Consider the following 62,555-nt stretch of genomic DNA (forward strand, 5'->3'; position numbering starts at 1 on the left):
GCCGATGATTAATAAATCAGTGGGCTTTAGTGGTGTCATTAAATAAACGAAACAAACTTTCCTGATAAGCAACAAGTAGTCATTTGTATAAAATTTCACCAGACAGGACAGCACTTATCACAACCCATCATTTTTCATTTCCATTTCAACTTATTTTCATTATTAAAATCCAATTAAGGTTCAAGCACGCTGTCCTAGGCACATCTGGGCTGTCTGCCCAGAACTGGGTTAGTTGTTAATTGTTAGTGATTAGTGAGAGAGAAGAGGATGTAGTGGCCTTACACCTACCCACTGAGTCATTAAAACCTCGCTCTGGGTGGGAGCCGGTACCGGGCTGCAAACCTTATACCTACCAGCCTTATGTCCGATGGATTAACCACAACACCACTGAGGCCATCATATACCAGTCATGGAGCACTGGTTGAGAAACCACACAAATATCTCTTAAAGGCATGATATCACAGTGGTGGAAGGAAGGGTGGCGACATTCACATGAAGTTTTTCCATGAGTGGCAAATATGGCACACTACCATGGCATTTCTATGTAGGGTGTGGGTTTTTAATGTTTTATCTGTAGAATTTATTTATTTATTTATTTCAACTTATTTTCATGCTTATATCCAATTAAGGTTCAAGCACACTGTCCTGGGCACACACCTCGGCTATCTGGGCTGTCTGTCCAGGACAGTGATTTAGTGGTTAGTGAGAGAGAAGAGGGTGTAGTGGTCTTACACTTACCTATTGTGTTGTTAAAACTCACTCTGGGTGGGAGCTGATACCGGACTGCGAACCCTCTACCTACCAGCCTTATGTCTGATGGCTTAACCACGACACCACCGAAGCCGGTGGTGATCTGTATAATAAATCACACCTAGCTGTTTAAGGGGAGCCAACTCTCTCACTCGCCTGAAAAAAAGTTTTAGCTCCCCTTAGCATGTGAATTTATATCAATATTGAAACATCTTAAATGTCTCCTATTATGTAAGATAGGGAAGCAATTAATCACTACCCTCAATTTTCTTCATGGCATTATTTGGTGTAAATAGAGTATGTTATTTTAGATATAATTTGATCGCAGTTTAATTCTTTCAATACGACAAACCTTTGTGCTGAAGTATTTTACAAATATTCATCCATCCATCTGTACGATAATTACAGCACCCTTTTAAATTATATGCACAATTTATACATTTACCTTTGGAGCCAAAAACTGATGTTTGGTTCTTTTGGTGGTTTTGTACTGGGATGTCATAAGAAGGAAGGTTTTATTTAACAACACACTCAACACATTTAGCGTTTAATATTTATCCCCAAAATGGCTTTAAAAACTGAATGGGGCAGGATTTAGCTCAGTTGGTCGAAGGAAGAAGAAGGAAATGTTTTATTTAACAACGCACTCAACACATTTTATTTATGGTTATATGGCCATGGACATGGTTATGGACCACACAGATATTGAGATATTGAGCCATTTCACGACTGACCGTCAGGTCAGGTCATAGGGTTTTACGTGCACATTCAGAGCAAGCTGTTGTAGCGCACGCCTGTTATGGGCACAAGAGCCAGCCTCGGCCGGCTCCTCCATCCATGACAGGAAAGGGGGGGAGGGGGGGAGAGGAGGGACCGCCTGCACTGGCAGGTGCAAGGGAGCACCAGCAGCCCGACCAAGGTCGGTAGCAGGCGGGGGAGGGTGGTGGTGGTGGTGCTATGACTGACCGTACATCAAGAGAGCGCTGTATCATTCAGCTACATCCTGCTCACGTGGTGTCATAAACACATGTTTATTCATTCATTCATTTGATCCAAAATCCCATAACTGGTACTTCAAAGGCCTTAATATGTTCTATTAAAAAGTGCATATAAAAGCTATCTTGCTGCTCTATAGATGGAGTAGACTGTGTGTAGGCAGCTTGTGTCCAAGAAGGTTTTGTTAGCACGAGCAGCTTAAGACCCAGTCTTACAATACTATTTGTTTATAGTAGGTATCTGCTAAAAGTCCACACAGGCTGAGTAAATAGCACAACTCGACAAGTTCTTTTGGACCAAATCAGTTCCTATTGTCGATAATGTTAATATTTTAAAATAAATGTGTCCAACCTAAGCAGCCACCAATACACCCAGGCAGAACACTGATATTTGATATACCTGCAAAACTATGGGAGGATCACACAGCATTTAATAGATTTAATTGGTGGGTTTTTATATTGGCAACCCACATTTTTGCTGAAAATTGCAGTTCCTGGGGGGTATCCTGGACTGGTTTTAACCTCTAGTATATACTGCATAATATATGTATACTAACTAAAAATGTATTGACAATAGACAATAGAATTTCCACAAATGATCAGTGTTACATATTACTACTGCTTTTACTCCATAAATATTTATCTTAAACTTAGATATGGAAGGGGCAGGACATAGACCATTGGTAAAGTGCTTGCCTGATGCAAGGTCAGTCTGGGATCAATCCTCTTCGATGGGCCCATTGGGCTATTTCTCGTTCCAGCCAGTGTACCACGACTGTTATATCAAAGGTCATGGTATGTGCTATCCTGTCTGTGGGATGGTGCATATAAAAGATCCATTGCTACTAATGAAAACATGGAGCGGGTTTCCTCTCTAAGACTATATGTCAAAATTACCAAATGTTTGACATCCAATAGCCGATGATTAATAAAAGCAATGTGCTCAAGTGGTGTCATTAAACAAAACTAACTTTAAGACGGAACTGATTTGGTACATTGGAACCAGCACAGGGCTTTAGATCTGATTAATTTGAGCACAGCAGACTTTTTGTCTGTTCTGAGCACACCAAGGTCTTTTTAGTGCAGTAATATTAATAACATTAGCTGGTAAAGAGTTGCATTTCAAGTTATTTTAATCTAATTACAGCTTACATGTAACATTCCATTGATTTTGAGGTGAAATGTTTTGAGGTTAGCATGAACTTAATGTGGGCTTACTCTTTACTGACTCTGTTTTGTTGAAATCTAAAGCCATGTCAGCCAGAAGATTGTGTCATGAGATTGGAGACTGTTGGTCGCTGTGAAGTGATCTCGTTCCAGCCAGGGAACCACAACTGGTATATCAAAGGCCATGGTATGTGCTGTCCTGTCTGTGGGACAGTGCATATAAAAGATCCCTTGCTACTAATGGAAATAATTTAGCAGGTTTTCTCTCTAAGACTATATGTTAAATTACCAAATGTTTGACATGCAATAGCCGATGATTAATAAGTCAACATGCTCTAGTGGTGTTGTTAAACAAAACAAACTTTAATTGTGAAGTGAAAACTAGTATTTCAGATACATGGTATTGGCCATTTTCTTGATAGGGGATAGGTCTTTCTTTTTTTTTTGGTCTTTTTTTTTTTTCTTTTTTGTTGTTGTTAATTTTCTTTTCTTTTTTTCTTTTTTCCTTTTAAGTATGATGGGTCAGGTTTTAGACATACCTCATAGCAAATTCTTAACCTCTTACCCAACAATATTGACCTTGTCATGGGTTAAAATTCTAGTTTGTTTTGTTTTATAATACCATTAGAACACATCCCTTTATTAATCATCAGCTGTTGGATGTCAAACATTGGATTAAGTATAACTAATAGTGTTCAGAGGAAGCCTGCTACATGTTTGAAATTAACTAATAGTGTTCAGAGGAAGCCTGCTACATGTTTGAAATTAACTAATAGTGTTCAGAGGAAGCCTGCTACATGTTTGAAATTAACTAATAGTGTTCAGAGGAAAGCTGCTACATGTTTGAAATTAACTAATAGTGTTCAGAGGAAGCCTGCTACATGTTTGAAATTAACTAATAGTGTTCAGAGGAAGCCTGCTACATGTTTGAAATTAACTAATAGTGTTCAGAGGAAAGCTGCTACATGTTTGAAATTAACTAATAGTGTTCAGAGGAAGCCTGCTACATGTTTGAAATTAACTAATAGTGTTCAGAGGAAAGCTGCTACATGTTTGAAATTAACTAATAGTGTTCAGAGGAAGCCTGCTACATGTTTGAAATTAACTAATAGTGTTCAGAGGAAGCCTGCTACATGTTTGAAATTAACTAATAGTGTTCAGAGGAAGCCTGCTACATGTTTGAAATTAACTAATAGTGTTCAGAGGAAGCCTGCTACATGTTTGAAATTAACTAATAGTGTTCAGAGGAAAGCTGCTACATGTTTGAAATTAACTAATAGTGTTCAGAGGAAGCCTGCTACATGTTTGAAATTAACTAATAGTGTTCAGAGGAAGCCTGCTACATGTTTGAAATTAACTAATAGTGTTCAGAGGAAGCCTGCTACATGTTTGAAATTAACTAATAGTGTTCAGAGGAAGCCTGCTACATGTTTGAAATTAACTAATAGTGTTCAGAGGAAAGCTGCTACATGTTTGAAATTAACTAATAGTGTTCAGAGGAAGCCTGCTACATGTTTGAAATTAACTAATAGTGTTCAGAGGAAGCCTGCTACATGTTTGAAATTAACTAATAGTGTTCAGAGGAAAGCTGCTACATGTTTGAAATTAACTAATAGTGTTCAGAGGAAGCCTGCTACATGTTTGAAATTAACTAATAGTGTTCAGAGGAAAGCTGCTACATGTTTGAAATTAACTAATAGTGTTCAGAGGAAGCCTGCTACATGTTTGAAATTAACTAATAGTGTTCAGAGGAAGCCTGCTACATGTTTGAAATTAACTAATAGTGTTCAGAGGAAGCCTGCTACATGTTTGAAATTAACTAATAGTGTTCAGAGGAAGCCTGCTACATGTTTGAAATTAACTAATAGTGTTCAGAGGAAGCCTGCTACATGTTTGAAATTCTATATAGCAGTAAGTGATCTTTTATTATGGGTTTTCCTCACAGACAGGATAGTACATACCATGGCTGGTGTAACTAGCACTGGCTGGAACGGCGAAAAATAGCCCAATGGGCCCATTAACGCAGATCAATTGTAGATTGTCTGCGCATCAGGCAAGCATTTTACAACTGGTCCTGGCCCAGCTCACTAATGTGTGTGTGAAAGAAAGAAAGAAATGTTTTATTTAACGATGCACTCAACACATTGTATTGATGGTTATATGCATCAGACATATGGTTAAGGACCACACAGATATTGAGAGAGTAAACCCGCTGTCGCTACTTCATGGGCTACACTTTTCGATTAGCAGCAAGGGATCTTTTATATGCACCATCCCACAGACAGGGTGGTACATACCACAGCCTTTGATATACCAGTCATGGTGCACTGGCTGGAACGAGAAATAGCCCAATGGGCCCACCGATGGGGATCGATCCCACACCGACCGCGCATCGAGCAAGCACTGTACCACTGGGCTACGTCTCGCCCCTGATAATGTGTGTGAGAGTGAATTGTAGATAAATGTAGTTTGTGGTTAGTAGGTTACAACCACCTCTCAACACACTTTCTCATTGTTATATAAGTTACAAAGAGCTACGAGTGGTTCATAACTTGTGTCATGTGTATGCTGGCTTCCTTTCATCTCTCCGTTTTATCAAACACAGGGCAAGTGGGAGATATACTGCCACAATCATGTGGTCTGGCTGTATCTTCACATAAACAGATTAATCCACCCCTCTCGCCCCGAGTCTGCCCCTTTAACACTTCTCCTTCCCCTTCAAACACCTGCTCACTCCGCAGACAGATTATACTATCCACTACACTCTATATAGACAGCTTCATTTCTGACCAGTCCTTGCAGCCGAAAGACATTTGCAGCTCTCTGATTGGCCAGAGGGGGATTTGTGTACAGTGCCTACCTGAGCACCACAATGGTGGGATGTACACAGTACCCATCGGGTGTTACGGGAGTCACTGCTTGTTGAGTATGGCCAGATACCGGGATGTCAGTGGTCAGTTTACGGACACTTTTACCACGGATTAATAAAGGCTGGCTAGATTCCTCAGCTGATTTGCATATATGTGTGTGTGTTTGTGATGTTTGGAGGAGTTGAACGATGGACACTGTCATATGCTGGCCGTATTAACTTTCTGGCCAGTACCTTCAAGGATGATTAGTAAAATAAACATCAAAAGTACTTAGGATTGCCTTTTAAAATTCATTTTTAAATAGCTTGTCAGAAATGTGAAAAGTTGTTACTTATGTTTCAATGGATTAACTTTTGCTTGAGCCTACTGAAAGTGGATTAAAGGATTAAATATACACACATATATATATATATATATATTTAAATGAAAGCAACCACATTAATTCATCTGGAAATACATTAATAATAATTTTTAAAAGTGCTGTCAGTTTTGAAATCTTCATACCATGCCACTTCAAAGATAAGTTGAATTTACTGTATATTTAATTAAAATAAATGTAAGAACATTTTGACAGTTTTGTGAAAGGTCTGCCTGCCCAGTTTGTTTGAAGACTTCTTTCATTATTCTGCTTCCTGGAAATTAAACCTTCACTTGGTCAAGACTTGGAAGAAAGAGTCTGAGTGATCAGATTAAAAAACAATAAAAGAAAGAAGAAGTGAAGAGGGTGGAAAAAGGAAGAGCGGAGGCTGTTTGTGTATCCAACTTGCTGGACTAAGTATCTGTGATGGAGATGACTGTTTACTATGGCTGGGACATGCTACTGCTGCTCATGGTAATTACCTTATTTTTTTATGTTATTATTATCTTTTTAAATAATGGAGTAGAATGTAGCTCGGTGGTTAAAAGCCCCTTAACAGTGATGTGATGGGTTTCAGGGTTAATCCCCCCCCCCCCCCCACTTGGATCTGTGTCATATCAGTTTTATGGTATGTGCTGTCCTGTGTATAAAAACATTTGCTGATACAGGATAGTTGTATACCAGTAAAAATAAAATTCATTCCTTAGGTCATGCTCGTTCCAGCCAGTGCTCCACAACTGGTGTAACAAAGGCTGTGGTATGTACTATCCTGTCTATGGGATACTGCATATAAAAGATCCTTTGCTGCTAATCGATATCTGTGTGGTCCTTAACCATATGTCTCACGTCATATAACTAAATAAAATGTGTTGAGTGTCGTTAAATAAAACGTTTCCTTCCTTCTTTCCGTAGGTCATGTATCGCATTGATCATGTACATCTATAAGCTGCAGATTAAGCAGTGTGCTGGGATGTCATTATTTTTACTTACATTTTCATAATTTTCCTAAACCTTTTCTTTTCTCCTTTTGTGGGTTTTTTTTTAGGGTGGGTGGGATGAAAAGTAGAAATTGTGTCATTGTGGCCTAACTTACATTAGATATATGTGGATGGCAGTCTTTCCTTGGTAGAAGCATCCCTAATATAAAAAGAAACAACTGCATCATACATAATTCATACAACAAACACTGGCTTTTGGGTACACTTTTGCAGTTCTGGATGATAAAACATTTATCGCCTTCATCAAATAAAATAATTTGACATTTTTTTCTAGTAGAGCATTTGATTTCTATAAAACCGCCATTAATAAATTAATGCTCTAGGCACCTTCTACCATTTTTTTTTGTAATGGCCCTCAACTAATTCTGGCAATGCTGATAGATTTCATTTTAGCTGTCTGTCGGTTTCTGTTTATGTAACTGACATATGAACCATCATTAAGAAGCTGTAAATTAACAAGAAAAAAAGAGAAATATTTTTGCATTGAATATATTGTACATATACTGTACACCTAAAGAAATAAAAAGCTGTGTTGCAGGTGCTATATTGTTTTCCTTTTGTCAAAGACATATTTATAATAACAGGTATTGTAGGTTTCTGCCCAATACTGTTTTATAATCATAATAAGGTTAATATTTTGCCTGTATCCAACTAAGATCCAAATACGCTGCACTACGGTTGGTATATCAAATGCCATGGTATGTGCGGTCCTGTCTGTGGGAAAGTGCATATAAAAGATCCTTTGTCGCATTAGGATAAAGGTAGTGGGTTTCCTCTGATGACTACATGTCATAATTATCAAATGTTTGACACCCAACAGTCGATGTGCACCAGTGGTGTTGTCACTACATAGGTTACGCCTTCTGAATAGCAGCAGTGGATCTTTTATATTCACTTTCTCACATACAGGACAGCACATACCACAGCCTTTAATATACCAGTCACAGGGTATGGCTTGGAACTGGAACAAACCCTAATGGGCCTCTTGAAAGTGGTACAACCACTGGATGTAGGGTTAGCTCAGTGATTAGGAAAAAAAAAAAAAGTTTGTTGATACCACTAGAGCACATTAATTTATTAATCGTCAGTTGTTGGAAAGAAAGAAAGAAATGTTTTATTTAACGATGCACTCAACACATTTTATTTACGGTTATATGGCGTCAGACATATGGTTAAGGACCACACAGATTTTGAGAGGAAACCTGCTGTCGCCACTACATGGGCTACTCTTCCGATTAGCAGCAAGGGATCTTTTATATGCGCTTCCCACAGGCAGGATAGCACAAACCATGGCCTTTGTTGAACCAGTTATGGATCACTGGTCGGTGCAAGTGTTTTACACCTACCTATTGAGCCTTGCGGAGCACTCACTCAGGGTTTGGAGTCGGTATCTGGATTAAAAATCCCATGCCTCGACTGGGATCCGAACCCAGTACCTACCAGCCTGTAGACCGATGGCCTGCCACAACGCCGGTCATCAGTTGTTGGATGATCATATAGTCATAGAGGAAAGCTGCTACATTTTACATTACCGGTAAGGGATCTTGCCACAGACAGGACCTCACATACTACAGCCTTTGATATACCAGTTGCACAGCACTGATTGAGATTGGGGGAAAAAAACAATTGTTGACTGCATCCACAGAGGGGGTTCGAACCTGTGACCGGAGCACCTCAGATGAACATTCTACCAATTGAAGAACATAAACCTGTAAATCCCACCCTATCAGTGATTAGATTGCTTACCAAGGTATGATAAATCATGGGGTCGAGTTCATTTAGGGGACTCATAAAGTCATTTCCCATTCTGACTGATATTATATAGCTGGTATATCACAGGTTGTTGTGAGGTATGTGCTGATATAAAAGATATCTTGCTGTTTGTCAGAATAACTTATATGATGACAGAAGATTTCTTTGTGGACCATCTTGACCAAGTATCGGAATTGGGGGTATGCCATAGCCCAGTGGTAAAGCGCTTTCCTGGTGTGTGGTCAGTCTAGGATTGATCCCCATCAGTGCAGCCATCCAGCCAGTGCTCCACAACTTGTATACAAAGGTCATGGTATGTACTATCCAGTCTGTGAGATGATGCATATAAAGGATCCCTTGCTGCTAAATGAGTACCAGGAGAAGCAGGTTTCTTCTCTAATTATCTGTGTTGTCCTTAACCATATATCTGACTCCATATAACGGTAACCATAATTATTTAAAATGTGTTGAGTGTGTCATTAAATAAAACATTTCTTTCTTTCCATTTACAATACTAGTATGTTTAAACACCTAACAGCCACAGATTAAACGATGTATCGGTACATACTGATGTGGAGATGTGAAATATTATTTTCTTCTCTTTCAGTGGCGATTTTCTTTTGTCTCTCAGTATACTAGGAGTTTCTTTCTAGTTGACTGAATGAATGCAGTAGTCGTAGTGAGTGCTGAGCGGTAATGATTAAAACAGCTTTCATTTCTTATGGCAACAGCTTTAATGTACACACAAAGAAAAAAATATATTAAGGGAGAAATTTAATCATATTCAGTTTCTGAGTATTTGGAAAGGCTTTTAACAATTTGCAGTCTTCACAGCATACAGCGGGTTTTTCCCTGATTGTATTTTTAGTTTGTGGGGGGGGGGAAGGTCAGTGAGTAAAAGCTTTAGAGTAAAATGTGTTTTAATACAATAGGAGACGAGTTTTCTTTGTACGCGGTTATGGCCAAGTCACATTTTAGTAGCTATTTTAAAGTTAGTCATAGCTATGGGGTGGGGATATTTTCAACTTAGGTGCTTCAGTGTTGTTGAGAGGGGGGTTTGGGGGAGGGCGTAAATAAAGGAAAGGAATATTTGTTCAATGACACCCCAGCATATTGTTTTATTCAAGTTTTTTTAGGTGTGTGTGTGTGTGTGTGTGTGTGTGTGTGTGTGTGTGTTTGTGTGTGTGTGTGTGTTTCTGTTATACATATATATCATAGTTTAATAGTCACTTAATAGGTAAGTTTATTTCTTAAACATTTTTAGTTTTGGCCTATATTTTTTTTTTAAAGGTATATTGGTCTAAATTGTTTTGAACATTTGGGTTGGGTTTTTTGACATAGGAAAAGAATACTTGTTACATAATATCCTATCACAGTGTTTAATAAGTAGCTATTGGAAACAGTAATTTTATAGGTGTTTGGTTTTTGTGTGGGTTTTTTGGTGGTCGGTTGGATGGTTAGAGGAAGCTTTTATTTTTGTTTTGGTGTCTTTTTGAGGTAGCCCAGTGGTAAAGCGTTCGCTTGATGCACGGTCGGTCTGGGATCAATCCTCGTCGGTGGACCCATTGGGCTATTTCTCGTTCCAGCCAGTGCTCCACAACTGGTGTAACAAAGGCCCTGGTATGTACTATCCTGTCTGTGGGATGGTGCATATAAAAGATCCCTTGCTGCTAATCGAAATGAGTAGCCCATGCAGTGGGGACAGCAGGTTTCCTATCTCAATGTCTGTGTGGTCCTTAACCATATGTCTGACACCATATAACCGTAAATAAAATGTGTTGAGTACGTCATTAAATAAAACATTTCCCTCCTTCCTTCCTTTTGTCGAAAATATTTTGTAAAATTTTATTTTCAAAGAAAGTAATGTGAACCCACACTCACCCCAGCACAATATTTATCCAATGGGTGTTAGGTGATGATTACGAGACTTGGTTTATGGAACACTATTTTAAAAATCTACTGCACCATCTTTGTCACAACACAACCTTAAATAACTCAACCTTATTTTTCAGTTTCATTTCAACTTATTTTCATGTTTATATCCAATTAAGGTTCAAGCATGCTGTCCTGGGCAGCTCTCTGGGCTATCTGTCCAGAACAGTGAGTAGGTTAGTTGTTAGTTGTTAGTGAGAGAGAAGAGAGTGCTGAGGTCTTACACCTACTGAAATGTGCTCTGGGTGGGAGCCAGTACCTACCAGCCTTATGTCCGATGGTTTAACCACGACGCCACCAAGGCTAGTGACTCAAACTTAACTTCCAGCTTTGGAAGTCATTTTGGAGATAAATACTAAACACTATAAGCCTTTTTACTTAAAGAATTGGTTTATTTCAAGTTTTTAGAGTAATTTCAAATTATGATTTAAGATATTGGTTTTAGTAGAACAAGCAGAAGTTTGTTTTGTTTAATGACACAACTAGAGCACATCGATTAATTAATCATCAGCTATTGGATGTCAAACATTTGATAATTCTGACTCGTAGTCATCAGAAAAAACCTGCTACATTTTTCCTAATGAAGCAAGGAATCTTTTATATGCACTTTCCCACAGACAAGAAAACACATACCACAGCCTTTTGACCCAATTGACGTGCATTGGTTGGAATGAAAAAAAATCAGTTGAACGGATCCACCGAAGTGGTTTGGTCCTGTGACACAATCACCTCAAGCGAGGTGTAGCCCAGTGGTACAGTGCTTGCTTCATGTGTGGTTGGTTTGGGATCAATCCCCGTCAGTGGGCCGTGGTATGTGCTATCCTGTCTATGGGATGGTGCATATAAAAGATCCCTTGCTACTAATCGAAAAGAGTAGTCCATGAAGTGGCGACAGCGGGTTTCCTCCCTCAATATCTGTGTGGTCCTTAACCATATGTCTGATGCCATATAACCGTAAATAAAATGTGTTGAGTGCATCATTAAATAAAACATTTCCTTCTTCATCCTTCGACCAACTGAGCTAAATCCTGCCCCATTCAGTTTTTAAAGCCATTTTGGGGATAAATATTAAATGCTAAATCTTTTCACTCAAAGTGCTTGAACCTTAATTGGATATAGGCACGTTAATATGTTATCCAATTCACTTAAAACGTTGGTTTATTTTAAGTTTTTAAAGTAATTTGTTATGTACATCAGTATTAAAATGCTCAAAATTTGATTTAAGATGTTGGTTTTTAGCTTAAAATAGAACAAAAAGAGAATCACCAGCCGGTGTAAATTCTCAATGGTGGTCATGTGAATAATAAATAGTAGGTTGTGACCGTGACAAGTGAATGATATCGCCTCCAGTGCTCTTACTCTTGCTGCTAGTTGCATGTTAGTTAACTTGTGGTCATACGTCTTTCTGAAAGGGGAGACTGGGGAACTGATGATTCATCACTTTAATAGAACGGCTTCCATCCATCTGTCTGCATCTGGCCCATTTATCCCTAAAACCGTTAATAAATCTGTCCTTCCATCTCCTTTAATTTATACTTTCATCTGTAAAAAAAAATTCTGCATCCTTCAATCTGTTCATCACATACATCCATCTTTCTGTCCTTCCATCCATCCAATCAGACTTTTGTCCCATCCATTCATCCATCTGTCCATCCATTCATCTATTTCTCACATCCATCTATTCATACACCCATGCATCCAATCATCCATCCAATTCATGCATGCAGGCATCCATCCATCCATCCATCCATCCATCCATCCATCCATCCATCCATCCTTCCATCCATTCATCCATCCATTCATCCATCCATCCCTCCATCCATCCATCCACCCATCCATAAATCCATACATTCATCCATCCATCCATCCATCCATCCATCCATCCATCCATCCATCCATTTATCTGTTGCTTTATTCTTTTTTCCATCCATTGTCCATTTATTCTTCTTTTTGTTTATTTGATCAGAAGCTATAGGTGATATGAAAAGTTAAAAACAATCATTTAGTGACACCACTAGAGCTCGTTGATTTATTAATCATTGGCTATTGTATGTCAAACATTTGGTACTTTTACCTTTACCCCACCTCCCCCCCCCCCACCCACCTCCCACTGCAGTGGCTCCTAAATTTGGCCCTACATTTCTTCCTTCTTTTACACACCCACCTCCCCACGAGAAACAAGTTGATATAGAAACCACTTAGCTAAATTAATCCACACACACACACACACACACACACCAACCTCTGGCTCATCACCCAGTGTTCTATGTCACATGTGGATCATTTTTCTCTCTGATCTTCATGGCTCCTATATTCAGCCCTACATTTCTTCCTTCTTTTACATCCCACCGTACACAAGAAACTACTGAGCTACATTCACACACCCACCCCCTCCCCCACACAACCTCAGTGGCTCATTATCCAGTGTTCTATGTCACACGTGGATCATTCTTCTCCCTTATCTTCATGGCTGTCTTATCCCGTCTGCTTTTACCAGAGTTTTAATCTGGCTGCACCTACACATACAGTTTATTCCAGCGTCTAGAGCACTCATCCCCATCACACATCACACATAAATGGCTTTATAATTTCTCTTAGTGTTCACCTGATAGCACCCTTCAAGGGTTGGGGTTTTTTGGGTTTTTTTTACTTTCTTTTTTTTATCCTGTTGCCATGAAGGAAAAAAAGGAAGAAAAATAAACTTGTAAACTCCAGCTTGGTGTGCCTACTTGTTAAGAGCTGCTTCAGCAGTGATCATATGGGGGAAGTGGGAGGGGGAGGGTGGTAATGTTTTTTTGTACCCACCACCCACAAAATAAAATTTTGTTTAAACCTAGTATGCATAGAGAATAAGTTGCAGTAAACCCACTAGATATAAAATAATAAATTAATAAATTATTAATAAATTTTTAATAAATTATTAATAAATTATAAATAAATTATGGCACCTTCAATCTCGCCACCCCCTCCCCTCAATGTATTCAGTTGTGGGACAGCCCCAAGATAGGATGGATAGGATTATCACTTAATTAGTCAAGTTCTTATCTCTCCCGTGGTGCAGTGCTTGTTATTCGGCAATATCGGGTCCAAATATACTCCATATCTCACGTCAGTGATTCCAGGCTTTCAGTCCTGCGGAGACAAGTTTATGTTTTAATAATGTTGAAGTTGTTTTGTTTTGAGGGAGTTGTTTAACCCATGGCATGTAGTACATAACAAGTTGAAAAGGGTAAATCTTGTGATGCTTGCAGAGCTTGTGCACTGATTTTATTAAGTGAAAAATGTTGGGGGGAGTTTTCCTTGTAATATACTGACATCCAAAAGAAATTATATAAGGCTTGAAATTGTTTTATAGAAAACCAACAAACAGTATGGTGGGATATGAAAGTATCAAGAAGTTCAACATCTAAATGTCACAATGCATTTCGTGATACAAAATACATGCAAAGTGTTTTTAAAGTGGTTTCTGAATTGGTTCTTTTCGATTAGCAACAATATTTATCAAATTTTATGCATGTATGGTTTCTTTTTGACATCAGTATGTATATCACTTATATTACAAGGAAAACTCCCTCCCCCCCCCCAAACATTTTTCACTTAATAAAATCCTGGGTTCAAGCCAGCAGTAGTAATTTTGGGAGGGGTCTAATTCACAAAGCTTTCTTAAGCTCTTTTAAAAAGCATCACATCAGTCTTGCATATCTTTTTACATTGCTCCACGAAATCGCAAAGTAGCGAAAGTTTAGTGAATTAAGTTCGTGACATCTACTAGCATTTAATCTTATGCTTATATATATATGCTCTTGATGTACAAGCATTGTATTATAGGCAGACATCTCCACTGTCCTGGACAGGGGGTAAATGGTTAGTGGTAAATGAGAGAAAAGGAACGAATGAAATGTTTTATTTAACGACGCACTCAACACATTTTATGTACGGTTATATGGTGTCAGACAGATATTGAGGGAGGAAACCCGCTGTTGCCACTTCATGGGCTACTCTTTTCAATTAGCAGCAAGGGATCTTTTATATGCACCATCCCATAGGATAGTACATACCACAGCAAATGAGAGAGAAATGATGTGATACCCTTATACTTCTCCAATGTTAAACTGACACTGACAGACCCTAGGTTTTAAACACTGTGGCACATTGTTCACTGTTAGAGACGTTTTAAACACTATGGCACATCGTTCACCCTTAGAGCCGTTTTAAACACTATGGCACATCGTTCACCGTTAGAGCCGTTTTAAACACTATGGCACATCGTTCACTATTAGAGCCGTTTTAAACACTATGGCACATCGTTCACCGTTAGAGCCGTTTTAAACACTATGGCACATCGTTCACCGTTAGAGCCGTTTTAAACACTATGGCACATCGTTCACCGTTAGAGCCGTTTTAAACACTATGGCACATCGTTCACCGTTAGAGCCGTTTTAAACACTATGGCACATCGTTCACCGTTAGAGCCGTTTTAAACACTATGGCACATCGTTCACCGTTAGAGCCGTTTTAAACACTGTGGCACATCGTTCACCGTTAGAGCCGTTTTAAACACTATGGCACATCGTTCACCGTTAGAGCCGTTTTAAACACTATGGCACATCGTTCACCGTTAGAGCCGTTTTAAACACTATGGCACATCGTTCACTATTAGAGCCGTTTTTATTACCATAATTGAAATCAGACATTACATAGATCTTATTGTTTAGATTATCCATTTCTGTACATGTGAAATGTTTCTGGTCATCTTGGTGTTTTCATTACCATGAAATGCAGTTTTTTTAGGGGGGTTTTAAATACACTTACCTCTGAGAAGTAGCAGTTATGGAGACAAGCTTTGGTCTACTTTTTAAGAATATTTCTCCATTTCAACATCATAGACTCTATTGTAACTTTATCCAAATGTGTTAGAGGTTTGCAGATTAACCTATATTTTTTCTCATTCCAACCATGGCATCACAACTAAACAAAGGCCGTGGTATGTGTTTTCCTGTCTGTGGGAAAGTCCATATAAAAGATCCCTTACTGCATCAGAAAAAATGTAGCAGGTTTCCTCTGATGACTACGTGTCAGAATTACCAAATGTTTGACATTCAATAGCCGATAATTAATTAATGTTCTCCAGTGATATCGTTAAACAAAACAAAACTTCTTCTATTAACCCATGTTAGTGTTCATTTTCACGGGTTCAAACTAGGGTCTGAGACTTTAAAGTTCAAGTTTGTTAATTTAATACCACTAGAGCACATTAATTTATTACTGATCAGCTATTGGATGTCAATCATTTGGTCATTCTGTCACATAATTTTCAGAAGAAACCATCTCTATTTTTCCAGCGCTTGCCTGATGTGCGATCAGTCTAGGATCGATTCCCGTCAGTGGGCCCATTGGGCTATTTCTCGTTCCATACAGTGCGCCACAACTGGTGTAACTAAGGCTGTGGTATGTACTATCCTGTCTGTGGGATAGTGCATATAAAAGATCCCTTGCTGCTAATCGAAAAGAGTAGCCCATGAAGTGGTGACAGCAGGTTTCCTCTCTCAATAGCTGTGTGGTCCTTAACCAGATGTTTGACACCATATACCCGTAAATAAAATGTGTTGAGTGCATCATTAAATAAAACATTTCCTTTCTTTTCCTTTCTATCTAGGCATCTTTTATATGTACTTTTCCACAGACAGGATAGTACATACTGCAGTTGTGGGGAATTGGTTGAGACCTAGTTAGAGGATGGATCCACCGAGGGGGCTGTTTCGGGGTGTGAGCCAATACTGGGATGTGAACAAGCAAAGGGATGTGAAGCCAATACATACAAGCCTTAAGTCTTATACTGTTGTAGTTTAACCACTATGCTACCACAGTCAGTTGTGGTATTACAAGTAAAGGATCTTTTATAGGTATTTTCCTACAAACAGGACAGTACATACCACAACATTTGAGGTACTAGTCATGGGGCACTGTGTGGGATCAGAAAATGAATCAAAGTCCACTGAGGGTGAATGATTCTATGCTCTGCATGGGGCAGGACATAGCCCAGTGGTAAAGCACTCGCCAGATGCGCAATCAGTCTAGGATTGATTCCTGTCAGTGGGCACATTGGGCTATTTCTCATTCCAGCCAGTGTACCACAACTGGTATATCAAAGGTCATGGTATGTGCTCTCCTGTCTGTGGGATGGTGAATATAAAAGGTCGCTTGCTACTAAAATATAAGTCACAATTACCAAATGTTTGACATCAATAGCCGGTGATTAATAAATCAATGTGTTGTTGTTAAACAAAACAAAATTACATTCTGCTTCCACGTTCAATGTGTTCAACCTGCTTGGTCCAGAAGTTCCATTACTGAACACATTCAAATATTTTAATTACATTCTGCTTCCACATTCAATGTGTTCAACCTGCTTGGTCCAGAAGTTCCATTACTGAACACATTCAAATATTTTAATTACATTCTGCTTCCACGTTCAATGTGTTTAACCGGCTTGGTCCAGAAGTTCCATTACTGAACACATTCAAATACTTTAATTTTTTTAACTCGTTCAAATATTATCTTGAAAATCATTTATTTACATTGGTGTTTGCGAGTAGTTATAGTTATTATAGATATGGACATCATTTGACCTGTAAGAACATTTATCATTCCATCAAAGCTATTGACTTGAAGACAGATTCCTGTTTGATAAAGTTCTTTATTGAAAAACCACTCAGGTACTCCAGTAGAAGCTAGCACACAAGGATCAAACAGAATGAGTGTTATAATGGTATAAGTTTAACAAATGTTATGGCTTGTCTGATTCAGTCCGTTTTCAGAGTGTTATGATTTTCCCAATTCCCCACTGACATAATAAGAGCATGGTATGTGCTATCCTGTCTTGGAAAAGTGCAAATAAAAAAATATTTACAAATTTGACGACACAATAAATACTTGATGTAAACTGTTACAACTGCTACCATAAAATGTTGTGAAACACTAATTCTGCTTCTTTTTGAGAATAATTAGTTACATGTAGTGAATATCATTTTTGCAATGGATTTATTTTTTACAATTTTGTTGCTCTGATTTTTATCGATTATTCATATATTATTCTCCATATCAAATAGCACAAAACAAAAACAAAAACAACTCACATTAGTTTAAAGACATCTGATTGGCTCCTCCAAATAAAAGAAAAAGAAAGAAAGGAAATGGTATATTTAACAACGCACTCAACACATTTTATTTACGGTTATATGGCGTCGGACATATGGTTAAGGACCACACATATATGGAAGGAGGAAACCCGCTGTCACCACTTCATAGGCTACTCTTTTCAATTAGCAGCAAAGGATCTTTTATATGCAGCATCCCATAGACAGGATAGCACATACCATGGCCTCTGATATATCAGTCGTGGTGCACTGGCTGGAGTGATAAATAGCCCAATGGGCCCACCGACGGGTATCAGTCCCAAACTGACCGCGCATCAAGCGAGCACTTTACCACTGGGCTACCATCCAAGTAATGACTTGGATAATGAGGCCATACCATCCAATGAAATAAGCACAACTGAAATTGATTGCTCTGTGACATATATTTTAACATGAAAAATAATTGCTTTGTGATTACCTAAGTTAACTACAAGGCCAAGTGCCGTAAATAAGTTTTAGTTGGAAAACACATTTAAATTTCTTTTCAAGCTTTTTGAGGATATTTAAGAAATAAAATACAATATTTGTGTCTCTTAGATATCATTGAACTAAACAACCAAGTTGTTTAAACTCATTACATATATGTTTCAGTGGAAACAACTTGAACGATAAATGCTACCTAACGGCCACTCATGATAATATCTTTATATATTAAAGTGGCTAAACGGTGCTTAACTGGGTGATACAGTTTGAAGCTTCTACTCAAACGGTTACTAGTAGCTCGTAGGAAAACTGTGAAAACACTTGAATCCTATGACGTCTCACACTTTCAACAGGTGCTCTACCACGAAGCTGAAATCCTTATCCTTATTTCACAGATTCATGCATTCATTAAACGGTCTGTTTGATCGTTTGTTTACAGACGTCTCATGAATCTTTTCACAGACAGGTCACCTCGATTGGAACAAATGTATCGTTGGTGTGGACATGATGACCACAGGTCACAGAGGTCAGAGAACAGTGGTCATTGTCTCCACACTGAATGGACATGACAAGGAGTGGACCGGTCAGTTGACAGCCTACATGGTCTACACAGTGCGATGGTCTGGGTATGATGTAACTCCGGCAAAGTGGTCTCACTGCTGGTCTGCACAGTGCAATGGCCTGGGTATGATGTAACTCCAGCAAAGTGGTCTCACTGCCGGTCTACACAGTGCAATGGCCTGGGTATGATGTAACTCCGGCAAAGTGGTCTCACTGCTGGTCTACACAGTGCAATGGCCTGGGTATGATGTAACTCCGGCAAAGTGGTCTCACTGCTGGTCTACACAGTGCAATGGCCTGGGTATGATGTAACTTCGGCAAAGTGGTCTCACTGCTGGTCTACACAGTGCAATGGCCTGGGTATGATGTAACTCTGGCTAAGTGGTCTCACTCTCAGTCTACACAGTGCAGTATAACTCCGGCAAAGTGGTCTCACTGCCAGTGTACACAGTGCGATGGTCTGGGTATGATGTAACACATGCAAAGCGGTCTCACTGCCAATGTACACAGTGCAATTGCCTGGGTATGATGTAACACATGCAAAGCGGTCTCACTGCCAGTGTACACAGTGCGATGGCCTGGGTATGATGTAACACATGCAAAGCGGTCTCACTGCCAGTGTACACAGTGCGATGGCCTGGGTATGATGTAACACATGCAAAGCGGTCTCACTGCCAGTGTACACAGTGCGATGGCCTGGGTATGATGTAACACATGCAAAGTGGTCTCACTGCCGGTCTACACAGTGCGATGGTCTGGGTATGATGTAACACATGCAAAGTGGTCTCACTGCCAGTGTACACAGTGCGATGGTCTGGGTATGATGTAACACATGCAAAGTGGTCTCACTGCCGGTCTACACAGTACGATGGTCTGGGTATGATGTAATACATGTAAAGTGGTCTCACTGTCAGCCGGCCGGTGCTTGTTTGGTGCTTCTTTGGCTTGTTTTGATAGCCAACACTGAGCTTATAATTACTGTGTGGCCCACACACACACACACAGAGAGAGAGAGAGAGAGAGAGAGAGAGAGAGAGAGAGAGAGAGAGAGAGAGAGAGAGAGAGAGAGAGAGAGAGAGAGAGAGAGAGAGAGAGAGAGAGTAAAGTAGCAAAGGCTCTTTTAAATGCACTTTTGCATTTACAAGACGGTACATACCATTACCTTTGATATATCAGTCATGGGGTTATGGTTGGGATGGAAAAACTAGAGTCTACCGATAGCACTTCATTCTACAAGTAAGTGATTTTAAACTGGCTGTTTGGTATCTAATAGATGGTAATTTCAACACTTGGTTTAAAACAGGGAGAGGGAGGGAGAGAGACAGAGAGAGACAGACAGATAGAGACGGAGAGAGACAGACATACAAACAGAGATCAATGTTGCCGCATAAGCTATTTCTATATGGTGTCAAAATTACCAAATGTTTGACATCCAATAGCCAATGATTAATAAAATCAATGTGCTTTAAACAAAACAAACTTTTAACTATTTCTATAAGGTGTCTAACATATAATAAGGTGAAACCCACTATTGCCTCATAGGCTATTCTTATGAATTAAAAGAAATATGTTTCACCTATCTTGGAGACAACATAATATAGATGTTACTTTTTCAATGATGGTCGAGCTCTCGCCTGAGGTGGTTGCGCCACAAGATCGAACCACCTCGGTGGACCATTCATCTGATTGTTTTTTTTTCTTGTTCCAACCAGTACACCACAACTGGTCAAAAGCCTGTCTGTGGGAAAGTGCATATAAAAGATCGCTTGCTGCTAATGGAAAAATATAGCAAGTTTCCTCTGATGACTACAAGTCTGAATTACCAAATGTTTGAAATCGAATAGCCGATGATTAATTAATGAATGTTCTCTAGTGATGTCTTTAAACAAAACAAACTTGTTTTTTCAATAATGGTGACACTGCATCTACTCCAATAAAGATCACATGGTATCTTGGATATTAAGCCTAAGATTAAACCTATACTTCACTGGACGTTTATAGTCCGTCCCACAGGGAACGCCTTTTTTCCATACTATGGAATTCACTACAAGTTATTTATTTCTGAGCTGATTGATTTGTAAATTGTGCACAATTAATTTTTATTTATTATTTTTTATTTCTAAAACACTTTTACTTTTTTTCTTACATCAAACCAAACTGAAATTATTTACAAAAAAAAACATTTTTATAGAATGATGGGACGGACTATAGGTTATCAAGTTGTTAACTCAGGGGACCAGTGGTGGTCTTGCAGTCTCTTGAGGCCAAAATCAGGGGATCAGTTATTTGTATCAGCCCAAACTGCCTCATTTCACAGCCTCTAAAACAATTGGAAATCATTAGAGCCATCCTGTCAGAGGGATTGATCCTTTAACCACCCACACCCCAGGTCAGCACTCTAACAATGAGCTGTCTATATCTCCCATTTCATATCAAGTTTGTTTTGTTTAAGGACACCACTAGAGCGCATTGATTAATCAATCATCGTCTATTGGATGTTAAACATGTGGTGATTGTGACTTGTAGTCATCAGAGGAAACCCAGTACATCTTTTCTAATGCAGCAAGGGATCTTTTATATGCACTTTCCCACTGACAGGATAGCATTTACCACGGCCTTTGATATAGCAGTCGTGGTGCACTGGCTGGAATGAGAAATAGCCCAATGGGCCCACCGATGGGGATCAATCCCACACAGACCGCTCATCAAGCGAGTGCTTTACCATTGGGCTACGTTCCGTCCACCCACCCATCCACCCATTCACCCCCCATTCACCCCCTCCATTCCATATAATAACATGTGAACAGCTCTGGGACTTTAAGCTGGAGGTGTCGAAAGGTCAGAATATTTCAGGATGTTGGACCAGAGACCATAAAGAGCCCAGCTGCTAGGCTGAGTGCTGGCTACATAAGTTAGCTGTTTTGCACCAGTCGCTACATGCCACGCATTTCAGCACTGTCCATCGGAGAATCAAGATTTTCTTGTCAGGTGTCGGAAATATCCTCAATACTAAACTGATATCAGTAGGGTGCTTAGTTAACAGTTTGTGCATTGGTAAAATACTTGTATCTTATTTCACAGGGTGTGGGATGTATCCCAGTGGTAAAGTGCTCACTTGATGTGCAGTTGGGTCTGGGATTGATCCCCGTCGTTGGGCCCATTGGGCTATTTCTTGCTCCAGCCAGTGCACCATTACTGGTATATTAAAGGCTGTGGTATGTGCTATCCTGGCTATGTAATTGTGTATGTAAAAGATCCCATATGTGAAATTACCAAATGTTTGACTGATTGATTAATAAATCAATGTGCTCTAGTGGTTTTCGTTGAACAAAACAAACTTTAACTTTTAAGAAAGTTTTTTTTTTATGTTGGTTAAGATTAACAAGTATATGTCATGATGTAGTGTTTATATAACTTATTGTAATAATTTTTTTTTTAAACTTGCAATTATGGGTTAAAATATGTGCATTTAAAAAATCTCCTGCTTTTTCAACACACACCTCCTGCTTTTTCAACACACACCTCCTGCTTTTTCAACACACATCTCCTGCTTTTTCAACACACACCTCCTGCTTTTTCAACACACATCTCCTGCTTTTTCGACACAAATCTCCTGCTTTTTCTTGACTAAAGGTTGACAGGTCTGGTACAAGTTCTCATGTAGCACATTTAGTCATTTTCTACTTTTTATATTTTATTACCAAAATTTGTAGGTTTTACATGTGATAGATATTTCAAATGTTGTATTTAAAAAATAGATAGGTAGGCCTCCCATATAGATATGTTGCTGGTCATTACTGGGGAGTTTATTATAGAGCATGACCATGGAAATCAAGGTAGTCACTTAGTCTCTGTGCGCGGAGGTCAACACCAGATGTCCAAAGTGAGACGAATGTCTGAGTGACCAGACTGAATCATAATTACTGAATCAAGATGGACATATCATATGTTAATATAAGACTCCATCATATGTCTGGGATCGATCCCCGTCAGTGGGCCTATTGGGCTATTTCTTGTTCTAGCTAGTGCACCACTAACTGGTATATCAAAGGTCGTGGTATGTACTACCCTCTCTGTGGGATGGTGCATATAAAAGATATCTTGCTGCTAATCGAAAAGAATAGCTCATGAAGTGGCAACTGCGGGTTTCCTCTCTCAATATCTGTGTGGTCCTTAACCATATGTCTGATGTCATATAACTATAAATAACAAATGTGTTGAGTGCGTCATTAAATAAAACATTTCCTTCCTTCCATCATATGTGGTCATGTGGGATAGAAAAAGTACACCCGAAGTGATGGAAATTTTGTCCACCGAGGAGTGTACATTTTCTGTCCCACATGACTTCATATGATGGAACCGGCCTCGGTGGCGTCGTGGCAGGCCATCGGTCTACAGGCTGGTAGGTACTGGGTTCGGATCCCAGTCGAGGCATGGGATTTTTAATCCAGATACCGACTCCAAACCCTGAGTGAGTGCTCCGCAAGGCTCAATGGGTAGGTGTAAACCACTTGCACCGACCAGTGATCCATAACTGGTTCAACAAAGGCCATGGTTTGTGCTATCCTGCCTGTGGGAAGCGCAAATAAAAGATCCCTTGCTGCCTGTCGTAAAAAGAGTAGCCTATGTGGCGACAGCGGGTTTCCTCTAAAAACAGTGTCAGAATGACCATATGTTTGACGTCCAATAGCCGATGATAAGATAAAAAATCAATGTGCTCTAGCGGCGTCGTTAAATAAAACAAACTTTACTTTACTTTCATATGATGGAGTCTGTTTCTCTCATCCATTCAGTAAATAATCTATTACATGTATTTTAAATACTTGAATAGACAAAGATGGCTAAAAAAGGTAACTGCTTTATATGACCATTTTATCGTGCACTATTGTATTTGCCATGTTTGTTTCATGTGTTAAATAAAATTTAACATTACATATTAGCAAGATAGCTTTTATAATGAAGGTTTCAATAACACAATATTGATCTAAAACTGTTGTCATATCACCATCTCATATTAATATTATGTCATATATTAGCAACGATGTCATGTTAAGCAAAAGCACATGATATTCCATGAAACATAAACATCTCATATTAATATTATGTCATGTATTAGCAACGATGTCATGTTAAGCAAAAGCACATGATATCCCATGAAACATACACATCTCATATTAATATTATGTCATGTATTATCAACTATGTCATGTTAAGCAAAAGCACATGATATCCCATGAAACATAAACATTTCATATTAATATTATGTCATGTATTAGCAACGATGTCATGTTAAGCAAAAGCACATGATATCCCATGAAACATAAACATTTCATATTAATATTATGTCATGTATTAGCAACGATGTCATGTTAAGCAAAAGCACATGATATTCCATGAAACATAAACATTTCATATTAATATTATGTCATGTATTAGCAACGATGTCTGACCTACATATACCTAAGGATCACGAGGAAGGATAAGAAGGAAGGAAATGTTTTATTTAACTGACCTACACCTAAGGATCAAGGAAGGAAAGAAGGAAGGAAATGTTTTATTTAACGACGCACCGCACTCAACACATTTTATTTACGGTTATATGGCATCAGACATATGGTTAAGGACCACACAGATATTGAGAGTAAACCCACTTTCGTCACTTCATGGGCTACTCTTTTCGATTAGCAGCATGGGATCTTTTATATCCACCATCCCATAGACAGGATAGCACATACCACACCCTTTGATGTACCAGTCGTGGTGCACTGGCTGGAGCGAGAAATAGTGCAATGGGCCCACTAATGGGGATCGATCCCAAACTGACTGCACATCAAGCAAGCGCTTTACCACTGGGCTGCGCCTCACCCCTTAAGATCAAAGAAAGTCATCAACATATGGAGGAATATTATTAGCAGAAAGATTGATCATTTTATTCCTGGTTAAACATGTTAAAAAGTTTTATCAGACACTTGGGTACAGTGTGTGATAAAAACAAACTGTTTTTATGGATTTATGGATCTTTTTTCACACATGTGTTGTAGAATGTGATAGAAGAGACTAACTTCTGTTACATGGGTTACTAGCTCAGTGATAAAGCACTCTCCTGATGCCCGGTCGGTTTAGGATCAATTCCTGTTGATGGGCCCATTGGGCTATTACTTGTGTACCAAAACTGCTATATCAAAGGCCATGGTATGTGCTATCATGTCTATGGAAAAGTATATATATAAAAGATCCCATGATGCTACTATAGAAAAATGTAACAGGTTTCCTTTCTAAGACTATACGTCAAAATTTATGATAAATAAATCAATGTGCTCTAGTGTTGTCATTAAACAAAGAAACACATACAATGAAACCTCTCAAAACCGGACCCTCTGTAAACTGGAATTCCCTCAAAACCGGACGTTTTTTATGGTCCCTTTTTAAATATCTGTACAGAAGAACCTCTCTAAACCAGACACCTCTTATAATCTGATATTTTACTTGGTCCCTAGGGTGTCTGATTTAGAGGAGTTTCACTGTATATGTGTTAATAGTATGTGTTATCAAAAACAACAAATGATGTTCTCACCAATGTGTGTGTCAGAAATTCTATAACCCACAGCACCTGAGAACTGCATCCCACCCCTGTATCGACCGAGGGAAATCCCTTACAACTTGTTTTACACTTCAGGTCAATGCATCCACTGAGCTAAGGTCTGTTCCCCACAAGGTATAGATCTCAAGCGCAGATAGCACAGAAGTTATCTGCTTTTTTATTATTTAATGTCTGCATAAAAACATTAAAACATGACAGCATGCTTGGATACCTGACTGTTAGACTGAATACAGCCATAAAATTGTGAAAACAGATACGAGGGTAAATAAGAACTGTCGGCCAGTCTAAACGTACCAGTATTATACTGCTGCTTAATGTTTCATGAGATACTTTTCTGCTATACTAGTACCGTGGTGGTTTTAAATACAAACTGTGTCGACCAGTCTAATCGTACCAGTATTATACTGCTGTTTTATGTTTCATAAAATACTTTTCTGCTGTACTAGTACTGTGGTGGTTTTAAATACAAACTGTGTCGACCAGTCTAATCGTACCAGTATTATACTGCTGTTTTATGTTTCATAAAATACTTTTCTGCTGTACTAGTACCGTGGTGGTTTTAAATACAAACTGTGTCGACCAGTCTAATCGTACCAGTATTATACTGCTGTTTTATGTTTCATAAAATACTTTTCTGCTGTACTGGTACCGTGGTGGTTTTAAATACAAACTGTGTCGACCAGTCTAATCGTACCAGTATTATAATGCTGTTTTATGTTTCATAAAATACTTTTCTGCTGTACTAGTACCGTGGTGGTTTTAAATACAAACTGTGTCGACCAGTCTAATCGTACCAGTATTATACTGCTGTTTTATGTTTCATAAAATACTTTTCTGCTGTACTAGTACCGTGGTGGTTTTAAATACAAACTGTGTCGACCAGTCTAATCGTACCAGTATTATACTGCTGTTTTATGTTTCATAAAATACTTTTCTGCTGTACTAGTACCGTGGTGGTTTTAAATACAAACTGTGTCGACCAGTCTAATCGTACCAGTATTATACTGCTGTTTTATGTTTCATAAAATACTTTTCTGCTGTACTAGTACCGTGGTGGTTTTAAATACAAACTGTGTCGACCAGTCTAATCGTACCAGTATTATACTGCTGTTTTATGTTTCATAAAATACTTTTCTGCTGTACTAGTACCGTGGTGGTTTTAAATACAAACTGTGTCGACCAGTCTAATCGTACCAGTATTATACTGCTGTTTTATGTTTCATAAAATACTTTTCTGCTGTACTAGTACCGTGGTGGTTTTAAATACAAACTGTGTCGACCAGTCTAATCGTACCAGTATTATACTGCTGTTTTATGTTTCATAAAATACTTTTCTGCTGTTTTTGTTTAAATAAAAAGCTGTACTAGTACCGTGGTGGTTTTAAATACAAACTGTGTCAACCAGTCTAATCGTACCAGTATTATACTGCTGTTTTATGTTTTATAAAGTACTTTTCTCCTGTACTAGTACTGTTTTTGTTTAAATAAAAAGTGTCGACCAGTCTAATCGTACCAGTATTATACTGCTGTTTTATGTTTTATAAAATACTTTTCTGCTGTACTAGTACTGTTTTTGTTTAAATAAAAAGTGTCGACCAGTTTAATTGTACCAGTATTATACTGCTGCGTAGTATTTCATGGGAGACTTTTCTGCTATACTAGTACTGTAGTTTTTTAAAAAGGAGGAGAATTTTTTTTTTTTTTGGTGGGTAAGACATTGGATATAGGTCAATGGTAGCATGCTCATCTTTGTATAATCCATTGTCATTTTGTTCCCATTCCAACTAGTGCCCACTTGTGTATTAAACACTATGGCATGTGCTGTCTTGTCTGTGAGAATGTGCCTTTGTAACACTGCAGTGCCAGAGATGTCCATGAGATATTTCCTTGTATATTAAACACCATGGTATGTGCTGTCTTGTCTTTGAGAAGGTGCCTTTATAACACTGCAGTGCCAGAGATGCCCATGAGATATTTCCTTGTATATTAAACACCATAGTATGTGCTGTCTTGTCTTTGAGAAGGTGCCTTTATAACACTGCAGTGCCGGAGATGTCCATGAGATATTTCCTTGTATATTAAACACCATGGTATGTGCTGTCTTGTCTTTGAGAAGGTGCCTTTATAACACTGCAGTGCCGGAGATGTCCATGAGATATTTCCTTGTATATTAAACACCATGGTATGTGCTGCCTTGTCTACGAGAATGTGCCTTTATAACACTGCAGTGCCAGAGATGCCCATGAGATATTTTCTATTTTTCACATTGTGGCATACTGAGCTAAATTTAAAAGAAAGAAAAAAATCCTGTGCTGCTAATGGAGAAATATAGTGAGTTTCCTCTACTAGCCACATCCACTAGCCCTACTTTACTTTAAAGTAAATACAATTTTACTAATAGTAATAATCAGATATGTCACCCAAAGAGGGAGATAGAGTTTAAAAACATTAAGATCTGGGAGTTAGGAGTGGGGCCAGAATATTCATATTTACCAAATAGACTTAAATGCAGCATTTGACAATTTTTTTAACTAGCCATCAGGCATGGTAATAGTAGTTATTTACTAGCCCAACACTGAATATCACTAGCCACAGGAGTGGGGCTATCATAATCTAGAAGCCCTGAATATGTCAGAAATTCCAAATGTTTGACATCCAGTAGATAATGATTAATTGATTAATGTGTTCTAATGGTGTTGTTAAACAAAGCACATTGATTTATTAATCATTGCTATTGAATGTCAAATACATGTATTTAGTAAATTTTTATATTATTATAGTCTTAGTGAGGAAACCTGCTATATTTTCCCATTAGTAGAAAGGGATGTTTTATATCCACCATCTCGTAAACAGGTTTGCACATACCGTGGCCTTTGATATACCAGTCATGGTACAATTGCTGGAACGAGAAATAGCCCAGTGGGCCCACCGACAGGGATTGATCCCAGACTATCAGTATATCAGGTGAGAGCTTTACCACTGGGCTGCGTCCCACCCACATTATTAAACAAAACAAACTTTCATTTCCAATGTTGGTAAAAGTTTGTTTTATTTAACGACACACCACTAGAGTACATTGATTTATTAATCAACGGCTATTGGATGTCAAACATTTGGTAATTTTGACATATAGTCATAGAGAGGAAACCCGCTACATTTTTCCATTAGTAGAAGGGGATCTATTATATTCACCATCCCACATACAAAATAGCACATAACATGGCCTTTGATATACCACTCGTGGTGCACTGGCTGGAATGAGAAATAGCCCAGTGGGCCCACCAATGTGGATCAATTCTAGACTGACCACACATCAAACGAGAGCTTTACTACTGGACTACGTCCCACCCTCCAGGCACGGTGGAAGCAAGCAGACATTGAGGAGCTGACTGAGGGCCAAAGCACAAGTTTTTAGAGAGGTTTGAAAACTATATGTTCTGAAATGGAATGAAATTTCCTGCATTCTACAAGTAAAATTCATCTCTGCCTTAAGATTTACTACCAATAATATTTTTTATTCAGAATTTTTGGGGGCCCGTGCCTGCCCTCTGTTATTAAACAAAACTAACTTTCGTTTCCAATGTTGGTAAATGAGAGGACACGGTCCCTTTAAGACTGCAGTAGATACGGCAGATACAAGCGACAAGCCGGTATTCCAGCTATACGGAGCCGGTATTCCAGCTATACGGAGCCGGTATTCCAGCTATACGGAGCCGGTATTCCAGCTATACGGAGCCGGTATTCCAGCTATACGGAGCCGGTATTCCAGCTATACGGAGCCGGTATTCCAGATATACGGAGCCGGTATTCCAGCTATACGGAGCCGGTATTCCAGCTATACGGAGCCGGTATGAGAGGACACGGTCCAGCTAGATACGGCAGAGCCGGTATTCCAGCTATACGGAGCCGGTATTCCAGCTATACGGAGCCGGTATTCCAGCTATACGGAGCCGGTATTCCAGCTATACGGAGCCGGTAAATGAGAGGACACGGTCCCTTTAAGACTGCAGTAGATACGGCAGATACAAGCGACAAGCCGGTATTCCAGCTATACGGAGCCGGTATTCCAGCTATACGGAGCCGGTATTCCAGCTATACGGAGCCGGTATTCCAGCTATACGGAGCCGGTATTCCAGCTATACGGAGCCGGTATTCCAGATATACGGAGCCGGTATTCCAGCTATACGGAGCCGGTATTCCAGCTATAAGCCGGTATTCCAGCTATACGGAGCCGGTATTCCAGCTATACGGAGCCGGTATTCCAGCTATACGGAGCCGGTATTCCAGCTATACGGAGCCGGTATTCCAGCTATACGGAGCCGGTATTCCAGCTATACGGAGCCGGTAAATGAGAGGACACGGTCCCTTTAAGACTGCAGTAGATACGGCAGATACAAGCGACAAGCCGGTATTCCAGATATACGGAGCCGGTATTCCAGCTATACGGAGCCGGTATTCCAGATATACGGAGCCGGTATTCCACTATACGGAGCCGGTATTCCAGCTATACGGAGCCGGTATTCCAGCTATACGGAGCCGGTATTCCAGCTATACGGAGCCGGTATTCCAGCTATACGGAGCCGGTAAATGAGAGGACACGGTCCCTTTAAGACTGCAGTAGATACGGCAGATACAAGCGACAAGCCAGTATTCCAGCTATACGGAGCCGGTATTCCAGCTATACGGAGCCGGTATTCCAGCTATACGGAGCCGGTATTCCAGCTATACGGAGCCGGTATTCCAGATATACGGAGCCGGTATTCCAGCTATACGGAGCCGGTATTCCAGCTATACGGAGCCGGTATTCCAGCTATACGGAGCCGGTAAATGAGAGGACACGGTCCCTTTAAGACTGCAGTAGATACGGCAGATACAAGCGACAAGCCGGTATTCCAGCTATACGGAGCCGGTATTCCAGCTATACGGAGCCGGTATTCCAGCTATACGGAGCCGGTATTCCAGCTATACGGAGCCGGTATTCCAGATATACGGAGCCGGTATTCCAGCTATACGGAACCGGTATTCCAGCTATACGGAGCCGGTATTCCAGCTATACGGAGCCGGTATTCCAGATATACGGAGCCGGTATTCCAGCTATACGGAGCCGGTATTCCAGCTATACGGAGCCGGTATTCCAGCTATACGGAGCCGGTAAATGAGAGGATACGGTCCCTTTAAGACTGCAGTAGATACGGCAGATACAAGCGACAAGCCGGTATTCCAGCTATACGGAGCCGGTATTCCAGCTATACGGAGCCGGTATTCCAGCTATACGGAGCCGGTATTCCAGATATACGGAGCCGGTATTCCAGCTATACGGAGCCGGTATTCCAGCTATACGGAGCCGGTATTCCAGATATACGGAGCCGGTATTCCAGCTATACGGAGCCGGTATTCCAGCTATACGGAGCCGGTAAATGAGAGGACACGGTCCCTTTAAGACTGCAGTAGATACGGCAGATACAAGCGACAAGCCGGTATTCCAGCTATACGGAGCCGGTATTCCAGAGCTATACGGAGCCGGTATTCCAGCTATACGGAGCCGGTAAATGAGAGGACACGGTCCCTTTAAGACTGCAGTAGATACGGCAGATACAAGCGACAAGCCGGTATTCCAGATATACGGAGCCGGTATTCCAGCTATACGGAGCCGGTATTCCAGCTATACGGAGCCGGTATTCCAGCTATACGGAGCCGGTATTCCAGCTATACGGAGCCGGTATTCCAGCTATACGGAGCCGGTATTCCAGCTATACGGAGCCGGTAAATGAGAGGACACGGTCCCTTTAAGACTGCAGTAGATACGGCAGATACAAGCGACAAGCCGGTATTCCAGCTATACGGAGCCGGTATTCCAGCTATACGGAGCCGGTATTCCAGCTATACGGAGCCGGTATTCCAGCTATACGGAGCCGGTATTCCAGCTATACGGAGCCGGTAAATGAGAGGACACGGTCCCTTTAAGACTGCAGTAGATACGGCAGATACAAGCGACAAGCCGGTATTCCAGATATACGGAGCCGGTATTCCAGCTATACGGAGCCGGTATTCCAGCTATACGGAGCCGGTATTCCAGCTATACGGAGCCGGTATTCCAGCTATACGGAGCCGGTATTCCAGCTATACGGAGCCGGTAAATGAGAGGACACGGTCCCTTTAAGACTGCAGTAGATACGGCAGATACAAGCGACAAGCCGGTATTCCAGCTATACGGAGCCGGTATTCCAGCTATACGGAGCCGGTATTCCAGCTATACGGAGCCGGTATTCCAGATATACGGAGCCGGTATTCCAGCTATACGGAGCCGGTATTCCAGCTATACGGAGCCGGTATTCCAGATATACGGAGCCGGTATTCCAGCTATACGGAGCCGGTATTCCAGCTATACGGAGCCGGTAAATGAGAGGACACGGTCCCTTTAAGACTGCAGTAGATACGGCAGATACAAGCGACAAGCCGGTATTCCAGCTATACGGAGCCGGTATTCCAGCTATACGGAGCCGGTATTCCAGCTATACGGAGCCGGTATTCCAGCTATACGGAGCCGGTAAATGAGAGGACACGGTCCCTTTAAGACTGCAGTAGATACGGCAGATACAAGCGACAAGCCGGTATTCCAGCTATACGGAGCCGGTATTCCAGCTATACGGAGCCGGTATTCCAGCTATACGGAGCCGGTAAATGAGAGGACACGGTCCCTTTAAGACTGCAGTAGATACGGCAGATACAAGCGACAAGCCGGTATTCCAGATATACGGAGCCGGTATTCCAGCTATACGGAGCTGGTATTCCAGCTATACGGAGCCGGTATTCCAGCTATACAGAGCGGGTATTCCAGATATACGGAGCCGGTATTCCAGCTATACGGAGCCGGTATTCCAGCTATACGGAGCCGGTATTCCAGCTATACGGAGCCGGTAAATGAGAGGACACGGTCCCTTTAAGACTGCAGTAGATACGGCAGATACAAGCGACAAGCCGGTATTCCAGCTATACGGAGCCGGTATTCCAGCTATACGGAGCCGGTATTCCAGCTATACGGAGCCGGTATTCCAGCTATACGGAGCCGGTAAATGAGAGGACACGGTCCCTTTAAGACTGCAGTAGATACGGCAGATACAAGCGACAAGCCGGTATTCCAGATATACGGAGCCGGTATTCCAGCTATACGGAGCCGGTATTCCAGATATACGGAGCCGGTATTCCAGCTATACGGAGCCGGTATTCCAGCTATACGGAGCCGGTATTCCAGATATACGGAGCCGGTATTCCAGCTATACGGAGCCGGTATTCCAGCTATACGGAGCCGGTATTCCAGCTATACGGAGCCGGTAAATGAGAGGACACGTTCCCTTTAAGACTGCAGTAGATACGGCAGATACAAGCGACAAGCCGGTATTCCAGCTATACGGAGCCGGTATTCCAGCTATACGGAGCCGGTATTCCAGCTATACGGAGCCGGTATTCCAGCTATACGGAGCCGGTAAATGAGAGGACACGGTCCCTTTAAGACTGCAGTAGATACGGCAGATACAAGCGACAAGCCGGTATTCCAGCTATACGGAGCCGGTATTCCAGCTATACGGAGCCGGTATTCCAGCTATACGGAGCCGGTATTCCAGCTATACAGAGCCGGTATTCCAGATATACGGAGCCGGTATTCCAGCTATACGGAGCCGGTATTCCAGCTATACGGAGCTGGTATTCCAGCTATACGGAGCCGGTAAATGAGAGGACACGGTCCCTTTAAGACTGCAGTAGATACGGCAGATACAAGCGACAAGCCGATATTCCAGCTATACGGAGCCGGTATTCCAGCTATACGGAGCCGGTATTCCAGATATACGGAGCCGGTATTCCAGCTATACGGAGCCGGTAAATGAGAGGACACGGTCCCTTTAAGACTGCAGTAGATACGGCAGATACAAGCGACAAGCCGGTATTCCAGCTATACGGAGCCGGTATTCCAGCTATACGGAGCCGGTATTCCAGCTATACGGAGCCGGTATTCCAGCTATACGGAGCCGGTAAATGAGAGGACACGGTCCCTTTAAGACTGCAGTAGATACGGCAGATACAAGCGACAAGCCGGTATTCCAGCTATACGGAGCCGGTATTCCAGATATACCGGCAGAGCCTGTCTGACCGAGGTGCCTCGTAATCCATTACATGACAGTACACCACACTTGGTACACACGTTTGTTTAGGATCGGTTTTCTCAGACACGGTTCACCTTCTCCAGGCTCTAAGCTGGTCTGTCTGCTGGTTGCTTTACACCAGATCACAGGCTTCAGTGTGAAACCAGACATGGTGGCACAGATGGGTATAAAGCCATAGGTTCAAATCCCGGTTCCCGCTCCCAACCATAGTCAATTATAACAGCTCAGAGTGAAGAAGTAAAGGGTGTAAATTCAATCCTGTATTCGACAATAGAAACATATGAGGCTAAAACTGCTACACGCATTTTTTAATTGAAATTATCTTTTATGTGCACCATTCCACAGATAGGATAGCACATACCACGGCCTTTGATATACCAGTCATGGTGCACTGGCTGGAACGAGAAATAGTCTAATGTGTCCACCGACGGGGTTCGATCCTAAACCAACCATGCATCAAGCGAGCATTTTACCACCAGGCTGCTGTAGCCTACATCTAAACCAGTTCCCCACTACTGGAAAAAAAGGAAAGAAATGTTTTATTTAATGACGCACTCAACACATTTTATTTTACGGTTATATGGCGTCAGACATATGGTTAAGGACCACACAGATTTTGAGAGGAAACCTGCTGTCGCCACTTCATGGGCTACTCTTTCCGATTAGCAGCAAGGGATCTTTTATTTGCGCTTCTAACAGGCAGGATAGCACAAACCATGGCCTTTGTTGAACCAGTTATGGATCACTGGTCAGTGCAAGTGGTTTACACCTACACATTGAGCCTTGCAGAGCACTCACTCGGGGTTTTGAGTCGGTATCTGGATTAAAAATCCCATGCCTCGACTGGGATCCGAACCCAGTACCTACTTCATTGACGGTAGGAGTAGTCCATGTGGTTTTAGCAGGTTTCCTCTCTGTTTCTCGACCACCAAATAGCTCTAGTTTAAAGTATGTTTATGTGATTAAACTAACATTCCTTTTCTTTCCTTTTTAATTTATTTGTTTATGTTTATACCTAACTAAACTTGAAGCATGATGTCCTGTACACATTGCTTAACTGGGCTGTTTGTCTGGGACAGAACTGAGTGATTAGTGAGAAACAAAGAAAAATGTTTTATTTAACGACACACTCAACACATTTTATTTACAGTTATATGGCATCAGACATATGGTTACGGATCACACAGATATTGAGAGAGGAAACCCGCTTTCGCCACTTCATGAGCTACTCTTTTTGGTTAGCAGCAAGAGATCTTTTATATGCACCATCTCACAGACAGGGTAGTATATACCATGGCCTTTGATATACCAGTTGTGGTGCACTGGCTGGAACGAGAAATAGCCCAATTGGCCCACCGGTGGGGATCGATCCCACACCAACCGCGCGTCGAGTGAGCGCTTTACCACTGGGTTACATCCCACCCCAATAGTGAGAAGCAAGTTGGTGTACTCACCTTAGCTGGCTGGATGTGTTGATATACTGTTTATAAATATCAGTTTTATTAGAAACTGTTAACATTATCACCAGTAGAAATTCATTTGGTGTAAGGAAACCTCACTTTTACATTATGAGTACCAGACCTGGGCCGGGTATAGTCCAAACATGGTGTTTTCTTTATACTATATACTGGGTGGGTTGATATACTAGTATAGCAGTTTTATTAGAAACTGTTAACATTATCACCAGTGGAAATTCATTTGGTGTTAGGCAACCTCTGTTTTACTTGATGAGCTGCAGACCTGGACCAGGTGAAGTCTAAACCCGATGTTAACTGACAAGATGGGTTGATACACTGCTTGCGTGTCTTCTGTTATTATTATAGCAGATTATACAAGATATACTGTTAAAACTGTTTGATTTTTACACACCTAGCAGCTTAACTTGTTTGATGTTTTCCTTTGAGCGACAGCCATCTTTACATTTTTGCATTAAGCAGCAAATGTGAATATGATACTGAGATTTCAAAGTAAAGAATGAACAGAGAATAGTAAGCACTGTTCATATTACATATTTACAATACAAAGGGAAAAGAATATTTGTTTAATGAATCTCGGTACAACAGTTGGTAGAGCGCTCATCTGAGGTGATTGGGTGACGCGTTAGAATACCATCACATCTAGAATATTATCCCATCCCAACCAAAAAAGGAAAGAAATTTGTTTTGTATTGTTTAATGACACCACTAGAGCACATTGATTAATTAATCATCGGCTATTGGATGTCAGATATTTGGTAATTTTAACTCATAGTCAACAGAGGAAGCCCAGCAAGGGATCTTTTATATGCACTTTCTCACAGACAGAATAGCATATACCACAGCCTTTGATATATCATTTGTGGTGCACTGGTTAGAGCGAGAAATAGTCCAATGGGCCCACCAACAGGGATTGATCCTAGGCTGACCGTGCTTCAAGCAAGCGCTTTACCACTGGGCTACGTCCTGCCCCCATCCCCACAATTGGTATATCAAAGGCTGTGGTATGTGCTGTTTTGTCTATGGCACATATAAAAGATTCCTTGCTGTATCCAGCAGTATTCAAGGGATTTGAACTCAGAGCCTACAAACCTTAAAGGAGAGGACAATTAAGGCATTTGGCCTGGTATGCATATTCAACGATATATAATGCATATTATTGCTTAATATCAATACGTATAATCGTATAGTTAATTAATAAAACAGTTAAATGTGACGGCTATTATATATAATGGGCGCAGCCATTTTTTATTAACCTTCTCAGTGAGTACGCCCTCTGGCGAGCTGGTGGTTACGTAATACTTAACGCGTAACGTCAGGAATGAGCCTTAGATCTAGAGAAACACAATCTACCTGGTTTTTGCGGGATGATAAATAGTCATGCATTGCAATGTTCTGTAATAATACACATCCCAGTAAGCCAGCAGTAAGTATATCAATATATACATATATTATTTTTCAATAAAAAATAAAATACCATTGTCAAAGTGGCTACACAACAAGTCGAAACAATTAACAATGTTTTGCCCATGCATTAACATACATACTGAAATGATACACGGAGTGTTTTCTTAGTTAATTGGTCTATGCCGTTAGTCGCTTCTACCTGTGATTCCTATTTGGTAGGTGTGTATTTGATTGGTAACCAGACGAGCCAATTAATTGACGCTGTCTAGACACAAAAATACATACCGGTATTGTGGAATATTACCTGTCGCCCCTAAAATTCTAATGGACATGGTTTATTACTGTAAATAGTTCTGTAAAACTATTGATTAAGTAGACTATTCCATCTAAAACCACAGAACTGACCAATTACGTAGTCCCAAAGAAAAGAAAATTATCACTTGGGTATCGTGGGTTGTCGTTTTTGCTTCAACATAGCATATCAATAGGCCTAATAGTGCTGACGTCAGGAGCTGATGTCACTTCGCCCCAAGCTATCCCACCGGACGTCACAAAAACTAAACAAAATGGCTGCCCCCAGTTAGCAGGAATAATCATGTTTTTTTATTAACTCTAAAATTACGCGTTTTTCATTTGCTGAAGTGTCAGTATGTGTTGGTGGTCCAGGTATGCATCTTTCCAACACATAAGGCTCTTGTTTGAGTTGACCCTTCCTTTAACACTGATGGCTTAAACATTACAGGCCAGATAAGATGCTATGAAAAATATCCTCTTTTTTCAAAGACTGAGCCATTCTGTCCCTATATTTTATCCAGCAGTATTCAAGGGATTTGAGCCCAGTATCTACCAGCCTTTAAGGTCAATGGCTTAACCACTACACCGCCATCAAGGCCAGATAAGGTGGAATGAAAACTTTGTTCTTTTTCTTTTTTTTCAAAGACCAAGCCAATCAGTCCTGTATTGTATCCAGCAGTATTCCAAGGGTTTGAACCCATAAGTGGCTTAACCACTACTCCACCACTGAGGCCAGATAAGGTGGAAGGAAGGAAGGAAATGTTTTATCTAACAACGCACTCATCACATTTTATTTACAGTTATATGGCGTCGGACATATGGTTAAGGACCACACAGATATTGAGAGAGGAAACCCGCTGTCGGCACTTCATGGGCTACTTTTTTCGATTAGCAGCAAATGATCTTTTATATGCACCATCCCACAGACAGGATAGCACATACCACGGACTTTGATATACCAGTCATGATGCACTGGCTGGAAGGAGAAATAGCCCAATGGGCCCATTGACGGGGATTGATCCCACACCGACTGTATATCAAGCGAGTGTTTTACCACTGGGCTACGAGATAAAGTGGAATGAAAACTATATATATATATCTTCTTTTTCTTTTCTTTTTTTCAAAGAACAAGTCATTCTGTCCTGTATTGTATCCAGCAGCATTCAAAGGATTTGAACTCAGTATCTACCAACTATAAAAAATTAATAAATTTTGTTTTGTTTAAAGACACCACTAGGGCACATTGATTAATTAATCATCGGCTATTGGATGTCAAACATTTGGTAATTATGACTCATAGTCATCAGAGGAAACCCACTACATTTTTCCTAATGCAGCAAGGGATCTTTTATATGCACTTTCCCACAGACAGGAAAGCATATACCATGGCCTTTGTCCAGTTGTGGTGCACTGGTTGGAACGAGAAAAAAACCCAGTCAGCTGAATGAATCCACTGAGGTGGTTTGATCCTATGATGCAAGCACCTCAAGCAAGCACTCGACTGACTGAGCTAAAACCCACCCCCTACTACCAACCATAAGGTCAATAGCTTAACCACTCGACCAATGAGACCAGATAAGGTGCTATGAATTTTGAGTCATTCTATCCAGCAGTATTCAAGAAATTTGAAGTCAGAGCTTTAATATGAATGTCTTAACCACTAATGCACTGAGGCCAGATAAGGTGTTATGAAAAATATCTTCTTCTTGTTTTTTTTCTTCAAAGACCAAGTGATTCCTGTCTTGACATCTGTTTGCTTCTCCCCAGGATCAGACAGTGCGTTTCTGACTGTCTGTCATCCTGCAGACTCCAGTAAGTGGAGGTTTGCTCTGTTTATTTTATGATATCTCAATATTGCACCATGTCAAGGAGGGTTTCACAAAATATGTCATCTGATACCTGATTGTAAATTTAGAACTACACCAGGTGTAAAAAAAACTTACCGGCTTATTATTAAAACTGTTCCTGTTTTTGCTGTGCATGTTATCCTGGCTTTTTTTTTTTTTTTTTTTTTTTTAAATTCTTTTTTTATTTTTTTTATTTTAAAGGTAGACTAAACTCCAACAAGAGCCTTATGTGTTGGAAAGATGCATACCCGGACCACCAAGACATACTAACACTTTAACAAATGAAAAACTCGTAATTTTAGAATTAATAAAAAACCATGATTATTCCTGCTAACTGGGGGCAGCCATTTTGTTTAGTTTTTGTGACGTCCGGTGGTATAGCTTGGGGCGAAGTGATGTCAGCTCAGATCCAACTTCTCTATTATGTACAGTGTAAACAAATGCTCTAATTTACGACAAGGTGCTTCGCTTTCATCAACCTGACTTGTAAAACAACATAAATGACTTGATAGTATAATAAACTATTTAACTAAATATATTTCAATTTGCATCAATATAAAGAAATGGAATTATAGTATTTTTTTCTTTTAAAAAATCCAAAGAAAAAATGCATATTATTAGGCCTATTGGTAGGATACGTTCAAGCAAAAACGACCACTCACGATACCCAAGTGATACTTTTCTTTTCTTTAGGACGACGTAATTGGTCAGTTTTGTGATTTTAGATGGGAAAGTCTACTTAATCAAGGGTTTTACAGAATTACTTACAGTAATAAAGCTGGTAAAGTCCATTACGATTTGAGGTTATCACACAATACCCTGTGATCTTAATAAAAGAGGCACGTATTTTTAGTGTGTCTAGACACAGTGTCTAGGGACTGTCTAAATATACACCTGCCAATCAAGAACCACAGGTACAGGCCACGGAAAGAAAAGAAAAGACCAATTAACCAAGAAAACACACAGACTATTATTTCAGTACGTGGGTTAATTTATATACAAAATATAATACAGTTATTTCAACACTTTGACACTGGTGGTTTATTTTGTATTGAAAAATAAACCACATACTATACACGTTGCTGTGTTAGCGGGATGACTATTATTACAGAATATTGCGATGCATCTGCAAAAATCAGGTATGTTTTGTTTCTTCAGTTCGAAGACTAATTCCTGACGTGACACGTTAGGTATTACGTAACCACCAGCTCGCCAGAGGGCGTATTCACTGGGATGGTACAAAATGGCTGCTCTCGTTATATATAATAGCCGTCACATTTAACAGTTTTATTAATTAACTATATGATTATACTTGTTGATATTAAGCAATAATGTGCATTATATATCGTTGAATATGCACACCAGTCCAAAAGCCTTGCTTTAGCATTCCTTTAAGGGAAAACAATTCAGATCAATAATCAAAGTTTATTTTGGACCAAACAAAATTATTCGTACTTGCAATTTGATTGGTTATGTTTGAAAGTGTGTAACCAATATCAGTTTGTTTTAATCTGATAAACAAAAGAAATTATTCATACTTGTAATTTGATTGGTTATGTTTGAAAGTGTGTAACCAATATCAGTTTGTTTTAATCTGATAAATGAAATTTTTAAAGAAAGTTAAGGTCATACATGTAGCATTTGCTGTACTGTTCATAGGAAAATACATATAAAAGATTCCTTGCTTTTAATAAAAAAATAATCTGGTAGCATGTTTCTTTTTTCATACTCTGAATAAATCATATCATGTGTTTCTGAAGCCGGGATCATTGGGCTATTTCTTGATCCATCCATTGCACCACAACTGGTATATCAAAGGCTGTGTGATATGTGCTATATAAAAGATTCCTTATTTCTAATGGAAAAATGTATCGTGTTTCCTCTTTAAAACTGTCAGAATTATCAAATGTTTGACATCCAATATCTAAGTGGTGTTGTTAAACAAAACAAACTTTAACTTTAACCATTACTGGTAATAGCCAGTGATTACACAGTGTATCCAAGGCCAAGTGGGCCGGGAAACAAACTTTAACTTTAACCATTACTGGTAATAGCCAGTGATTACACAGTGCATCCAAGGCCAAGTGGGCCGGGAAACAAACTTTAACAACTTTAACCATTACTGGTAATAGCCAGTGATGTGTATCCAAGGCCAAGTGGGCCGGGAAACAAACTTTAACTTTAACCATTACTGGTAATAGCCAGTGATTACACAGTGTATCCAAGGCCAAGTGGGCCGGGAAACAAACTTTAACTTTAACCATCACTGGTAATAGCCAGTGATTACACAGTGTATCCAAGGCCAAGTGGGCCGGGAAACAAACTTTAACTTTAACCATTACTGGTAATAGCCAGTGATTACACAGTGCATCCAAGCCAAGTGCGCCGGGAAACAAACTTTAACTTTAACCATTACTGGTAATAGCCAGTGATTACACAGTGTATCCAAGGCCAAGTGGGCCGGGAAACAAACTTTAACTTTAACCATTACTGGTAATAGCCAGTGATTACACAGTGTATCCAAGGCCAAGTGGGCCGGGAAACAAACTTTAACTTTAACCATTACTGGTAATAGCCAGTGATTACACAGTGCATCCAAAGCCAAGTGGGCCGGGAAACAAACTTTAACTTTAACCATTACTGGTAATAGCCAGTGATTACACAGTGCATCCAAGGCCAAGTGGGCCGGGAAACAAACTTTAACTTTAACCATTACTGGTAATAGCCAGTGATTACACAGTGCATCCAAGGCCAAGTGGGCCGGGAAACAAACTTTAACTTTAACCATTACTGGTAATAGCCAGTGATTACACAGTGCATCCAAGCCAAGTGGGCCGGGAAACAAACTTTAACTTTAACCATTACTGGTAATAGCCAGTGATTACACAGTGCATCCAAAGCCAAGTGGGCCGGGAAACAAACTTTAACTTTAACCATTACTGGTAATAGCCAGTGATTACACAGTGCATCCAAGGCCAAGTGCGCCGGGAAACAAACTTTAACTTTAACCATTACTGGTAATAGCCAGTGATTACACAGTGCATCCAAGGCCAAGTGGGCCGGGAAACAAACTTTAACTTTAACCATTACTGGTAATAGCCAGTGATTACACAGTGCATCCAAGGCCAAGTGGGCCGGGAAACAAACTTTAACTTTAACCATTACTGGTAATAGCCAGTGATTACACAGTGCATCCAAAGCCAAGTGGGCCGGGAAACAAACTTTAACTTTAACCATTACTGGTAATAGCCAGTGATTACACAGTGCATCCAAAGCCAAGATTTAAAATGTGCTGAAAATGTGCTGAAAATGTGCTGAAAAGTGTTTTAAAGAAATATTCCTTTCTTTTCCTTACCTGATAAAACAGTTATGATTGTCGGATGACAGGAAGGTGAATCATCTCTTTGTCTTATCTGGTCTTTTGATTCCAGTTTATCGAGAGCTTAAAAAGTCAGATATTGTCACTAGAAGTACCCAATGAGTTTATCTTTGTTCAGGATGTACTCACTCTAAACAGATGAGGTGTTATGTGGGGTATTCTTGACAACTAGGTCACATTGTGGACAGCAAAACAAATTGAACCTATTTAAAAAAAAAAAAAATTTAAATGAAGTAATTTGTCACTATTATTAAGAATTTAAAAAGTAAAAAGTTTCTTTTGTTTTATGACACCTCTAGAGAAGATTGATTTATTAATCATCACTATTTGATGTCAAATATTTGGTACTTTTGACATACAGTCTTAAAGAGGAAACCCGCTACATTTTTCTATTAGTAGCAAGGGATCTTTTATATGCATCGTCTCACAGAAAGGATAGCACATACCACAGCCTTTGATTATACCAGTCGTGGTGCCTTGGCTAGAAAGAGAAATAGCCCAATGGACCTACTGATGGAGATCAAATTGGAATCAAAAGAAATTGAAACAATTGTTTTAATTTAAAAGGAAATGATTTACAGGTATTGCTAAGAATTTAAATGCAAAGATAATATATATTGATAGTGGTGGCATTGAGTTGATATTTGAAAATACTGTATAATAAAATTTTTAATCTTTAAATATATTGACTGTAAAACCCTTGCAATTAAGAAAATGTCTATATTGCAAAAAAAACATGCTGTGAAAAAACAAAATCAAATATGGTCCATGGCAAAAACGTGAATGGAAAACATCCTGACAATATCTACAACATCACCAATTGCTGTGGACAATTGCGAGTGCTGACCTTCTTCCATATAGGGGTGGGATGTAGCCCAGTGGTAATGCACTCGCTTGATGAGTGGTCAGTTTAGGATCGATCCCCTTTGGTGGCCCCATTGGGCTATTTCTCGTTCTATCCAGTGCTCCACAATTGGTGTAACAAAGGCTGTGGTATGTACTATCCTGTCTGTGGGATGGTGCATATAAAAGATCCCTTGCTGCTAATCGAAAAGTGTAGCCCATGAAGTGGCAACAGCGGGTTTCCTCTCTCTATATCTGTGTGGTCCTTAACCATATGTCTGATGCCATATAACCGTAAATGTGCATCGTTAAATTAAACATTTCCTTCCTTCCTTCCTTCTTCCATATAAATTTTGCTGGTGTTTGTTTTAGTTCACTCTATATAAATTGCTTTTTCATATCTCTGCATGTTTGTAGTTTTATTTAATAATTATCTTCTCCTGTCACGGTTGAGGAGACAAGGACTGGGAATTAGAGGTTGACAGTGAAAGAAGTTGAAAGATAAAAGGCGCTGTCAGATTGGGAAGAAATGAGAGAAATAGAGAGAAAGGAAAGGGGGAAGGGGGATTTAAAAAAAAAAAAAAAAAATCTTCTCTTGAATTTAGGGCACTGGTTGGGACAGATAAAATACTTGGATTCATTACGGGTGACCCATGACACTTCAGACAAGTGCTTTATACCCGAGCTGCATCCTGCCGCTTTTCTCTCAGGTGTTATAAGATTGAAGGTGACTGGAAGATTTCTGTTCTAAGGATGGACTGTCCTGAAAACCAGGGCTTCTAGATTATGGTAGCCCCACTCCCATGGATAGTTATATTCAATATTGGGCTAGTAAATAACTACTATTACCATGCCTGACGGCTAGTGAAAACAAATTTTTTCAAATGTTGCAGTTGGCTCTATTTTGTAAACATGAATATCCTGACTCCATCCCTACCCTCAATGTTAGTGTTTTTAAGCTCTATCTCCCTCTTTAGGTGACATATCTGATTATTACTATTATTTAGTAAAATTGTATTAACTTAAAGTAAACTAAGACATGTGAATTTTTAATAGTGGCTAGTACATTTTTAAATCACTGATTCCATGGCTAGTGGATTTAAAAACAATTCTACAAGCCCTATGGAAACAAAAACTGTAGTAATTATTTTACAACATGATCTAAGGATTGTCTGTTATTTGTTTTATGTTCATTGCGAAATGAAAACAAACAAATATCATTTGCAAACTATACAAATTGGCAAAGCCATTAACACATGAATGAATTTGTGGATGATTTTTATTGTTCATGACATACCCAGATGAACGTAAAAGAAATCACAAACAATTCTTATAATTAAAATTGTAACATAGTTTCTAATAATAAATTTAAAAGTACAGTAGAATCTCATTGTGTTGAACTCGGAAGCAAAAACAAAGTCCCGAGTTATACTTACACGATGTTGACCGAATGGTTAGGTCGAACTTCCTGATGGGTCGAATATTTTTTCGAGCACCAACGGGGTTCAAGCTAATGGGATTCAACTGTATATATTTTATTTTGAATAATTGTTTTTGGTTCTAAATAATAACTCTTAACAAGACAAAGTACCAATATAAAGTGAAGTCATCAGATATGACGCTCCCTGACAACATTATTTTTACGTTCAGTGAGTAATGGTTGGACCAATGGGATGATGTTACTGAAATTTAATAATAAAGAACTGCATATAGGTTGTTAAAAAAAATAAAATGATCACAAACATCACCATTCTAATTTGTTGATGAAACTGAATCCCACAGTGACATTTAGTTTTGTTCAATATTACAACTTTACAAAATAGCATGGTGTCATGTTTATGTGCTGTGAATGACACTTTGGAGTTAACCGCAGTACACACATGTAAATGTAGGGTTACTAAGTGAGTTGGCATACCACTTGTATTTTTAGATGTAATATCTATTGATTGTTATTTTGTTTAAGCTAAATTAAACAACACCTGTGGATAATAATGACTCATTAGCATATTTTCACATCAATGGAATTACACTGGACTATATGTATTAAAGGGATTAAGTTCTTTTGCATCATTGTTTTGTATTTCTGGCCATGCTAGAGACCAGACATGGGATAAACAAGCCCGAAACCCTTGTGGTATATGGGCATGTACCAAGAGTTCTTACAGTGTTTGTGATTTAGCTCAGTTAGTAGAACATTCACCTGAGGTGCTAGAGTTATAGGATCAAATCCCATCAGTGGACTGACCGGGGTTTTTTCCATCCCAATCAGTGATTGCAACCTCCTCAATTGCCCGCGGCAGTCAGCAGTGCAGTGGAGATTGCAGCAGAGTTTTTTATTCTGTGTCGCTTTTTTTTTGCCGTGGACTATATTGGATGTTTGTTTTTTTCAAGATGTATTTTTTTCCTTATTGTTAAAAAATAAAATTTATTTTGTGAACTAAAAACAGATTAAAAGTAAATATTAAAAGAGTAACTGCACCGTTATTACTAAATATCTGAATCTCAGCATCATCGGGCATGATCGAACATACATGTACATTACTAGCATTAAGCGAGTATCAACTAGGTCATTGAACTGTTGACTGTTCATAGCACGTGCATTGCAGGGACCACAGGATTGCAGGGGGGTGACAGCTTATACATTGTTGAAATGTGACTATGGTGCATTAGAGGTGTTTTATTTTCAGTAAAATGTTCATCATACACTCCTACAGGTCACTTGAAGTGTTATGGTCAGCCTGATGAAAGGAAATGTTTTATTTAACGTCAGTCTGATGATGACATATTTGTAGATATACATATATAAAGAGAGATAGTTCTGATAGTTTAATAAAAATTTCTTCGTCATTTATATTGGCCAAATATGCTACCCTTTTTCTGGTGCCAATTGGCCTAATCCAAAAAAAAAAAACCACAAAACAAATTTTACCGATTTACTTGGGCTTGAAAGGAAGGTATTTGGTCTTGGTGACAGATTTTCTAACAGAAATTATGCCATTATTAAAAAAAATTCTTTTAATTCTGTATCGCATTAAATATATTCTATCACTTTGATGTAATAAAATTAAAATATAAAGTTTGAACTGGCACATCATTGTGGACTGACTATGCTGTATATGATAAATTGTCATCCTCTTGCAACCCCATTTTTCTTGATAGCATATACCACAACCTTTGATATACCAGTTGGCTGGAACAAGAAATAGCTCAATGGACCCACCGATGGGGTTTAATCCCAAACAATGCATCAAGCGAGTGCTTTACTGCTGGACTACATTCTGCCACCTAATTAAGATCCAAGTGTATTATCATGGACACCCATCTCAGCAATGTGGGCAGTTTCACCTGAAAAGGGATTAATGGAAGGGATTAATTATTAGTTGTTAATGCTTATTAAGGTAGAAGCCAAATATTAATCTGGCAATCTACTCTAGTGATGTCATTAAACAATTAAAAAATATATATTTATCCAATTTAGACAGAATCTGGTGTGAAAATTCAGGACCATGAAACTTGTCCGGTTTTGACAAGATTCTGGTTTGTTCAGGGTCCAGTTTAGACATGTTTTACTGTATATGTATATTTTTTTATGAAAAATTTCATATTGTGATTTTTTATTTTTAGTATAATTTTATAGCAGGATCATTCTTATAAAATTTTTGTAATATTGCAAAAAAACCCCAAAGAAGTCCAACTTCAATTGAACAAGGAGTGGGATGTAGATTAGTTGCAGAGATACTAGTATTTATTGAGATGTGATAGATGTAGTGCAATCACACTTTAAAGAATCCCGGTTTAACAGACACATGATTTACACCTGTAGACAAGTAACGAACAACACATCGACCAGCCACTTCTCACCACCTCCTCCTCTCAGACTCATGAATCTTTCAACCGAAAACTCAAAATAACTCCACAACAGACGACCTCAGTGATATTTGGCAAAAACACTAAAATGTGGTGTACACACCAGACGACTTTGACCTTGACCCAGTAACAAGTTTGTTTGTATGGCTACCCACATGTGAAATGTAAACACTGTTCATAGGATTACTCATTACAGGTACAATAAGGATTTAATTAAGCTACAGATATAGAAATTACCGTTTTTATAGCCAAAATATGTCCTTTACCATGACCTTGACCTTTGAAATGTGACCTGAATGTAGCAAAATGTGAGCTGCTTTCAGCCAGAAAGAGCAAAAAAAAAAAAAAGTTCAGTAGACTGAATTTTTTAAAAAGCATCACATTAAACTTGATAACCAAACAGTGAACCACTGAAATATTTTGTGGATGTAAACATTGCTAACTGTTGATGAAGGAAGGAAATGTTTTATTTAACGATGCACTCAACAAATTTTATTTACAGTTATATGGCATCGGACATATGGTTAAGGACCACACATATATTAAGAGAGGAAACCCACTGTCACCACTTACATGCCATGATATGGGCTAGGCTACTCTTTTCAATTAGCAGCAAGGGATCTTTTATATGCGCCATCCCACAGACAGAATAGTACATACCACAGTCTTTGTTACACCAGTTGTGGAGCACTGGCTGGAATGAGAAATAACCCAGTGGACCCACTGATGGGGATCGATCACAGACCGACTGCGCATCGAGCGAGCGCTGTACCACTGAGCTACGTCCCACCCCTAACATTTTCTATGTATAGCTTTAATAGTTTTCATAATCAAACCACCTCTTGATTGGTTTTTGGTTTTGGTTTTGGTTTCTTGGCCTATGACTAGTATATCAAAGGCTGTGAAATGTGCTGTCCTGTCTGTGCATATAAAAGCTCCCTTGCTACTAACAGAAAAATGTAGCAGATTTCCTATATGTCATAATGACTAAAATTTTGACATCCAATAGTTGATGATTAATAAATCAATGTGCTCAAGTGGTGCTGTTAAACAAAACCACTGCCCCAACTTTTTATGATTAACTCCTGTTCTAAATAGACAGCCTATGAAAATAAAATACCAGTAAACAAATTGCAAATTTCCTCCTTTTTACAAACTACTATTTTTTTATTTTTTTTTATTATTATTATTATTATTATTATTATTATATATTTTTATTTTTTTTTTTTTTTTTTTTTTTTTTTTTTTTTTTTTTTTTGGCTTGAACACAATAAATCTGTCCTGGACAGACAACTCAGACAGTAGATCTGTGTGCCCAGGACAGCATGATTTAACCTTAATTGAGTATAAACATAAAAATAAGTAAAATCATCATTATCATTGATTACCGTAGTTACTCAGTTTGTGTGTATTTTCAGATTTATCCTCTCATTGTGCCACACAGTTGTAAAGCACTTCGACAATTTCCCAAAGGTAAGTACAATACCATAGTATTTCAGTTATAAGATCTTTTACATGTTATCTTGTAAATGTAGAAAATAATGGGAGTTTTCAAATATAGTGGAAGTTATCCAAGAATTAAGACACCAAGATTGATGCTTGTTATGCTCTATATATGTAGATATCTTGTAAATAAAAATGAAAAGAAGAAAAAAAAAGAAGAAGAAAAAGATCTATACTGGTTCGAGATATCTACATACATACATGTACTAATAAGATGGTATTGGTTTTCAATAGGATTTTAACAACACATGGTAGGCATATGCCAAGAATAGATTAAATCTTTGAGAAACTTAAGTTTTGCAGCCATAGTAGCCTTTCCTAAAACATAAACCACTTTGCTTTATAAATATAATCTTTGAACAAATTTTAATAAAGATATACCAAAGGTCAATGTTTTCATTAATTCATTCACCCACCCATGCATGCACACAGGCACTCACCCATTCACTCAATAATTTTTATTCATTAATTTATTCATTATGCAAATACTAATATGTATGTAACTTAGTAAGTAAGTAAAGTAAGTAAATTATCAAGTAATTTATTGAAAATTTAAAATATCCTGTTTGTGTGCATGCATGTATGTCTCAGTCAGTGTTCCACAACTGATATGTCAAAAGTCATGTATGTGCTATCCTGTCCAGGGGATGGTGCATATAAAAGATCCCTTGAGACTGGTTTTCTCTCTCATTATCTGTGTGGTCCAGTGCTGTATAATTACACATGTACGGTAATTAAAGTCTGTTGAATGTGTCATTAACTAAAACATTTCTTCCTTCCTTCATATATGTCTTCTGTGCATGTGCATTCCATATATTTATCTGTCCATCTGTCTATACCTGAACTGTCCACACATCAATGAGGAGGCATGTGTCAAGGAGGTTGGTTTTGGAGGTCAACCCCCCCCCCCCGGAGCATAAGTCAACCCCTCCCCCAAGTATGACTCAACCCCCCCTCCTTATAAACTTTACTCGCCACAGTCTAGACCTGTGTCTTACAAAATTACTCACGTGTGGGATAGTATGGGGTGGGGGGTGACTGGGGCCATGCACACAAACATATGCCCAACAGAAAGCACAGACCTGTAATGGCAGTGAAATCTGCAAGGGAAGTGAAATGTTATCAAATCATACTTGCAGTCTTGCATGAATTATTTATCATTAAAAATGTCAGTGACGGTAAAGCCCATCTGCTTCGTGGGAGGCAGTGCAACATTTTATAGAATAGTTTCTGCAATATTTACATCCCAGACAGCTGTAGCTTACATTTTGTGAAATACTTTTAAGAATATTTATGACCCAGACAAATACGTAGGACGTTTAACGTTGATTGCATTACTCTAACAAGCCGAATGTTTTTTTTCTTCTCCTGTCTGTGTTTGGTTTAGTTTTAATAATAGATGATAGAAATTAAATGAGAGTGGGTCTAATTTTTACAGATGTCTGTTAAATAGTTACACTGTGCACAATGTATAAACGGGTGTTAGGATATTCATTTTTATTATATCTTATTGCAGCATATTTGTTATTTAATTTTTCATTTAATTTATTTTTTCCGGTCTGTGTTTTGTTTTAGTTTTAATAATAGATGATAGATTAAATGTGTGTGGGTCTCATTTTGTACAGACCTTGTAAAACAGTTACACTGCACACATAAACTGGTGTCAAGATATTAATTTTCACTATATCTTATTGCAGCATATTTGTTATTCAATTTATTATGGGGTGGGGTGTAGCATAAAGTGCTTGCTTGATGCGCAGTCGGTTTGGGATCAATCCCCATCGGTGGGCCCATTGGATTATTTCTTGTTCCAGCCAGGCATTATGACTGGTATATAAAAGGCTGTGTTATGGCACCATATGTGCTATTCTGTTTTGCGGATAATGCATATAAAAGATCCATTGCTACATTAGAAAAAATGTAGCGGGTTTCCTCTGATGACCAAATGTTTGAGATCCAATAGCCGATGATTAATTAATCAATGTGCTCTAGTGGTGTCAGGAAACAAAACAAACTTTAATTGTTTTTCAATTTATTATTTTCAAGTATTTTTTGTATGTGCTTATATTTTTTTAAGATTCAAGCAACACACATGGAAACTAGAAGATACAAAACAATTGTGCAAAGACTTAAAAAAAGAAGAGATTTATTTACCTTTAAATATTTGCACACATGTACACATTGAAATCGTTTGTTTGATTTTTGAAAAACATTACATTTTTTCATAACACTACATCCACCAGAAAAGTTAGTTCTTTAATTGTGTATACCATATCCACCAAGAAAATCAGTTCTATATTTGTATATATCATTTGACATGTCATAAAACATTGGAAGTATTGTACAAACCTATAAATACATGTATTTTTGTTTAATTTGAGATGTCATATAGTTTTAGAGAGGAAACTCACACAGAGATCTTTTATATGCACCATCCCATAGACAGGATAGTACATACCATGGCCTTTGATATACCAGTCATAATGCACTAGCTATAATGACAAATAGCCCAATGGGCTCACCCACTGGGTTACGTCCTTTCCGACATGTCATAGAGTAATGGAAGTATAGTATCAACCTATCAATACACATATTTGAGTTTATAGTTTGCCAAGTTTCAGCTACCTGATTTTTCAAAAAAACATTTACCTTCTTTATAATAGATTCACCAAGGAAATTACTATCTGCAACTGTATATGCCATTTGACATGTTATAAAGTATCGGGCACATAGTATCAACCCATAAATACATGTATTCAATTTAATTTGACCTTCCTGATTTGTTCCCAATTTTTTTTTGTTATACTGCATTCATCAAGAAAATTAGTTCTATATTTGTATAAACCATTTGACTTGTAATAAAGTATTAGAAGTATCGTATCAACCTATAACAATACATATTCAAGTTTAGTTTGCCAAGCTACAAACCAGCCTCGGTGGCGCAGTGGTTAAGCCAGCAGACTACAGGCTAGTAGGTACAGGGTTCGCAGCCTGGTACCGGCTCCAACCCAGAACGAGTTCTTAAGTGCTCAGTGGGTAGGTGTAAGGCCACTACACCCTCTTCTCTCTCACCTAACCTACTAACAACTAACCCACTGTTATGGAGAGACAGCCCAGATAGCTGAGGTGTATGCCCAGGACTACGTGCTTGAACCTTAATTGGATATAGGCATGAAAATAAGTTGAAATGCCAAGTTACAGCTCTGTGACCCATTTTGAACATGAAATCAGGTGAGTGGGTCGAAGAACTACGAAAATAAAATAAATTTTCTCAGTAGCCATTACTGACTTGATTGCTTTTTTCAGTTTCTCATTAAGCTGATGTTATTACCTGTTTTAGTTTTTACCCCATCTCACGTTTCTCCTGCTGTCACCTCATGTAAACATAAACATGGGGAACGTGCATAGTCCTCATTACACAGACATTACAACAGCGTCTAATGACAATTGTTGAATTAGAAAAAATTACATTAAAAGTCTAACTAGGGACAGGATTTAGCTCAGTCAGTTGAGTGCTCGCTCCAGTTGCTTGTGTCGCAGGATCTAACTACCTCAGTGGATCCATTCAGCTGATTGTTTTTTTTCTCATTCCAACCAGTGCACCACAACTGGACAAAGGCCATGGTATGTGCTTTCCTGTCTGTGGGAAAATGCATATAAAAGATCCCTTGCTGCATTAGGAAAAATATAGCGGGTTTCCTCCGATGAGTCAGAATTACCAAATGTTTGACATACAATAGCCGATAATTAATTAATCAATGTGCTTTAGTGGTGGTGTTAAACAAAACAAATTTTGTAGAGGAACACCCCCCCCCCCCCCCAAAAAAAAAAACCCCACCCACAGGTGACAATCACTGTTTGTTTGCTGAACAGAGAAACAGAAGACAGAGATTGGGGACAAAAACTCATAAGTGATAAACTGTTTATTTTGACTTTACTCAAAATAGGACAGAATATAGCTCGTCAGACGTGCTTAGGTCATAGAATCAAAGCCCCTCAGTGGACCCATGTTTTAATTGTTTTTTCCCCCCTGTCACAGTACCCCACACCTATACATCAAAGGTTATGGTGTGTGCTGTCCTGCATATTAGAACGTGCATATAAAATATTGTAGTTTTTTCTCATCCCAGCCAGTACCCCGTGACTGGTATATCAAAGGCTGTGGTATGTGCTGTCCTGTTTGTGGGAAAGTACATATAAAATATCTCTTGCTGTTACTGGAAAAATGTAACCAATTTCTTCTAAGAATTACCACATGATTGACATCTAATAGCTGATGAAGAAATCAATGTACACTGGTGGTACAAATGAAACGTTACACAAAACAGACATTAATTTTAAAGTTTACTCAAAATACACTGTGGTTATTGAAAATAGGAACACTATATAAGTGAAATTAACCCCTCGTGTGTGGTACATGTATGTCCATAACTAGGAGTTACTAGAAAAAACCCCACCCACCCTCAAAAAACAAAAAAAACAAACCAAAAACCTGTTAGGTCATAAACTGTTTGGGTCATTTTGACAATGCTAGTATCTAAAAGATACTTCCGGTTAAGAACTCACTTTGCTTGAATTGCATTTGGTTGATAGCACTTAAAGCTGATATGGCAATTCTGAAAAGGTATGGAATTTATCAGGCAATATGGTGATACTGATGCACATTTTTAATCTTTTTTTCTGTGATGTTCGAGGTATTGGCGATTAAATACAAGCCTGGATATTGCCTGTAAGGACGTTCCTATCCATAAAGATACAACTACATATTAATGTATTTTCAAGTCAAGCTGAGGTCAGAAACAAGAAGGGTACATATATTTTACAAGTTTAGGCTACACTGAAAAACATATTCAGTTTTCTGTAATATCACAGTTTAGTAGGAATGAACTTATAGTCCTTTCCAGCCTCCATGAACATTGGGGGCTTTTGTAAATAATTTCTGTTTCATTTGAATGAAAAAGAATAGTGGGAAGTGTTTTGGTAATTAAAAAACCCACTATTTTAATGTGCAATTAAAAAAAAAAAAAAATCGGTTCAGAAATAAATAGATTGCAAATGCATACCATATTACCATAGTAAGAAAACAACATTCACTTCTGTGAAGAACAATATGCTATTATTATCATTTTGCTTAAAAAACAAATTTGGAAGTAAAACAAAAGAGAAAAAAAAATACAATAACAAGGGGGTGGGGAAATTTCAACTGAGACAAAATGACTAAGTTTATATGGTATAACTTTTGTGGAAAATTCATTTTATACTAAACTGGAATACGGTTCTATGTTGGTGTTAAAGAGATCAACATAACATCTATTTTTATCAAGAATTTATTACTGTTTTTACAGATAACCAGAATTCAGTTTCATGATGTAAGAGAAAAACAAAATCTTAATATAAAAAAAGTAGTGGTTAAAAAGTAAAATGGTGGCTATAATTTCTGCCTTGATTAGTTAGAGAATTGTTCCGAAGAGCCAGAAGAAGAACACCTGTAAGACTGTTTATTGCATGGCCACACAAACAGGCTACAGGTAACATTTCTTAACATTCAGTAGGTTACTGTACCACAAGGTGATGTGGGTATAAAAACAGAAATACAAGCTAGATTAATTCTGAACGACAAAACCCTATTCTGATATATTGCTTGATGCGTGGTCGGTTTGGGATCGATCCCTGATGGTGGGCCCATTGGGCTATTTCTCGTTCCAGCCAGTGCACCACGACCGGTATATCAAAGGCCGTGATATGTACTATCCTGTCTGTGGGAAAGTGCATATAAAAGATCCCTTTCTGCATTAGGAAAAATGTAGCGGGTTTCTTCTGATGACTATATGTCAAAACTACCAAATGTTTGACATCCAATAGCTGATGATTAATGAATCAATGTGCTCTAGTGGTGTTGTTAAACAAACCAAACTTCTTTAAAAAAATATTCTGATATTAACATCGTATCTCTTCACAAGGCAGAGTTCAAAGGACATTAGGTAAAGTCGTGTTTGCTTCCATGATCCACTATCAGGTGCTTGTCCTAACAGGACATTTTATCCCTCCTGCACCACCCTTAGGAGGACTGCCACTCCCCTTGGAGATATGTAACAGGACGTTTCATCCCTCTTGCATCATCCTTAGGAGGACTGCCACTCCCCTTGGAGATATGTAACAGGAAGTTTCATCCCTCTTGCATCATACTTAGGAGGACTGCCACTCCCCTTGGAGATATGTAACAGGACGTTTCATCCCTCTTGCATCATCCTTAGGAGGACTGCCACTCCCCTTGGAGATATGTAACAGGACGTTTCATCCCTCTTGCATCATACTTAGGAGGACTGCCACTCCCCTTGGAGATATGTAACAGGACGTTTCATCCCTCTTGCATCATCCTTAGGAGGACTGCCACTCCCCTTGGAGATATGTAACAGGATGTTTCATCCCTCTTGCATCATACTTAGGAGGACTGCCACTCCCCTTGGAGATATGTAACAGGATGTTTCATCCCTCTTGCATCATCCTTAGGAGGATTGCCACTCCCCTTGGAGATATGTAACAGGACGTTTCATCCCTCTTGCATCATACTTAGGAGGACTGCCACTCCCCTTGGAGATATGTAACAGGATGTTTCATCCCTCTTGCATCATCCTTAGGAGGACTGCCACTCCCCTTGGAGATATGTAACAGGACGTTTCATCCCTCTTGCATCATCCTTATGAGGAATGCCACTCCCCTTGGAGATATGTAACAGGACGTTTCATCCCTCTTGCATCATCCTTATGAGGAATGCCACTCCCATAGGAGATATGTAACAGGATGTTTGATCCCTCCTGCACCACCCTAGGAGGACTGCCACTCCCCTTGGAGATATGTAACAGGATGTTTGATCCCTCCTGCACCACCCTAGGAGGACTGCCACTCCCCTTGGAGATATGTAACAGGATGTTTGATCCCTCCTGCACCACCCTAGGAGGACTGCCACTCCCCTTGGAGATATGTAACAGGACGTTTCATCCCTCTTGCATCATCCTTATGAGGAATGCCACTCCCCTTGGAGATATGTAACAGGACGTTTCATCCCTCTTGCATCATCCTTATGAGGAATGCCACTCCCATAGGAGATATGTAACAGGATGTTTGATCCCTCCTGCACCACCCTAGGAGGACTGCCACTCCCCTTGGAGATATGTAACAGGATGTTTGATCCCTCCTGCACCACCCTAGGAGGACTGCCACTCCCCTTGGAGATATGTAACAGGATGTTTGATCCCTCCTGCACCACCCTAGGAGGACTGCCACTCCCATAGGAGATATGTAACAGGATGTTTGATCCCTCCTGCACCACCCTAGGAGGACTGCCACTCCCCTTGGAGATATGTAACAGGACGTTCCATCCCTCCTGCATCATCCTTAGGAGGACTGCCATTCCCAAAACTAGCTTAGAAAAACTCAAACTTGCACAGTATAGAGCTAATTTTGTCGATCAATGTTCCATAAGTTTCAATATAGCAGGGTTTTTTTTTTATACAGTTTTTTCCCACAATGTTCTGTAAGATTCATTATTAAACGATTTCTGACATGGTGTCTTTAAAATCTGTGCTTTTGTCTAACAATGTTTTGTAAGTTTCAGTATTAAACATTTTGTGACACGATGTCTTTAAATTCTGTGTAGTTTATTTTTTTTAATGTGCATGTTATGGCCTTCTGCATGGATCGACAGGTAAAATTGGCTTTGAGTGGTTTCAGTGTTTGATCTCCCCAGAGCCAGTGTCTGTGTCTCATTACATAATTGTGCGTTATGCCAGGCTGTTTCAACAGGAGATGCATCCGCCTGAGTATAAAAATTACAGACCATGCAGCTTTATTGTGATGTCTGCACAAAGGCAAAAAACACCTTGTAATTTACCATGCACCTTGTTGTGGTTCGGGTCATTTTCTTTTTCACACTCCAGCTCGGGGATTGAAGCGTAAATTACCAGCCTTTTTTACCACAGGTCTCTGGTGGGTTTTTTTTTTCTTTGCATTTAGCAGAGGTGCATTGGCCTCACAGCGTGAAGAAAGAGAGCTGCAGACAAGTAAAACATATTAAAGTTACTGTGTTGATGTTCTGTGCATTGTGTGCCGATACGGAGGGGTATCGAGACACTGGAACAGGGCCCAAGGTGTGTGGTCTGCTGACAAGTTAACCAGCGTGATTTATTTGCGATGATACTTCATTGTTGTTTGTCTTCTTCTTCTTTAACATTATTATGCCTCTATTAGTTGTGACCGGCCTCGGTGGCGTCGTGGTTTGGCCATCGGTCTACAGGCTGGTAGGTACTGGGTTCGGATCCCAGTCGAGGCATGGTAATTTTTATCCAGATACCGACTCCAAACCCTGAGTGAGTGCTCCGCAAGGCTCAGTGGGTAGGTATAAACCACTTGCACCGACCAGTGATCCATAACTGGTTCAACAAAGGCCATGGTTTGTGTTATCCTGCCTGTGAGAAGCACAAATAAAAGATCCCTTGCTGCTAATCGGAAAGAGTAGCCCATGTAGTGGTGACAGCGGGTTTCCTCTCAAAACTCTGTGTGGTCCTTAACCATATGTCTGACTCCATATAACCGTAAATAAAATGTGTTGAGTGCGTCGTTAAATAAAACATTTCTTTCTTTCTATTAGTTGTGGGGCGGAACGTAGCCCAGTGGTAAAGCATTCGCCTCATGCGCGGTCGGTCTGGAATCGATCCCTGTCGGTGAGCCCATTGGGCTATTTCTCGTTCCAGCCAGTGCTCCATGACTGGTGTAACAAAGGCCATGGTATGTACTATCCTGTCTGTGGGATGGTGCATATAAAAGATCCCTTGCTGCTAATCGGAAAGAGTAGCCCATGTAGTGGCGACAGTGGCTTTCCTCTCTCAATATCTGTGTGGTCCTTAACCATTTTCTTCCTTCACTGTTGTTTGTGTTGTTCTTCTTTAACATTATTATGGCTTGATGTGCAGTCGGTGTTGGATTCCTACCCTGTCTGTGGGATCGAGCTCCCTTGCTACTAATGGAAAAATGTAGCGGGTTTCCTGTCTCATCCAGTAGCCGTGGTTAATAAATCAATGTGCTCTAGTGGTCTGATACCTATCCGTTTAGGATTGAACCCCACCGGTGGGCTCATTGGACTATTGGGGCATGTAGCCAACCATTTTCTTCCTTCACTGTTGTTTGTGTTGTGCCATATAACCATAATTAAAATGTGTTGATAGTGTCGTTAAATAAAACATCTCGGGTCGCATTTACAAAGCCTCTTTATGACTTGCATGCATATAACTACATACAATTACAATACTTAAACATCTAGGTTTAAGCAAAACAGTCTTCGTAAATTCGGCCCTTCTTCTTCAGAAGTCATGAACTTGCAATATGGTGTCATCTTCGAGTGAACAAAAAGTAAAGTAAAGTTTGTTTTATTTAATGATGCCACTAGAGCACATTGATTTTTTATCTTATCATCGGCTATTGGACATCTTTGAGGGAACAAAGAAGGATAGAAGTAAAAAAAAAAAATGGAATGGGGAGAGGGAATAGAAATGGATGAATGAATGTGGATGGATGAATAGATAAATAAGTGGATGGATGAATGTATAGATGGATAGATGGACAAATGAATAAACTGATGGATGGATGGATGGATGGTTGTATGGATAGATGAAAGACATATGAAGAGATATGGATGGATGGATGGATGCACGGATGGACGCACGGATGGACGCACAGATGGATGCACAGATGGACGCACAGACAGATGGATGGAAGGGTTTTTTAAAAAGATGAATGGCTTCTGAAAATCTGAAAATTCTGAAATATATTATAAAACCCCATTTATCAGTGTTGGTATATCTTGTTTGCTTAAGGTCTGATTAAAAACATGTTGAGACTGCAATAAATTTACTAATAGTGATGGCCAGTTCTAGCATACTACACATAAACATGGGTAGAGGGACAGCAGAGGTAATTATTGTCAGGTAAATATCTCAAAGGTCAAGGTCACAAAAATTACATTTGATAGGGTTTCATCATGTTCTGAATTCATTCAGAAAGGTTTTGCATTACACATGTGGTCCAAATCTAAAAAAAAAATTATTATCAAATACTAAATATAAGCAAAACAATATTTCCATTAAAAATGTGATAGTATGAAGTAACTATTAATTAAGGTTTAGACCTGGTTTCACTGTATGTGTGTTTATATAGTTAAAATATCATCCTTGATCACTGCCCTGTTTTTTTTTCTATGGATGGACTGTGGGTGTGGGTAACTTTTGGCATGCTTCCATCAGAGAACTGTTCAAGCATGCCTGTCATGGCCCAGAGAAAATTATGTCCATGACATGTCCTCACCAGGATTATATAGTCCTCCTAATGTGCCTGCAAGAGGACTGCCGGCCACTCCCAGGATTGCCTGTTTTAACATAGCATATTATATGATATGTATCTTTATGTGGTTGGTGGAATGTAGCCCAGTGGTAAAGTGCTCAGCTGATGCACGATTGGTCTAGGATCAATCCCCTTCAGTGGGCCCATTGGGTTATTTCTCATTCTAGCCAGTGCACCACAACTGGTATATCAAAGGCTGTGGTATGTGCTATCCTGTCTGTCCATATGAAAGATCACTTCCTACTAATAGAAAAATGTAGCATATTTCAACTCTAAGACTATGTGTCAGAATTACCAAATGTTTGACATCCAGTAGCCGATGATTAATAAATCAATGTTCTCTACTGGTGTTGTTAAACAAAACAAAGCATTACTTTCCTTCTTAACCTGTCTACAGGAGGACTGCCACTCTCAAGACTACATGCTTCAATATGGTAAATATGATAGTGATATGAGTCTTTATACATTTTTCTTTTCAGACTTTGAGGTGGTTTTCACATCCTACATCGATGTCAATGGCATGATCATCTCTCATGACCAGCTGAATCATTCACGCCGACGCCGAAATGCACCGTCATCATCATCATCATCATCATTAGATCAAGACATCTTCATGAACATCACCGGAAAGAGAGTGCACTTCCATCTGAGATTATCACCAAACAAGAAACTCTTGGCACCGGGATTTAAAGTGTATCACCGTCGCCATGCCAACACCAGTGATATCCGTGGCAACACATTCACAGACAGTACTCATAACGAGCTCAGAGACTGCATCTACACTGGTCACGTCCTGTCACATGACCACTCCAAAGCCTCTTTTTCAGTTTGCCATGGGTTGGTGAGTACATTTCGTCTTTTAATTTGGGGTGGGATCTAGCTCAGTCGGTAGAGCACTCGCTTGAGGTGCATGGGTTGTAGGATCAAATCTCTTTAGTGAACACATTGATTCTTTTCCACTCCAATCAGTGCATCATGACTGGTATATCAAAGGCTGGAGTATGTGCTGTCCTGCCTTTGGGTAAGTGCCTATGTATATAAGAAATCCTTTGCTTCTAACTGAAAAATGTAGTGGATTTCCTCTGTAGACTGTGTCAAAATTACCAAATGTTTGACATTCAATAGCCGATGATTAATAGATCAATGTGCTCTAGTGGTAATGTTAACCAAACTAAACTTTTTACTTTTTTTAAATACAGGAAGAGAGGAGAAAGATGTAGCTAAGTTGTAGAATGCTTATCTAAGTTGTGATGGGTCACCATTATTGGATTCAGATAGGTTTTCGATCCAGTATGTCTAAAACTGACATAGCTCCTTTAAAATCACAGATGGCTTTATAAATGTTTGTACGACATGGATCATTCTGTAATGTTTGAAGATTAAAAACGTTAATAGTGTTACTGTACTTAACACAGTATTTATTATACTTTTAAACAAAAAAGCCCCCATGAATCTAAAGCTGACATTGCCCCTTTAAGATGACTTATGGCATTATAAATGAATGCATGACGTGGATAACTCTATGATGTTTTAAGACTAAAACTGTGTTATTGTACTTAACACAGTATATTTGATACTTTTTAACCAAAAAGACCCCATAGATCTAAAGCTGACATTGCCCCTATAAAATGACTTATGGCATAATAAATGTTTGTGACGCCTTGCAGGACATGGCTAAGCCTGTGTTGTTTTAACATTAAAGCAGCATTATGGTACTTATCGCAGTGTTTATGATACTTTTGTCACCTCCTGTCAGTGGTGGTGTTGTAAAACACTTGTACCTGTAAGAAAAACAGTCAGAAAACACATTCCTTGGGCTCACCACGCAACCTTTGTACTACTGATTGTAGATAGATTATTATGTACTGTTTCTCTGTACAGAGAACCCTCTTCAGTTTTCACTCACTGATGAATATCTTCAGCAGACGTTTATGTTTGTTTTTATAGTGGAATAAAGTGTCAAAAATTACATAATAAAAGCTTAGAGATTGCGGAATGGTTCAAGAAGGTGTTATTGGTATCTTATGAATTTTTGGTTTCTTTTCCTTTTTTTTTTTTTTTTTGATTGTGGAATGGTTCAAGTAGATGTTAGTGGTATCTTATGAAATATATATATTTTTTTATTATTATTTGTTGTTTTTTTACAACTTTTTTTTTTTAAAGTTTTTAGTTTTGTTTAAAGATGCAGACCCTAGCTTCAACCTGTAAAAATGGACATTAAATTTGGTTAAGTTATAAACCTGTAACACATTTAGATAACATTACAAGAGAGTGAAACAAGAGTCTGTGAAGTTGAAACGGTGAAATACTGTTAAAAATAGACTAAAACTTGACTCCATAACTGTTACTTCTCAGACGCATGTGTGTTTTTAAAAATATAAAAAAAAGCATTTTGTGGTATTAGAAACACCAGGATGACCAGAAAATCTTTGTTTGTACAGAAATGGATAATCTAAACAATAAAATATAAGTAAAGTTTGATTTCAGTGATCATAAAAGACTCTAAATTAGTGAAAAATATGCCTATAGTGTTTAAAACCCTACGGATTATCATAGGGTCAAAAACCCTGTGAATTGCCATAGTCAGAAACCCTATTGATTGCCATAGTCAGAAACCCTATGGATTGCCATAGTCAGAAACCCTATGGATTGTCATAGGGTCAGAAACCCTATAGATTGCCGTAGGGTCAGAAACCCTATAGATTGCCGTAGGGTCAGAAACCCTATGGATTGCCATTGTCAGAAACCCTGTGGATTGCCATAGTTAAAAACCCTGTGGATTGCCATAGGGTCAGTAACCCTATGGATTGATATCTTGATTTCAGTCACTATTTGCTGTTAGTCTTTGTGTGATCCCTTATTTCTATTCATCAGTATAATTATTATGTTCCCTTTTGGCGAGAAACTAAAAAAAAAAAAAGTTTGTTTTGTTTAATGACACCACTAGAGCACATTGATTAATCAATCATCGGCTATTGGATGTCAAACATTTGGTAATTCTGACTCTTAGTCATCAGAGGAAACCCGCTATATCATTCCTAATGCAGCAACGGATCTTTTATGCACTTTCCCACAGACAGGATAGCACATACCACAACCTTTGATATACCAGTTGTGGGGCACTGGCTGGAACAAGAAATAGCCCAATGGGCCCACCAACAGGGATCGATCCCATACCGACTGCTCATCAAGCGAGTGCTTTACCACTGGTCCCGCCCCTGGCCAGAAACTATGTCCAGCAATGTTAGAGCCAAAAGAATACTCAGACTAACTTGCATCCAGTGTGGCAAGAGAGAGATTTTTAGTCAAGCTACGACCAAAAATATTTAACAACTTAATTATACGTCTGTGTTGGTGTCCCGAGAACCATGATAATTGATTAACACTGTCCACTTGCTGGAATTTGGCCACCCTATTTCATTGTCCATCGTGGGTGGTAGCGATGGCTGGTGTTCACTCATTTCATTTATTTCATTTTAACTGATTTCCAAGCTTATATCCAGTTACGGTTCAAGCATGCTCTTCTGGGCACACACCTCAGCTATCTGGGCTGTATGTCCAGGACAGTGAGTTAATTGTTAGTGGTTAGTGAGAAAAAAAGGTGTAGTGGTCTTACACCTATCCATTGAGTCGATAAATCTCACTCTGGGTTGGAGTCAGTACTAGGCTGTGGACCCTGTACCTACCAGCCTTATGTCCGATGGCTTAACCACAACACCACCGAGGCTGGTCGGTGTCCACTCTGTGGCCACTAGTTAGCCCATGTATCCTTCATAATCAATGCTT

At 39.2% G+C, this 62,555-nt stretch overlaps 1 protein-coding gene across 1 annotated transcript; it reads left to right on the plus strand.

Moving 5' to 3' along the window:
• Window positions 1–5,282: 5,282 nt before the first annotated feature.
• Window positions 5,283–60,724, plus strand: LOC121389152 (A disintegrin and metalloproteinase with thrombospondin motifs 3-like). The gene is made up of 4 exons (XM_041520761.1): window positions 5,283–6,614; window positions 48,293–48,347; window positions 59,249–59,554; window positions 60,651–60,724. Exons 1-4 carry the CDS (start codon window positions 6,567–6,569, stop codon window positions 60,722–60,724), a joined length of 483 nt encoding a protein of 160 aa, XP_041376695.1. The 5' UTR covers window positions 5,283–6,566.
• The last annotated feature ends 1,831 nt before the right edge of the window (window positions 60,725–62,555 follow it).

Source organism: Gigantopelta aegis, chromosome 14 (genome assembly GCF_016097555.1).
Source record: "Gigantopelta aegis isolate Gae_Host chromosome 14, Gae_host_genome, whole genome shotgun sequence".
Lineage (NCBI taxonomy): Eukaryota > Metazoa > Mollusca > Gastropoda > Neomphalida > Peltospiridae > Gigantopelta > Gigantopelta aegis.

What these genes read in the sequence shown, in the direction of transcription:
- LOC121389152 (XM_041520761.1), top strand. Translation starts at nt 6,567, where the DNA reads ATGGAGATGACTGTTTACTATGGCTGGGACATGCTACTGCTGCTCATG. An exon ending in ACATGCTACTGCTGCTCATG is followed by an intron (nt 6,615 to 48,292) that starts GTAATTACCTTA and finishes GTGTATTTTCAG; the next exon opens with ATTTATCCTCTCATTGTGCC. An exon ending in ACTTCGACAATTTCCCAAAG is followed by an intron (nt 48,348 to 59,248) that starts GTAAGTACAATA and finishes TTTTCTTTTCAG; the next exon opens with ACTTTGAGGTGGTTTTCACA.